The 72089-nt window shown below is 39.8% G+C and overlaps 2 protein-coding genes across 4 annotated transcripts; one reads left to right on the top strand and one right to left on the bottom strand.

Moving 5' to 3' along the window:
* Window positions 1-878: 878 nt before the first annotated feature.
* Window positions 879-16265, top strand: LOC135462831 (acidic leucine-rich nuclear phosphoprotein 32 family member B-like). Of its 3 annotated transcripts, none has more exons than XM_064740112.1 (8): window positions 879-1117; window positions 8548-8691; window positions 9349-9468; window positions 9928-10087; window positions 10626-10694; window positions 11889-12013; window positions 15038-15149; window positions 15627-16265. In XM_064740112.1, the coding sequence occupies exons 1-8, from the start codon at window positions 1070-1072 to the stop codon at window positions 15689-15691; spliced, it is 843 nt and encodes a 280-aa protein (XP_064596182.1). In that variant the 5' UTR covers window positions 879-1069; the 3' UTR covers window positions 15692-16265. The 3 variants fall into 3 exon arrangements, with proteins under 3 accessions (XP_064596182.1, XP_064596183.1, XP_064596181.1); XM_064740113.1 differs by lacking the exon at window positions 879-1117 and adding an exon at window positions 6119-6304 and having other exon boundaries at window positions 11889-11977; XM_064740111.1 differs by lacking the exon at window positions 879-1117 and adding an exon at window positions 6119-6304.
* Window positions 16266-21406: 5141 nt separating this feature from the next.
* On the bottom strand, window positions 21407-61717 carry LOC135463210 (pyruvate kinase PKM-like). The gene is given in 14 exon segments (XM_064740523.1): window positions 21407-22465; window positions 33167-33285; window positions 34332-34498; window positions 35205-35357; window positions 47280-47430; window positions 49643-49699; window positions 49701-49768; window positions 52093-52134; window positions 52136-52233; window positions 55675-55861; window positions 56772-56891; window positions 57571-57662; window positions 58869-59035; window positions 61336-61717. Coding segments are annotated over 14 exon segments (1839 nt in total). The 5' UTR covers window positions 61428-61717; the 3' UTR covers window positions 21407-22139.
* Between the last annotated feature and the right edge of the window lie 10372 nt (window positions 61718-72089).

The raw sequence follows: 72089 nt of genomic DNA, 5'->3' as shown, positions 1-72089 counted from the left end.
ATGGTCTATTTCATTTCAAACAGCTATCGCCATATTAGAAGAATATTGTCATCTACACTACCGTTTTACTACGCAAAATTAGCACACTTTCAAGCCGAGAAGCATAAGTTGTAAAGAATTTGTTTGCCCAACCCGCCCTCCATGGTAAAGAAAAAATACGCCAATTTAAAATCCCCTACCTACGATGTCACCTCCCTACACAAACGCCCCAGTTCCTGATTCTTGCCAAACATTCTCTCAGTGTTACATGTATTTTACTGCACTAATGGACATCTCTGAGATGAACCAATCCTGATGACACGCACATTCACCTGCCCGACATAATGGCAAAACGGCCTGGTTTCGGCGTTGCCTAACTTGTCAGTGCTGGCCGGTAAAGCACTTGTGCAGTATCATAATGGGGTCACTACGAGGCATGCCGAATGTGGGTCTGGCAACACCAACCCACCCACAAACTCACACCAGCCCGGCTAGCAGCGTCACCGAGAACTGAAGTAAAGAGCTACATGAACATAAGCAACGTATGGCAGTTTCTGATCTAGCCTATCTAGCTCTGTAGATTGGGCCTACACAATGTAATGTCTCAGTTACAATTTGCCCCCCCTTGATCCACCGATCGCAACCCAAGCACAATCAAACCCAAGAACAAAACAATCTGAAACCACCCCGTTAGTTTGACTGCCGTCGTTGAAGTGAGCGAGCGAGCAGAAGGAGACTGAGCTAAGGCCGTGTAGTGGCGAGGGACTTCATTTCCTCGCTAGAGGGGGGTAGTCTGTAATGCTCTATCTACACCGCCACTGCTCTCTACACTCTACAACTGTGGAATGCTGCGAACGGCGTCCATATTGAAATTGGGTGTGAATGAAACTAGTTGGCGAGCCAGTTTGCGGCCGAAATTTTATAAAACCCGACAAATTCCGACGTCTTACGAAGGAATATTGTACCTTTTGTGTCGCAGTGGACAAAATAAGCTTTTTTAACGGCAAAATGTTGCGTTACTCGCGATTTTCTGAAGATTCAATTTGGCCGTGCTGTAAAAGTCATATTTCAGCAAAAATGAACAATATACATGGATGGAGAAGACGGGTTCCCTAGCCAGTGCCTCAGGAAGCACCAGGTAAGGGATATTTTCACAAATAACCGCATATTTTCCATGAAACTCTGCCTTTGCTCAGATTACGGATTCAACAAAGGATCGTCCCACTGTGTGAGCAATGGGTCACATGACCAGCTCGAGACACGGCGGGAAAATTAAGTTGTTGCTTTTCGCACCGCCAAGGTGGACAATGGGTAGGGGGCGTGGACCTGGTAACCTTGGGGACATGCCCCCAAACAAAATCATTACTTGTGAACAATGTGGTGTTTTGGTCCTTAGCTTGAAATATGATATTTGCAGTCTTTACTTTGATAACTGAAACATTGATTTAAAATTGCGAATTGTAAGATTTCATGTGCAAGTTGTATTAGACCTATTTTTCTTCCGTTGAAGTTAAGATCCACCAAATCTCAAGACAAATACGACAACTTTCAATTTATCAAAATTAATCAAATTGCATGCGGATTTGTCTGCTAATTCCATTTATAAAACCTTAATGGAGTCATTGGATCACATTTCTAAATAAAACATAAAGAAAACCATTCTCAGTTTTGGAGGATTTAATTGTGCTAGAATGGCATCATTAGTGGCCATTTTTGACATAAAATCGAATTGAAGTCAATCATTTTCACACTGTAGGGCTTAAGCATTATGGAAGTTTGGCATGCCCTAATGATGGCAGCCATATTGGATGGCAATGGCAGCCATACTGATGGTAGCTATACAGGATTATGTTTTAGATCTACCTGTAATAACACAGTTGCTTCATAGTGTCATGCACAAGTTAGCCAAAGCATTCATATTTCTGTGGTAACAAGGATGTTTGTTAAATTTTACGATATTTACGTAATTTTGAATTATTTAGAAGTTTTGAACAGAATGACTCAGGATATTTTCAATGCCAATATTAAACTATAAACCAGTAGGAATGTTGTAGTTTAAATGAACAATTAACATAAATGTATTATTATTTCTATCCAGCCATTTACATAGTCAGGGTGTGAAATCAAATCCAGGTCTGGCACTTTGAGGATTGAGCTGTTTGAAGTTATAAAGGGATTGTCTGATCAGAATTACTAACCTCCTGTTAAGTGATCAGATATTTACCCGTGATGTAAAGTTATATGGGGAACTCCTAAAACTCCTTCCTGCCTGAAGCAAGACGGTCCAAAACTGCGAACTCATTTGTTCTTTCCATTATTACGTCACAATTTATTAGTGTGTAATATATGAAGTACACACGCACTGCAACGTCAAAGAACAAAACGATGCGTTCCACTGCCATTTGGACCTTCTGTGCAGGTCGTCCTTGAGTTTGTCTTCCCCATGAATTTAGATGATGTCTAGGTACACATGTAGCACGGGCAGTGAAACATTGACAGCACTCAGATAGTGGCATTACATAAGCCTTGTTAACACCACAGTCAAAAAATACCTGTAACCATACAACTTGTAGGTAGTAAACTACAAAAACATAAAATGTCCATCAGACAGTTGTTTAAATCATTAGTGTAATAATGCAGTTTTCAACGCAAGAGGTTTTGTGTTCAAATCTAAACTCTGCTGCAGATCTGTGTCGCACGAGACTTTCCAGACTAGGATAGCAATGGAACAAGACAAGCTGTTGATGATTGACTGGCAGTCAAGTCCAGCTCATGCTGGCTTCCTCTCTGGCTGTAAGTGGGAAGATCTGGCAGCAACCTGCAGATGGTCGTGGGTTTCGTCCGGGCTCTTGCCGGTTTCTTCCCACCATAATGCTGGCTGCCTTTGTATAAGTGAAATATTCATGTGTGTGGCGTAAAACACTAATCAAATAAATAAATAAATAAATCAATAATTGACTGGCAGTAATTCTTTATTGAGCTGTAGCCTACAAGACAGAATGACCTGGTAAGAGAAAACACCAAGGTTATGAAAACTAATGGCAGATAGGTTTGGTGTGAACTGCCGAAACGAAAGAATCGGTTTAACGAAATACGAGGCTTGGTTTCTAAGCATAGAGCGTCTTACCTGAGGAGAGAAACACTAAAGTTATGGAAACTAATGGCAGAGAATTTTGGTATGAACTGCACCCTTCAACTGCCAGGCAAACTCAACGCGCTTGCATGCTAATTGTCTGTCAAAGACTCAGTACAGTGGTGATGTAAGGTCACACCAAAATCTCCTTCTGGCTAAAATGCCACACTAAAGCAAGCGTTAGACAAGATTTTGTAGACTACTGTTGTGTTAAACTAAAGATGAAGACATGTGCAAAGGTGAAACAGGAATGATAATAGAAAGTCACTGTAATTCTGCAGAAAGAATTTCCAAATACCTGTGGAGGTATGGCACTTTCAGCAAGCTCTAAACCTGACATCATCCATACGTAAAATGTAGCCAGATAAAAGAATTGTTAAATAAATACCCTAAATGACCTAAAATTTTGCGCATAAAAGTGCATGTTTAAAGACAAATAAATGTCACAAGATATTATTTTGGGTGGTGAAACTTACAATTTTCCGGTAGAACATCATCCCATGCTCCAAGCAAACCTCAAAACATCGATAGAACTCCCAGAACCAGGAAAAATGGGCAAGTTAGTCATGGACGAAATTTGTGGTCATTTAGGGTAAATACTCTTTGGCTTTTTGTTTATCCAGCACAGCAATTGAGCAAAAGCACCAAAAGCCATAGGTGCTAATCAAATTAAATTTCCATCATTTTCCAAAAAAACATGAAATTATTACACTTCCCTGATTTGCCCCACTTAGTTGTAAAGAAATGATGATAATCTCATATTAATCTCTGTGTAAAAGAGGACTAGCCTCTAATCGTGACCTATGTCCAAAAATAGTCACTATATCAACCAAACAATGTACGACATAAAATCCAGGTAGGATTAGCCGCAGAACTGTCCTCATTATTCAAATGTATTGTGCAAAGTTGTGTACTAAAATTTTTGAATTATCAGATTAATAACTGAATTACATTTCATAATGTATGATATCTGTCTTTGTGATGACTTGTTTCAGTACTGTCAATAACTTCATAATGTATGATATCTATATCTATGTCAATAACTTCAACAGGAGGTTTTCAAACATTACTCAACATAAAACCCCAGAAATTCAGAAAACCAATCATATTCAGTTGCCGAGGTGGTTGGTAGCGTGCCCCCTCGCCGCAATGACCCAGGAGCCTCTTACCAATGCATGGTCTGTGTGTTCAAGACCTACTCAGAAAGGGTTACTATCCAGCTGTACGTGGGCAGGTCTGCAGCAACCTGCAGATGGTGATTGGTTTCTCCAGGCCGGTTTCCTCCCAACATAACGCTGGCCGCCATCGTGTTAGTGAAATATTCTTGCGTTGGGCATAAATACATAATCAAATAAATATTGCAATTGCTTAAAACTGAACTTTGTTGTGAATATTTCGTAAAAATCATGCTCAGTACTTTGTTCTTCTAAGTTTTGTCCAATACCAAAATTTAATGCATAGTTGATTTATCATCATGAGAAAAACTTACTTCACAAAAAAAAAAATATAAGTGAGAATTTGAAATTCAAATATGAAGAGAAAAGCAGACTTTGCTAACATTTCTGTGAAATTATACAATTGTGTCTTTGCTGTCTAATATATGTCCCACTTTATCTCTTTGTTTTCACAATTCTTTTAAAAATTATCTTGAAATAGCCCAGAGAATCAGCTACATGTATTTTGTTATGTGGGATACTAATGTAAAAAAGCACTAATAGCATACTGTGTTATTTTAAAATTCCAAAATTTACAGAAAAACAGAGCTGTCAAATTTATTAGATCAGTCGACCTTAACAATGGAGGTATGGAGAATTTGACTTGTTACGAAGTCTATAATATAAATCTCCAAACATCCATTTATTTCACAAAAATGATAACACAAGCATTAGCATTGAGATTATTATTTATGAATACAGGTCTTTATTTTACTATTTATTACCAACCAGAGGATGATCATGGGATTCTCCCACAATATTGCTGGCTGCCATTGTATAAGGGAAATATTTTTGAGTACAGTGGAAAACACCTATCAAGTAAATAAGTAAATATAAATATTATTTATTGAAATTAATTCCAAGGCCAATCACTCCAACTGTAGACCTTGAATTCTTAAATATCTTCATACTCACATTCAAGAAATGCATGTGAAATATTACCTGGGGTAAGACAGATACTCAGTAATTATCCCCAGGAAGGACAAAAATGATGTATTTGCTTCTAAGCATTTTATAGGAGCAGCAATTACAATCTCTTGTGACACGCATTCAGTTGAAAACATTTTTTAAAGATTGCCTTTTAACATTTTGAGACTGTAAATCCATAATTGCTCTGTTGGCATTTGCATTTATATATGAAGAAATATAACGTGGTACATTTCGAGGTAATTGTAGTGGAAATGGAAAAATGCACCTTTTGTTAGTGTAAACTGTAGAGAAGAGCTTGTGCAAATAACTGATTTGCACTTGTGTATTCTATAAATAGAGCAAGCTGACAGGCTGTTGTAGCGTTTGCAAAGTCACGCCTTGGATATGCCGTATGCCAGTCAGTTAAGTATTATAGGCTACGCCCACTACAGTTGTACGATCCCTCGTTGATGTTCTTTTTGTATTTGTCAGATATTTCTTTTTAAAGAATTAGCGTTAAAGTAAGAAATGTAGATTACCAGAAGCAGGCGCCACCGTGGCAAACTACGAGACAACTTCTATGTTGTTTAGGGTGCTATTTTCTAGAGACCCGCTTACACGCTGTTAGAGTAAGTTTTGTTATGAATTCACTGAAAGCAGCGTGGTTTTCTAGCCACGTGCTTTTGGCCGAATCCACAACAACAATGACGTCAGGGGCGGTACCGAGTGCTGATTGGTCGGGGGCGCTGTAAGTGCATGAATATGCAGTAGAAATTAATGAATATGTATTAGCCTGCTCACATGGCCGAGGGGTCCGAGAAATCCACCAATAAAAAGACCCCTGCATATACCATTGATCAACCCCGCGCGCTTAGGCTTCTAGCATTTGTGTGGAAATCTGCGAGCGGGGAGGGAGAAGTTAGACGATTATACGACGCCAGTTCCCCTGTTTTCTCTCTTATTACCAGCCAAACGGAAGAACTAAGAGACCGCAAATATGTCGAACAAGAGTACGATGCCGATGACGGAGCGAATCGAGCTGGAGAAGCGAGGCAAAGATCCCAGCGAGGTAGTTATTGTAGCGATTTATTTGTGATCGAGTCAAACTTTTCTAAGGGTCCATGGCTTCTAAAGGAACATGTGTTGACGACATGATGTAAGGGATAAAACTTTTATTTCAGTCTGTAGATTGTCTTCTTGGTTAGCATAGCAGTCGGTAGACGTCTGTTGGCTTGGGTAGACAGTATTTGTCCTCAATCGCTTTGAGAAATGCGGGGAGATGGCTGTAGTTTGAGGTCAACTCACACCGGCACTTCTCAACTCCAGCTCCAGAATCAGATCAAATATGGCGCCTTTTCGCCAGCCTCAATAGCACTACAAGCTCGCGTTGTTGTGCCAGCTCCAACTCTCTACAAGAGGTTATTGCCATCAAAAATTACCGGTTCACATTAGATTGTACATTTCTCCTTGACACTTGATACATAGTTTTACACGGATGTGTGTTGGATGACCCATTATAAGCTGAAAGCTTTGCCTGGTAGTAAGGATAGATACCTGCCACCATTATTACATGTGCCTTTATACAGTGTTTTGTGTGAATGCAGAAGTATTATCTATTTTATGGCAGATTTTGTTTCATCTTTGGGCTAGTCGTTTGCTGTGTGTTGATAGAACTTGTTTATTTATCATATCAATGATATTATTTATATTAGTGAACAGAAGGTTTTATGTGGGATACCAAGGCTTTCTTTATTACAGTTTTAAGGCACGAGTGCGCCATTGTGACGACATGTAAGAGAAAATATTTCGTGATGAAATAAGCCTTGTCGAATTGCGTAATAATGCAGACAATATTTATTGTTCGATCATTTCGCGTGAAGATATAAATTCAAAGGTGACATTATATTTTTCTCCAGTCGAGTGTGGCCAGGGTAAGAACTCGTTATTCGCCCGCCATTTTGATTATTTTGTATGTGAATTCCAACGCTGTATGTACGAAGCTAGTGATATTCGTTGTGTTCTGTTAGAATTTCTTGCACGACGACTGATGATTGATAGAAAGCGACGGCTTGGCTCATCGATGATCACTGCATGTGAGTTACGACAAGAGCACAGCGCTGTGCGCGAGACGACTTGACCTAGTTTTGCTCGCGACAGTGTGGATTGCAACTTTCATCTGATCGGCAGCATTTTCCCTCACTTTCTACAAACATTTAGAGACAAAATACATGTGACAACTGTTAAAGAGGTACCTGTTAACTCGAAATCAATGAAAAAATTTGCTTGTTTTCATACATTTAGCTTCAGGCAAGTAGAATAGCATAATTTAGTCACCGGTCGGTCATCGAGGCGCGCTTAGCGGAGAAAGCTCAGCTGTCCGCCATTTTGAGGCGAAACTTCAAGAAGATGAACTCCGCTTGTGATACAGCTGCGCAATTTAAACCGTTCTCGCTCGATTTATGTGTTAATACCGAGATAAAATGATTGGAAATACCGATTCAGCGAGGTTTCGCAGAGAATCGAGACGGAAACTTACCAACTGCTATGCTAGTTTCACGGGGAAAAAAGATTGAAAATGGAGACTAGGTTCAAAGACGTGGCAGCAACGCCGAGGCTCGTCTTTGTTCTGAGCCGCCGAGCGCGTGCGGAACAACCATAGCCAGCCCTAGCTCATTAGTATTCGCTGCCGCTTTCCACGCCGATTTGGGACAGTTTTACCGAAAATTAGAACGGAATTAAGATGGCTAAAGTGAATTTGTAGCCGGTAGATGTGTTTTTGGTGGAAATGGGTCTGTGAGAGTGTTTCTGTTCTCCAGAAAGACAGTTTTAGCGGTGTGTAATTTCGTACCACGTGACTTAGGGCCCGGGACTGCATAAATTATGTTAATGCGATCGCATGGCGGAGTGTTCGGCTACAACATGACAAGGTCAATGGTGGTATGGCTTTACAACAGGCAAAACAGCAACTCATTCTAGAAGACCAATAAATGAGAAAAAAACAGCTACATATTTTAATATATTTTGGACATTATTCTGATATTTAAACCATTAAGAATGCAGAGATATGCTCATGCTGTGAACACAACTGTGTACCACAAAAATACTTCCTCTGGCCAGTGCGTTTTTAACGATAAGTTTGTTTGATCAATATTTTCAACAATTTTAAGTCATTCATTAAATGCATCTGGCTGTGCAATATTTCTGCAGTATGAGATGGAATCTCTGCACGTTTAACACCTTTGGCCAGTAATTATTCACAGTTGTTCATGTTATACATGTACTCTAGTATTATGTTTTTTCTTCAACTTCTAGGTGACAGATTTGAATTTGGACAACTGTCGGGGCATGCAAATTGAAGGTCTAACAAAAGAATTCACAAATTTGGAATCCCTCAGTCTGATAAATGTTGGCTTGACGTCACTGAAAAATTTGCCAGAGTTACCAAAGTTAAAGAAGGTAAGCCCTCAATATGAGATATAAAATTTCGCCTTGTTAAAATTAAAACTCTGTCAGAATTGCAAATGGAGGAGAAATTTAAAGGGAATGAGAGAAGTTTACTTCTTGTATGTTAAGCCACGTCATTTGGAAATGCTCATACTAGAAAATGAGTTGTGATTGCAGTATAAATTATGAAACAGACAAGACAACAAACCACATTTATATTTGTGAGGTGCTCAGTTAGTTAGTGTGTAGGACTTCAGGAATGGAATTCAAATCCGTAGCTAAAATCATCTAATCAGGTTGTGTGGTTTAGTTCCTTGTTTTATTGCCTCTTCTGTTCATTATAAATGCTTATGGTCACTGTTCCATGCATATCACGACAGTGTTCATCATGGATGTTTTATTGCCTCTGTACCGTGCGTATCATGAGAGTGTTCGTCATGGATGTTTTATTGCCTCTTGTTCATCATGGATATTTTATTGCCTCTTGTTCATCATGGATATTTTATTGCCTCTTGTTCATCATGGATATTTTATGGTCACTGTTCCATGTGTACCCTGTTTATTGTCGGTGTTCAGCATGGACTTACTGCAACTGTTCTTCACCTTGTATCTTTATTGTCACTGTTCTTCACCTTGTATCTTTATTGCCACTGTTCTACATATTTGCAGCTTGAATTAAGCGATAACAGAATTTCCTCCGGATTGGATCTCCTGACTAACTGTCCCAACCTCACACATCTCAGTCTTAGTGGAAACAAAATTAAAGACCTAGAAACATTACGACCACTGGTAAGTTCTAACACTGCAGCAAACATTCAGGCGTTGATTCCTACCAAGTTTGGAGCAGGTTAATCTTGTATAAGGCATAGTTTGCATCAGCCACCCCACTTAAAGCTTATGCGTGTCAAACTGAAGGAATAAATGTTAATAATTTACCTTCCAGTTTAATGATTTGAAAACTTTTTTTTTTTATGGGGAGAAAATATATCCAAAATATTTGTCATTTTACATATTATAGTAAACGTGATGAAATTTAGTTGCCTAACATTTTTGATAGTTCTCCTGATACAGTTGGACTTTTTCTACCTTTATCGATAAGAGTTCCACCTCGAAACTCCTCTATTCTAATGAGAATAGTTCATTTTGCGACCTTTGTGTGGGTGGTTGGAAATTGCAGTTGCCCGAAAGACCATAAGTAAATAAAAATATCCACATTAAATGTTTTGGTTTTTCTCTCTCTCTTCACAGGGCAAATTAACCTCACTGAAGAGTCTTGACCTTTTCAACTGTGAAGTCACATACTTAGAGGATTACAGGGAAAAAGTATTTGAGATGGTGACGTCACTTCAGTACTTAGATGGTTACGATCAAGACGACAAAGAGGCTGATGATGAGGACGAAGAAGATGGTAACATCTTCCACTTCCATTTTGTTGTTTTTTTAGGAATGGTGGCTAAATTAAAAGTTTGTTTATCTGTGGTAACCCTACCTAACTACTGAAAAAAACATCCCACCCAACAGGTTACATTTTCACTAGAAAAATTAAGTATGACGTTAAGCCCCAAGCATACATACATGCATAGTTTTTTTACAAAAATTCTGTTAAGCATTCTTTTATTTCAATCTAATTCAGTAGGTGAGAAATGTACGTGGGAAAGTGTGACAGTCATCGTAGAAGTGAAATATTCTTGACTGCTGCGTGAAACACAATGAAATAAATGTGAAATATATTAAAAATAATTTTGAGACAAATTAAGTGTTCAGAGGGCAATTCTTTAATTCATTAATTTTAGTGTTGTCACAAAAATTAGCCCCCATCTCCCACTCCCATCCCCACCCCTGAACTTTGAAAGTGTTAGACCATGCAGAGGTGGTGGACCACAACCCAGTCTGTAAACTTATAATCCTGCGTACAAGGTGTGTAAAATTCTGTGTGTGTCCTTCAGGTGAGAATGATGATGAAGATGGTGAGGGAGACGATGATGAAGTGGAGGATGGCGGTGTCAATAGTGATGGTAAGAAACTCATCTAAAACTTCTTAAAAAGTCCTCTAAAGTACGTAGGATTTTGTTCTTTTTTTTTATAATTTTTTGTTAGAGTTTAGTATTCTTGGTGAATATGTATGGTAAACTTTTGGTAGCTTTCTCTTCATTTTTGTAGTAGGCAGGGGAGAGCTTTCTCTTCTCCTGTTGGAACTGGACCTTAGTCCAGTGTTTAGACTTGCTTGCCTTTTGTTGAGATCAGATTATGTTGTTTTGCAGTTTGAGAACAATTTTGATGGGTTGTGATGTCAAGTCTGTTACAAATGAGTTGCAGCAGATATTCTAGCCAATACCCAATGACAATAATTTGAGTTATCTCCCTTGATGTACTTATTCTGCATCATTATGTGGGAATAATTCTGACAGGATAACCTCAGTCTGGTTGCTATGGGAATGTTCAGAACAGTTAACTTAAAAATATGGAGTGCATTAGTGTTGTGCTTGTCCCTGTACTTTGTTGAGAATAAAGAGATTTCATGGTTAATGGAAAGATAACTACGCCACTCCATTCCTTCTAGCCTGGGTACAGTATGATTTGGGGAGGAGAGGGTGTTAGTCACATCATGTAATCATGAGGCATGGGAATTTTCCTCCAATTGGCTGATTTCAGACTTTTTTGTTTACAATTTTAAAAAAAAAACCAAAATACGAAAGCAGGTGATTTTGTTGGAACAGGTGATTTTGTTGGAACAGGTGATTGCTAATGTCGTAGGGTGAAGTATTTTCGGATTTTCTTTAGAATATTCAGACTTTTTCCTGGCCATCCGTTCCTGTGCCAGTGTAATTTCCCTCTTATCCCAGCCATCCCACCCACAGTTTAGAGCACTACATCAGACAGTAAACTAAACCATCATTAAACCGTTACTAAGGTTTCTTCCTAACGACTTTCAGGTTGGTGTTAAAGCACTACATCATTCTGTATTGGAAAACCACAGACTACACTCCCAGCAAAATCAGAATTGACAGAAAACATCTGAAGCCTACAACAGCTGTTTTAATAAGCCATTCTGACTAACTCAATCCTTATCATTTAACAATTTCAAGGTACGCACAACTTGGCACTGGAGTAGCTCCTGAAGGTTTCCCCTATGATCATTTATCACCAGTTTGTACATGGAGTAGACTGTAGTTGCATGCATGACATGTAGATTGTCTCCCTTGTTTCAGATGATGAAGAAGACGAGGATGAAGACGATGATGATGAAGACAATGACAATGATGACGATGATGATGAGATTATAGCAGAGGAAGGAGAGGTTGGTCTTGACCATTTGCTGAAGGAGAATTTGGATGTTAGTGTATTCATCTATTTGCCTAGATGTAGATTTACCTGTTGTTCTAAACCAGTGTGTGCAGTGTCACTAACTCCAAACTCAAACAGTATGGCTGGCTTTGGCTAAAATGAAGAAGAAATCCTTCCAGTGCTTTAGCAAAGGGTTAATGCTCAGCACATTAGAGGCAAATTTCATTTAAAAAAAAAAACTCCATTTATAAATTTGAGAGGTAAATTTTTGAAATCCATTGAGTGATCAATTGTTAAAGAATTTTCTTTGCCTCCATATGTTTTTGGACAGTACTTTTGTGCAGTTACATGTGTACCAGTTTTGACAAAGGGTCTCCTCCCTGACATCATGATATGAATTGTCTGTTTGCTGAGGTTGTCACCAGCGGCACTATTGAAGATAATAACAGATTCATGTTATCAGCGGCACTATTTAAGATAACAGAGATAAGAATAGATTTGTTAGTTGAGCACGAGGAATTTGGCAGTGTCGTGAGCAGGAGGGATGACATTGCTGGTTGGAGCATTGGGCAGTGTCGTGAGCAGGGGGGATGACATTGCTGGTTGGAGCATTGGGCAGTGTCGTGAGCAGGGGGGATGGCATTGCTGGTTGGAGCATTGGGCGGTGTCGTGAGCAGGGGGGATGGCATTGCTGGTTGGAGCATTGGGCAGTGTTGTGAGCAGGGGGTGACCTTGCTGGTTGGAGCATTGGGCAGTGTTGTGAGCAGGGGGAGGGGGGTGACCTTGCTGGTTGGAGCATTGGGCAGTGTCGTGAGCAGGGGGGATGGCATTGCTGGTTGGAGCATTGGGCAGTGTCGTGAGCAGGGGGGATGACATTGCTGGTTGGAGCATTGGGCGGTGTCGTGAGCAGGGGGGATGACATTGCTGGTTGGAGCATTGGGCAGTGTCGTGAGCAGGGGGGATGACATTGCTGGTTGGAGCATTGGGCGGTGTCGTGAGCAGGGGGGATGGCATTGCTCGTTGGAGCCTTGGGCAGTGTCGTGAGCAGGGGGGATGACATTGCTGGTTGGAGCATTGAGCAGTGTCGTGAGCAGGGGGGATGGCATTGCTGGTTGGAGCATTGGGCGGTGTCGTGAGCAGGGGGGATGACATGGCTGGTTGGAGCATTGGGCAGTGTCCTGAGCAGGAGGGATGACATTGCTGGTTGGAGCATTGGGCAATGTTGTGTTCAGTGATAATAGAACCTGTTCTCACCTGCGTCAGACATCAAGGACAAGAACTGTCAGCTGATTTCTGTGGATTCTTAGGGAAGTCAGGATTTTTCTATTTTCTAGTATTTGACCATACTAGCCAAAACTAATCGTCTTCTTGAGCTGATGGGATTCAGCTGGCAGAAGAAATTTCAGCTTTTTTTAATGGGGAAGATTCTCTTCCATGCAACGTCAGCTTTGCTCTTTGTGCATTAATATGGCCATTTCATGATGTTATTGGGCAGAGTTCAAGTGTTGGCATGTCCAGTTAGGTGAGAGTTGATTTTGACAAGGTATTATCCATAACAAAGGCTTTTGTTTGTCTTTTTAATCAATTAAGAAGGTAAAGTTGGAGGAAAGTGATATGTAATTTAAATCAATGAAGAGTCTGCAAGTATTCAGAGTGTACGGACACTGTGCTGGACCTCGAAGTGAATCAGAGAAAGTGAATTTATCAAAATTTATTAGGTAGGGGGCCAGTTAAATATAGTTGACTTATTACTTGTGGTTTGAATGGAAATGGTAAACTACACATTCGCTGGGACAAGGCAGCTTTTTACAGCAGGCACCTTGCTGGCTATAAAACTCTTGACTTTCAAATACAAACATTAGATAATTCAGATCTTGAAATGGTCTAAAGTATGCCAGTCATGCGAATTCTTAAAAAATGACTGTTAAACTTTAAAATGTGGAAGGAGGTATGTATATAGTACTTACCTGGTCAATCCTAGGTCAAAGATCAAAGGGAGACTAGTCAAAGTTGGTCTGGCTTTAAAATGAGTTTTTCTGCTAGAATAAGTCCTTTAAAGTGCCTGATTACTCAGTGTCCAGTTTCAACATCCAGTATTGTTTATATTGTTTATTTGTACTATACATACCTTGAAGCAGTTTATGTCAATCTCTTGGTGTTGATCTCTTTGTGCAATAAATCTAAAGGTTCATGCAACTTTTGAAATCTTGAAACTTCTGGAAAAGCTAGGCAACTCAAGATCTTAAGAGGATGTGAAAAAGATGTTCTGAAAAGTGAGGGGAACTAGTGAAGTAACTAACCATCATAGCATGATAATTGCCCTTGTAAAGGATAAGGGGGGTCAGGTGTTGAAATCTGGAGCCAGATAGTAGCATTGCCCTTGTAAAGGATAAGGGGGGTCAGGTGTTGAAATCTGGAGCCAGATAGTAGCAGTGAAACGCAGGAATGATGAATGTGCAGGTTAAGAGCATTGGGCAATGAGTACCCATGATTTGAAGACCTACAACTGACCTGCATAAACACCAGGTGAATGTTACTGTAGCAGACAGGGATTTCCTTTCTAGTGGCCCTGCTCCAAGTTCAGAGGGAAAATCTCAAGGGCCAGGGGCTGTATAATATATGTAACACTTGATTCAGTTGTGATCTCGAAATGGTAGCTGCGTATGTCCTGGCTATGAGGCCTTAAGCTCCCAAAACTGTCCTACACTTAGCTTGAAAACTTCAAAACAGTTTACTGTTGTCTTAAGAGTTCCTTGTTGAAAGGCCCAAGAACCCGTATTTATCAAAACGCCTCAAGACTCGAGTCAAAGGCTCAAGCACAGCTACAGTTGCAATGTTTTGCTTAAGGAAGGTTATATTTTTTTTTTTTTTTTTTTTTTTTACACTGATTCCTTACAGCAAAACAGTGCACCAAGCACACTTTGAGTGGGCCTTTTTAAAGATTTTTCTAAATCCAGGTACCAGATTCATGTCTTCTTCTACATAACATATTTTTAACAGATTGATGGTTCGCGGCCCAAAGTTCCCTCTGAAATGTAGCGAGATGTTTTCAGTGTTTTTGTACTTGTTGTAGGACGAGGAAGACGAGGAGGATTTCAACCCTGGTGATGATGATGACGATGACCTTGAGGGTGAGGAGGATGGTGAAGGCCAAGAGGAGGAAGATGAGGAAGAGGAAGATGAAGGTCAGTTATCTCCCTTTGCTGTATGTTTCACCACTGTTGTGTATTCATCTTGTGTGCTCAAGGCGTTGATACATGGTCAATGGTTATGAGTAGTGTGGTGAAGACACTCCCTGTTGTATTCTTGGGGCATTGATACATGGTCAACCGTTATGGTTAGTGTGGTGAAGACGCCTCATGTTGTATTCTTGGGGCATTGATACATGGGGTTGGATAGTCTGATTCTATCAGAATTATCGTGTACTGATGAAACATGCTAAAGTGTTGTGCATGTGTGCTGAAGTACACATGCACTTTAATGTCACAGAAGAAATTGATGTGTTCTATTGTCATTTGGACTTTCGGTGTAGCTCTTCCTTGAGTCTCCTATTGATAAAAGTAGCTGCCATTGTGTAGGTAGAAAATTTAGTCCTTATAGCATTAAACAACAATCATATAAATAAACAGAAGTAAAACATGACGGTTTTGTTTCAATTTCAGAAGAGGAATCACCCCGAGGAAAAAAGCGCAAGTTAGAAGACGGGGAAGGCGGTGACGTGGAGTAACCATAGCGACCACATTCGCACACAAACTGTTGAATCATTCTGAACTCCTATTTGTACAAAGCATTGTGCCCATGTGTATCATAACTAAATAGAGGGATTTGATTGGCTGGTTGCCGGCACCAAGACACGGCAGTCGCTCGAGAAAGATGCGTTTTGGAGTTTCACGGAACTGTCTCGAATTGTTGGACTCCGTCTCTTGTGTGACTTTCAGCCAGCCCCCTGTTCTCTTGACGACAAAACCATCAGATGTAGGAGGAGAGTGTGAGGAAGTGCCAGGAGAAAGCGCGAGGTCATGGGTGAAGGTCTTAGTTCAAGGCCGTTTCCCTGGTAACAGGGATTCTGGATAATCCCCCATTTCTTGTATTATATAGGTCCGTCATTCACACATGAGTCATCCACATCGTCTGTTTCCACAGAAAAGCTTGACGTGATCCACTCTCGGACACGGGAAGCCTACTGTAAACTGACTGCAAGCTAAATTTCATCAAGTGCAGAAGTGACTTTTAAACCATGGAGACCAACTTTTGCATTGGATTATTTTTCTTGAATTGTTTTATGGCTGTTGTTGTTGTTTTTTTTTTTTTTTTTTTTTTTTTTCCCCATTTTTGCCCCCACTTCTGTGTTATTGTATTCAAAGAGCACAAGGGGAATTTATGACTTATGGGGTAGGGGTTAAAGATCCCCCATCTCCCACCCCACCCCCAAACTCAGAGTGGTCCTCTTGTTAGAACAAGGGAGCAGAGACATGAACTATATCCACCTGTAGAGTTTTATCACTAATGACTTTAAAGTTCTATTCTGCTTTACAATTTTATATTTGTTACAGAAATGCTACAAGTTTACAAGAATTGTATGTCTTTTCTGTTTTTTTTTTCTTGAGTAGAGTTTGAAATAAATGCCTACCCACCATCACCTTTCATTATAAAGTACAGAGGAAGGGGGCAAAAAGAGATGGAGGAGGAAAATGCAGTGTTGTGCAAAACTAATCATCCAAGATTTTGATAATTTTGACAAAGGAATCTTCATGAGATTCGATACTGATCAGAGAAAATTTGTTGATCTCGTGAGGTCGAAGGTCATAGTTCATACATGGATAGTCCCACATTGTGGAGAACAGAAGGTTGATGGCCAACAGAATGTAGAGAATGCCTCTGTGAATTTCTGACACAGAAATACAGAGAATGGTCAGTACATGAATTCGGCTTCCCTCTCTCCGACAAGACTAGTTCTTCACATTGTTCTTATCGTCATCATTTTCTTGTTTTCATCCAGTTCGGTCTGACATTCATGAATGTAAGACTAGGAGCACTCAGACCTGATCTGTCGTATTCCACAGGGCCAGAGATAGACCTGGAACTGTCCTCTTTGTACAGTTAAATTAACTTTGACCGATCTTTGGGAAAACTTTTGAGAACTTTGTTTCAACTGTTCCTGGCTTTGTTTTTATGTTTCACTTTATGAAAGCCCCTGCTTTATCCTCTGAATCTGTATATCACCTATTTTTCATTGTGCTCTTTGTTGCAATAAATTTTTATAAAAGGTGAAGCAAAAGAGTTTATTTTTGAATTAATGATGAATTGATGAAAGATTCTATACTGTATGGGGTTCCTGCTGGTGTTGGCAATGCTTGAAAACATCAGTTGTCCAAAGGTTATAGAGACCACACCTTGCATGTGAAAAAAAAAAAAAAAAGCTTCCTTTGTTTTCCATGGTTAAATATGTACTTGCATTATGTTTGCAATGTACCGTTAGATAAGCCACCAGAATGGTATCGATCGGGGTAAAGCCTTGTACTTTAATGTATTGTCCTTGAAATTTGCCAGAACAGGGTGAAGCCTTGTACTTCAATGTATTGTCCTTGAAATTGCCAGAACAAATACAATGTTAGGTCCTTGAGCACATTTCCTTTCACTGATAGGAAAGCTGGTTGTAGTTTTGTGAACTCGTTGGCATTATTCCAACATGGCCGTCCTGATGGTCTTGTATGATAAACATTGGGATCACTCGTCTTCCAGAACAAAGCTACAGTCCTGTAATGTGAAGTTCCTGGCTGTAGTTTTGGGAACGTGTTGGCATGAAACAGTAGAAAACGCCCACATGGCTATCCTGATGGTCTTACATGATAAACATTGGGATCACTCGTCTTCCAGAACAAAGCTACAGTCCTGTAATGTGAAGTTCCTGGCTGTAGTTTTGGGAACGTGTTGGCATGAAACAGTAGACAGCGCCCACATGGCTGTCCTGATGGTCTTGTATGATAAACATCACTCGTCTTCCAGAACAAAGCTATAGTTCATGTAATGTGATGACGTTCATTGGAATCACTTATCTTCCAGAACAAAGATATAGTTCTGTAATGTGAAGTTCCTGGCTGTAGTTTTGGGAACGTGATGGCATGAAACAGGAGACAACGCCCACATGGCTATCCTGATGGTCTTGTATGATAAACATCACTCGTCTTCCAGAACAAAGCTATAGTTCATGTAATGTGATGACGTTCATTGGAATCACTTATCTTCCAGAACAAAGATATAGTTCTGTAATGTGAAGTTCCTGGCTGTAGTTTTGGGAACGTGCTGGCATGAAACAGGAGACAACGCCCACATGGCTATCCTGATGGTCTTGTATGATAAACATCACTCGTCTTCCAGAACAAAGCTATAGTTCATGTAATGTGATGACGTTCATTGGAATCACTTATCTTCCAGAACAAAGATATAGTTCTGTAATGTGAAGTTCCTGGCTGTAGTTTTGGGAACGTGTTGGCATGAAACAGTAGACAACGCCCACATGGCTGTCCTGATGGTCTTGTATGATAAACATCACTCGTCTTCCAGAACAAAGCTATAGTTCATGTAATGTGATGACGTTCATTGGAATCACTTATCTTCCAGAACAAAGATATAGTTCTGTAATGTGAAGTTCCTGGCTGTAGTTTTGGGAACGTGATGGCATGAAACAGGAGACAACGCCCACATGGCTATCCTGATGGTCTTGTATGATAAACATCACTCGTCTTCCAGAACAAAGCTATAGTTCATGTAATGTGATGACGTTCATTGGAATCACTTATCTTCCAGAACAAAGATATAGTTCTGTAATGTGAAGTTCCTGGCTGTAGTTTTGGGAACGTGTTGGCATGAAACAGTAGACAACGTCCACATGGCTGTCCTGATGGTCTTGTGATGTTCACTGGGATCACTTGTCCTCAAAAACAAATGCACTTAAGCCATGCAGGATATCATACTCCTCACAGCGCATGTCCCGCTCTGTGCTCGCTTCACGGGACGGCCATCACATTCACTAAACAGACTGTATCTTTGTCGCACACAGGCTTGCTTAGACTTAGTTTCACCACTGGTTTCCTGACCCTAACTGTTTAATCAGCATTCGTCACTAAAATTAATTCATGTGTTGGTTAAAATCATGTCCTGCATACTTTAGATAAAAGGAATACATGTGTGTAAACTGAAGTATTATTGGAACTAAAGGTTGAGAGAGTTTTTGTGTTTTCTGAGATCACTTCGTGCCTCATCACGGTGACCCCAGTGACCTCGAAGTTGTTCAAGATTTCTGTACAAATTTTGCTAGTGGTAGCAGTAACGTAAAGCGAATGTAGAGAGCATCCACTGTAAGGAGTATGGCGGGATATAGGGACACAGGCCTGATAACCTGCAATTCTCAAATCTCGCTCTATAGTGTGCTTTTGGCTTGCATGAATTTCACGCGGAATTTGTTTGGTGGGCAAAAATATTTGCTTAACACGTGAAAGGATATCGGTGCACTTCAGTTTCTTCTACCCATATAACTGACGGCGTTTCATTTTCTACAGCCCGGTACCGTATTTTACGTAAAGTTTGGTAAGTACAAATGCAATTCCAGAAGCACATACCCTTCAAGGTTTTAAAATGATACTTTTGATGCCAACACTTCAGATTTTGTAGTAGATAAACATACCAAAATCAAGCTAAATGTGGGGCTTAAAAATGCTAAACTTTAGGTGAAATGCGGTATATTTATTTAAGAAACGGGTTTATATAAGTTACATAGATTACCTGGCGTGTGTATACCCTCTGATCGTCAGATCACATGCCCATAAAGAGTCTTGCTGTTGCGTACTGTGGCCTTCGCTCCAGGACTGAGGTGATGAGTTCGAATCCAACACCCGCTAGTTATGCCGCGGCTTTAAGTCAGGCTGTATGTCCGATACACAGTGCATGATGTATTTGTGGCGAGGGCAGGTAGGCCTACGATATCAATCAACTAAGACAAATCCAGTTGTGTGAGCATATCATACAGTCTTGTAAGATGTAATATACTTCCTTCTTTTTTTTGAGAAGCAACATTTTCGTGCAACTTTTGATGTTCAACTGCTACTGACAAGTCTCATGAGGCCAGCCATGTTTATTCTGCATGATTTGTAACATAACAAAGTAAGTAAGCAGTACATCTCCAGAGATAACGGCACAGAGATAAAACAGTACAGCGCTAAAACGGCGCATGGGTAAAACAGTAGTTTCAGAGTTTTCCGGTGTAGCTTACATTGCGAATTGCATCAATCAACTCAAACGGAACAAATAGATTTGTGAAAGAAATATAGCGTTCTAAAGAACGCGTCTAGAACATCACTGGGAAAATGTGAAGAATCGAAGGAGGCTGGGTTTTAAATATGGCAGTACAAAACAAAATGTAAACAGCTTTAAAATGTCATGGCACTAGCTCATTCAAATAAAATAAACGTAAAAACATGTATACATTTTCAGGGGAGGTAACTCTAAAAAGACAACAGGCAAATCTCGTAATAAGTTAATATATTATATACTAATAATAAGTGACACAGCTTTGGTTTAACAAACAATCGGCGGGAATGCATCAGTGGACTAAACATACACGTGTACTATACACAGATAACGGAAATATGGTGCAGCAAGATAAACAAACAGTGTGATTGTCGACCGTCAGTGTTGGAGTTCGTAGGGGTCGATCCAGAGAGAGAGACCGCTCTGACATTAGCTTTGGCAAAATCTTGTTCAGCCATAGATAACTCCAAACCACCTTCCAAATCTAAGGTCAGTGCAATCACGGACTAGGGTTGCACGTGATATACATGTAGTTACATCACCTAGCAGGACAACAGCCAAGTCGGCCATATTGGAGTAGTCCTGTTATAACAGTACTCCAATATGGCTGACAAAAATCGATCAAGCAACACCATCTGGTCATATACACATAGTACCAGCGAAGTGTGACTCTGCATGCATTTAGGCATAGTCATTACCAATTTCTAGAAAGCCATGTAGGGCTACATGGGTCAATCTTCTTTCAAACAACACTTAATTTTCTTGTTTTCGCGGTCATTATAACTACACATGCGCACCTAAGAAAAAACGTAAATATATGCACACATGCATAAACCATCTCAACGTCAGTCACTACCAATACTCAGGTACTCGTATTTCCCGAAGAAACCGGCTCCAATAAAAATAACATTATTATTTGTCATTATAGATTTTACATCCCTTTTTTTGTCATTGCCTATGCTTTTTTGACATATTTCCAAACCCAGTTCGTATATACCGTCTATATAAAATGTAAATATTCTAGATTCTAGGAATCTTAAGGTACACTTAACAAATAGCTCAATTTGGCTTTTCCACATAGCCCCCCCCCCCCCCCCCCACACACACACACACACACCACCCCACCCCTACTTCCTCTCCCTCCAAAACAAAAACCTCTTAGAGTTATCGTTATTTTAGGAAAACACTTCCTTCCAAAACCAGTGGGCAAATGCTCGGCAAAACTCAACAGGCTAATTAATCTGCGGAGCAACTTTGCTTAATTTTAAAAGGAAAGGTTTTAGACAACCATGAAGAGCAAAGCTTAACATATGTCGTTATTTTACGTCCGAAGAAAACAACTAAAACGAAACACATTTAAGTAATGGAGCCATTAAAATTCTGACACTCACCAGAGTGAAGCTGACTTTTACGTCCAAGCGCTCGGATTTACTTTTCACTCACAAATGCAATTCATTTCCTTGAGTTAATCAACATACCCTTGTTCAAAAGTGTACTAGCCGTCTGTATAGGTCGGTTATGTAGGGCAGTTTTCATCAACTGGATAAGTTTGTTAATAAACACACTTTATCAAGGTTTAAAAGCACTTTATGAACTCAACCACCCTAAAAACATAAATGAGCAGATACCAATGACTTTTTGGCTGGGAGTTGAGGTCCGTTAACCACATACAACGTCGGGTTTCACCATTATCGGGTTAAGGGGTTTATAGTATAATTAATACTTGCACACTTTTGTGGAAATTATATATCGGCACAAAAACCTGCCTGTTCGAATCAGCTGCTCATCGCATCTCACCATGTTATGCAAATTAACTTATGATTTTAGCACGCATGACTGGAAACAGCTTCATATGCAAGCATAAGTGTTCACTCGAACTTGACATCGGGACTTTCCGGCGTCTTCGCGGGCTCATCGGGAGCTTCCGTCACTTCCACGGATGGCTTCTCCTCTTCAACTGACGACAGACTCGGCACACTGTGTACCCCCATGATGGGAGCCATTTCCGTGTTGGGGTCCAGCTGTTCCGGGGCACAGATGACCCGGAAGGTGTTGGTGGCCCCTTGACCTGGTTTCCAGCCGGTGATGATGATGATGGGGTTTCCGGGTTTGATGAACCCTCTGTCCATTCCCGCCTGTATACCCTTGTATATACGGAGGTCTACGTCCACGGTCCAGTCGTCAACTCTCTTCTCTGTGGAGGATAGGACATACGGAACATAACACTCATTTTTAACATACATAAATTTACAGTCATTCATTCATAGATACTCTCAAAAAAAGAATTTTATAAATTTAACTGAGAGTCTGCTGTTGGAGTGATGCTAAAATGTGTTCTGCTTTTGCAGATTGTCCTGTTAAATGTAACACACAAATTCTATAAATTTAACATAAAGATTCTACATGTATTAGCCTAACGGGACATTCTACTGAATGTGACACAATATTGTGTTATGATAGCACAATACATTCTTGCCTCACTCATGCAGACAACAGAAGTTCTGTTAAATTTAAGATTAATCTTTTGACTTATTTACTTATTTATTTATTTGATTGGTGTTTTACGCCCTACTCAAGAATATTTCACTTATTCAACGGCGGCCAGTATTATGGTGGGAGGAAACCGGGCAGAGACCGGGGGAAACCCACGACCATCCGCAGGTTGCTGCCAGATCTTCCCATGCGCGGCCGGAGAGGATTAATCTTTTTAATCTTTTCGATAAAAACAGTTGGATGGATAAATTAGTTACGATACCTTTTCCCGCGACTCGGTTCCAAGCTGGATTGCCAAATGTTCTCTTACGATACATGAGTAGGCTTGCATTTTTATTCATTTGACTTACGCTTAGTGTTTGCATGGGGCAATTTCCTCATTGAACATGTATTTCATCCCGTTGACTTGAGCTTAGCGTCCTACCCAAGAGCTGGATTAAGTTGCTTGACTGATTGCTCTCTTAGTTGACCGATTGATTGCTCGGTTGATTTGTACTGCATGTATGCCACCTGTAAGAATTTGTTTGTGCAACACCTGTGTTGTTCATTCCTGCCTTTCCAGTGGCCACTTCTTTGCAAACTGGTGATTATTTAGTTGGCTAACCCTTGCATTTACGTGAACAGTTAGAACAAAACCCTAATTGAGGTAAATTAACAAGAGTCCATGTTTCACCGGTCACGTGTGAAAATTTGTCAGCTATCACACTGTCTTTGCTGCTCTGGTATTACTATATTATTTATAACTATAGAAAAGAAAACGCCCACTCCCATATTACATCCAGTGTTCAAATGTCTTCACAAAACACAAAATAACCTGAGCAAAGTCGTCAATCTCCCATTACGTCATTGATTGACTCGCTAATCAACCGATTAATTAGTTATTTTTAGAGTTTAGCAAAGCGAACACTTCCATGGTACAAAACATGCCATAAATTTACTGATCGCTGAAACGTAAACAATATGCATAAAACTCACCGAGTAAAGCGTGGAAGACAAGGTCATAATTTGGATGATACAAGGTCATAATTTGGATAAGACAAGGTCATAGTTTGGATGAGACAAGGTCATAGTTTGGATGAGACAAGGTCAAATCTTGGTTCAAATAAGGTCACAACACGGTTCTGACTTTGTCATAACTTGCTTCCGACATGGTCATAGCGTATTTAACATAGGGTCGTAAAACGGTTCAGACAAGGTTGTAAAGCGGTGTAAACAAGGTCGTGATACGGTTCAGACAATCCATGACACGGTTCAGACACGGTCATCACATGTTTAAAGTTCTCAATCAAATGCATGGCTTAAAAAAGGTTGTCGGCTCAGAGGCATGGTTCTAACGCTCTCAAGGAAAATGTCTAACAGCTGGAAACCTTTCCGGCCTAAATCAATTCGTGCCTCTAAGCTATGCAGTCCATTGTTCCCGCTTTTCCGATGACGATTTGTGGATTAACTAGATGATAACGTACAAAAGCCTACTCGCATTCTACGAGAGAACAGAAGTATTTCCGGCTTGCACTCGTATCGCAGCCACGAGGGAAATTGTATAACCCGTTATACATTCAGTAACATTCCATTTGCTTGTGCTATACCTTACAGATGCAATAGCGCAAAATCTTTACCGTATTCAGGAACCGTCGTAATCAACGCTCTAATCGGGCGCTGTTGACAGTAATTTTTGAATCTGTAACCGCTTAATTATCTCAACACTTATATTAAGCCTGTTTTTATCTTCTTTCTTGCTGTTCAGTTGGAATAAATACACTAAAGACGTTAAAATCTTACAGGGTTTTGGCCATTCCGCATTCTCAAACCATGCAGTCTCAAGGAACAGTTCAAGAACGCGAATCACCGCGTCCGTCTTTGCCAGCTGTATTATATCTGTGCCATCTCTTCACTTGCTATGTATGTCATGCCTTTGACAAATTAAGCTGCTGCTGGAGACCTATACCCCATTGTACATGTACCGTAATTATTGTTTATTTATTTATTTGATCGGTGTTTTACGCCGTACTCAAGAATATTTTACTTATACGACGGCGGTCATCATTATGGATTATGGTCGGGTGGGGGGGTGGGGGACCGGGCAGAGCCCGTAATCCTTGTGATTGTGGACAATAAGGCGGTTGTAATTGTACGGCATGAATATGAGGCATTCGGAGCGAACCAATCAGAGCGGGAATCCTCCTCTTACAGGGAGCTAAGCTATAGACGTAACCAACCTCAATTCGTCAGCTGAAGAGATAACTATGTGTGGCTTACGCCTGGCCATTCATTGGTCACACAGGTATAGATTCTGAGAGCTGCATATGACTCGTTGACGTAGCCGACACCAGGTTCCCTTATTAACATTTAGCCGACCGTAATTAACCCTTCGCATAAATGGAAGCAGTTTACAGTCTGGTTTTCTCCTAACAATTATATAAGATGTCTAGCTCCACTACACAAAGAGGGTTATATTCATGAAAAGATGCAATTTTGGTTCAAATCATTTCCGCATATTTCCCAAAAGCCCAGGTTCGAGCGCTTGCTGTTTGACACCATGCTGTGTACAGAAGGACAAGTTAAGCACGTGTTCACAAAGAGAAGCCTTTGTTGACCTGTGCTTGTCTACCGACTTTCCCATTTACTTTGATAATTCCATATTCCATGTATTTATGTATCTTTATTAAGTTAATATCACAATTTTTGTTAGTCGAAATTATGTCTTGCAGTTAGTCCAAGAGGCTGGTGGATCGGTCACGCACTACATCTATGTTTAGGGCTTGAATGGCATCTGTGGATTATTTTCTAAAATAGGTCAGGATACTGTATTTTACACCAGGTAAACTTTCGTGAAGGAAACAACAATATTCACTGTTCAACTGCTAATGACGAGCCTCGTGAGGTAAACTTTCGTGGATGCTAACGACTGTCAAAGAAACAACATTCATTGTTCAACTGCTAATGACGAGTCTCGTGAGGTAAACTTTCGTGGATGCTAACGTGTGTGAAGGAAACAACGTTCATTGTTCAACCGCTAATGACGAGTCTCGTGAGGTAAACTTTTTTGGATGCTAATGTGTGTGAAGGAAACAACAACATTCATTGTTCAACCGCTAATGACGAATCTCGTGAGGTAAACTTTCGTGGATGCTAACGAGTGTCCAAGAAACAACGTTCATTGTTCAACTGCTAATGACAAGTCTCGTGAGGTAAACTTTCGTGGATGCCAAAGTGTGTGAAGGAAACAACATTCATTGTTCAACTGCTAATGACGAGTCTCGTGAGGTAAACTTTCGTGGATGCCAAAGTGTGTGAAGGAAACAACATTCATTGTTCAACTGCTAATGACGAGTCTCGTGAGGTAAACTTTCGTGGATGCCAAAGTGTGTGAAGGAAACAACGTTCATTGTTCAACCGCTATTGACGAGTCTCGTGAGGTAAACTTTAGTGGATGCTAACATGTGTGAAGGAAACAATAACATTCACTGTTCAACTGCTAATGACGAGTCCCGTGAGGTAAACTTTCGTGTATGTTAATGAGTGTCAAGGAAACAACAAGCACTGACGTAACAATTTAAGAACTGAGTTTCGAGCTAAACACACGTATATAACGAATGCATTTTTTTTCTGATGACTTCCTGGAAAGAAGTACTTTTTGATCGGTGTAACTGAACACAGTACTCACCAGTTTTACACTTACACAACGCCAGTTTGGTTTATTGCGGAAGAAACCAAGTGCCAAGAATAAACCCCTACCCGTTAATTGTCCTAAAGTAGACCACCACCCTAATCGCTGCGAAGTAGCCAGCGTCCGTGAACAATCCTTTGACACTGCATATATGCATATGATGAAAAAGGTTTGGTCATTTGGGGCATTTTTTGTCACTTTATATTCATATATCCCTATTCTTACAACAAACAGGTCCATCGCTAAGCAGAAGCAATATAAACGACGATTAAAAAGCAACATGATGCACAAGCAAGCAAAATACAAGAGGCAACAAACAATAAAATTCTCCAGCTAAGATGAGCATAAAAACGAGAGTCACACAGATATGGCAAGTGCCTAAGCAACAAGTGCAAGCTGCGCAGGAAGACAACTGTACATCAAGTTATCTGTGCAGGAAGACAACTGTACAGTAAGTTATCTGTGCAGGAAGACAACTGTACATCAAGTTATCTGTGCAGGAAGACAACTGTACAGTAAGTTATCTGTGCAGCAAGACAACTGTACATCAAGTTATCTGTGCAGGAAGACAACTGTACAGCAAGTTACCATTGCAGCAAGAAAACTGTACAGCAAGTTACCTGTGCAGCGACATAACTGCCCTAGTCATGCAAACTGCAATCCAATTAACCAACAGGAGAACAGTACAGCAAAACCATGATACACGCACCAAGAAAACTCCAGATATACATCCGCATGCAGTTCTTTTCGAAATTTAATAATATACATCAACGCACCGCAAACACCCTGAAAATTAAAAAAAAAACCTGGTTTGATCTGAAAAAGTAACAACTTCTTAAGTTTTCTTGTCAACTTTTTAAGTTTCTTGTAAAGAAAAATTAAGTGGCCTTGATATATGTGTATGAAATACACCATTTTAAGTTTCCTGTCACTAGACAGTTACACCAAGATAGCAAAACAAGGAAATGAGCCTGGTACACCAACAGTTACCTACGCTACTTTAGGTGGGTCATTGACAATGAAGTTGCATGTTTGGAATCCTTTTGTTTGGAAGATATACCAACAGGTATAGATGAACAGTCCACAAATAATACATTCAGTTTTTGCTCTATATAAGACTTTCCATTCAAATATCACAGTAAATCCTTGGACATTACATGGTGCACGAGCGGTTCTGTATGTGCAGCCGTCATTAACATTTTGCATCCATTGCACAAGGTCGCATGAAGGTCAGCATCACAAGGTCGCATGAAGGTCAGCATCACAAGGTCGCATGAAGGTCAGCATCACAAGGTGGTATGAAGGTCAGTAGTAGAAGAATGTGGAATAGATACATGAACCATGTGGGAATGTTAAGTGCAGGTAAACCAAAATCAACAGAAAAAGAGAAGATTTTTTTGGAGACATCCGATGAAATAAATGATTCACAAATGATTGGAGTTTATGAACAGGGTTGCCAGCTGTGGTAGGAAATGTCGTTCAAGTACTTTCACCGATCTGTTAAATATCACAGGTTTTCCAATACTTTCAAGTACAAACGTTCATGTCGAGTATAACTGAAACAACTTTGACAATTTAAATATTCGTCCATTTCACACGGACCGCAATATGACATTAATCATTAAGGAAAATAAAAAACACTTTTGAGGTCCCTTATCCCAGAATAAACCATTTTTCAAGGACTTGAAAACCTGTCAACAAAACTTATTTTCTACAGGCTTCAAGAATTTCAGGGAACTATGTGTGATGGAGATCAGTGTTGTATTATCTGTTTGAATGACAGTGTACAGGTTCCTATATATGTAGGCTCACAACCACTTCATTACAACAGGGGATTCCATTTACGCGTACTGTAATTCCCCAACCTTTTCGCGTGATGGAATGGTGTTTATTCAAGCATATTCTGAAAGTATTATTCTATGTAGATCGATAAAACTATATTTTTGTGAAGCCCTAAAAATGACCAAACCCACGAAAGTGCAGTTTTGTCTTCAAAATCAAACTACAATGGTGCTTAAATCGTGCTGAAAGTTGCTCTTTTATGTGTGAAAAGGTTGAGGAATAAGAGTAATTGCCATAAATGTGTACGCTTAACATTTTTCATGCAGCTGTTCTTGCGCTCATCTGTACATGCATTCAAACGTTTCAGTCACAAATTCTGGATTCATTGCACTCAATCAAGTAATTATCTAGTGAAAGCCATTATCATACTGATTTAGTCAAGATTCAGCATGAACATCCAGCGTCAAATCTGTGTGCATTCCTGTATTATAGGAACACAGGTTACACAGGCTGTCAGTGGATATAAACCATGAAGCACATGGTCAGCTGAGTCACTGCCCACCAACACAAAAGTGTTCCCAACAATATCTAGTCTTCAATAACAATAACCATCTTCTGTTTCAGATGTCTTTATTTTTCAATTCAGACTTCACTAAAAGTTCAACGTACGCAACTGAAAACAACTCGTCTATATAAAAAAAATAATAAGGGCGTCATTCTAAGCAATAAATTTATATTTCACACCAATTTTCACCTGTACAATATCTCGGTACATACAATGTAGTGACTCAGAAGAAAATTTGCTTCCAGGCAAAACAATGTTTAACTTTTCTGGTAGAGCTACACAATAACACTTAGCCCCCTCCAAGCTGTTTTTGCTCCCGACTTTAAGAGGAAATTTTATCTGGGATTTCAAAATATTTTAGAAAGCACTATTTTGTTTGACACAAGAAGACAATATAATGTATTATTATAACCCCCCTCCCCCTCCCCCCTCCCAAAAAATAATAAATAAAAATACACAAGCACAATTCTAGAGTTTAATAACAAACTGAAAAGCATTGAACTTAGATTGTCTCTAATGATAGCTCTACATTAGACCTTGTTCCAATTAAGACTACAATTTCCTTTAAGGAAAATATCTGGTTCATAAATGACAGAGGTTGCAATTATCTAGGCCTGCATTTTGCTTAGAATAAGATTAGAATGACAGCACAGTGGAGAATGGCCCTTTCATCAGCATTACTTTTCTGATGAATCACGTACAAGAAAGACCAGCGGAATGATCACGTATCAGACTACATGTATACTTGTTAGATCACAGACAAGAGATAGCAGTGTAAAAGCCACAGATATTGGAAGAAATATACACAATAAAAATGCTGTGAACACTGTAACTACTGCATTGTATGCTTCTTCACTTCAACACAAAACTACACGTTTGCAGTAGTTTAAAAATGTCCTAAATAAACATGGATTGACGAAGATTTTATATTTGAAATTCAAAACATACTAAAAAGTCACAATAAAACTATCATGCAAATGTACTCCATATACACCCACTTTAACGTAAAATGCAACTTTGAAAGCCAAGGTGTTAATTTTCCATTTTCTCTATTTTTCATGTAGACTTACATGTAGTTCTTTCCAATTTATGACTAGGCATCTTCTGTACTACGTTTATCCTACAACAATTTATTTATACATTTATCAGTTTAATGCCTATTACCTAATGCTTTAACTCTGTTGTTTAATTCCTGTGTATGTTTGAGCCTCCTTGATGATCAATGCACAGGCTCTCAACCTCTGCCTGTATTCTCTTTTTGTAGAGCGTTCGTTGAAGAAAGGCCAATAACAAATACAAATGCACTGAAAATCAGATTGTAAGTCAACTTTGTAGGTTAACTACAATCCACATACTAGTAACATCTTTCCTATTTAGTCAGTATTACAGTTTCTTTAGATTATCAAAGATCATGGCCAGGGTGCTCAAAGTGTATATGATAATATTGGTACTATATTTGTGTACTTCAGATTTGAGCGAAACTGAACAGCAATACAGTTGTACAGTAAACTGGCCAAGTATAACAGGCAGCAGATTTAGTTTAAATTTAACATATTATTATCCCATTAAGTTTGGACAAATTACAAATTTAGGATTTAGCTTTATGTCAAATATGGTGTTAAGTCTTCAAGAACACTTTCTGAACAACCATGCCCTGCTAGTTTTACATCAACACTCGTGGACTGAAGCTTTATTTTGGCCTGCATCCTATGCATACAGACAAATATAATTTCCTGCTCACAGATGAAAGCCGTTAGGTTAGAGTATTGTACTTGGCTATCTCTCTGCACTACCTTGCATGTGAGCTCTGAATATTTAATAGCTGCATTTTATTACTGTTATAATGTTCTGAAGTACATGTCTTTGTAAACATTTTGTTTCATGGAATATTCACAAGCTGGCTGAGTTTGTAGGTCAGTATTCTACATAAAGTTACGCTTATCATCATCGAGTGGTGGAATTCAGTTCTGTAGGTTGAATCCAGTACAGAGTCACAGAAGGTGACAGCATCCTCACAAGACTGGCATCATCATTGGTTATGGTTACTGATACCATGTTAGATGGTTGTTAGCCTTGCTGTTAACACTGAGTCTGTTTTGTATTAGATCACAAACACAACGGCCAAGTTAAAAATAAGAAAAATCTGTACAAACAGATACACCCTTAGCGCACACCAGACCCTAACTGTCGCAAAGACCAACTTGTATCCTGGAGCACGCTCTCGGGTCAACTTTTCATTTCCAAAAGGTCAACCAACACAGATGAAAGTGGGAAAAATGCTTGACAGACAATGTACTATTCTCTTCAAATAAGTTAATACGGAGGAGGTTTGTCACTATGTGTACCCAGTTCCCTTATCATAGTATAGGCTAACCAGCTAGCTGTACTAATCATTGTAGTTTTTGATAATAGGTGTGCCCATTATTGGCCCATCCTCCTGTTCCGGAGTGTTGATGATTCGCAGAGTGTTGGTGTACCCGGATCCGGACTTCCAGCCCGTTACTATGACGATGGGGTCTCCACCCTTAATAAAGCCACGTTCGCGACCGATCGTGAGTGCGCTGTGGATTCGCTTATCCATGTCGTCTGTCCAGGTTTCCTCGCGGGGCTCTGTAAGGGGAGATAAATTGTGATGTGTCAAGCATTACAGACACATGCAGCAAGCCACTCGCATACACTACAAGCACAAAAGTCTGTTACCCCTAATCACTACAGTGGACAGTTCCTATCAACCCTGACCTCATGGACAGCACACCGTATTGTACATAAGCTGGAATCAGCCATTTTCTGTATCAGGCACATACAACAAATGTCACTGAAGTAGCTAATATTTTGCCAGATCTTGAACCATCAATCTACTAGCTGTTCTATTATGCTTTGAACACTTATAATTTACTTCATTCTTTCAGGCTTTTTGTAACTCAAAAATACATGTCCCTGAGTACATGTATGTAATGATATATCAACCCAAATTTTTTTAAAAATCTATTTCAGTGTAAAGAAATATTTTGGGGGTAGGGTCGGAGGAATTTAGAAGCCAAAAATCTTCCTCTTCAATCAATGCTAACAAATCTTAAACAATCTGTTTTTTATTAACGTGTACGAAAGTTAAATCTCAAAACAGCCAGATAAAGTCCCATGAAGCCAGTTAGATGCTACACAACCACACACATCGCACAACGGCCCATACATCCACCATGCAAAACATAACAGTGAAGGCCTAGGTTACCATGGTTACGATGGATGCCACAACCACAACTACAACAATACGATGGCGTTGTGTATTCACAAATTACACGCAACGCCTGAGAATGCTATGCCATGGGAATTGGAAGTCTGTCATCTACGAAGTCAGCCATGGAACTGTCTATTATGAGGTATTACATTTTCTATACTCAAAGTGGGACATTCAATGTAAGGAAGTTTTTATTGCTTACACCAAAGCCACAGGAGGCAGGTCAGCTGGGCCAAATGGCTTGTTTTTGTGTCAGTTGTGGTGCTGAAGTAGATTCAGGTACAATATGGTAGAGAACAAAGCATGGCCTACTTCCTCAATGTTTAAGTTGTGACGGTGGCACCCAGTGCGAAAAGGGCACCAAGTTAACCATTTAACGTTAACACACATTATTAGAACAGTTACAAACAGAACACAGTACACCGATACAACATTGTGATCAGACTGCAAAACTGTTGACAACTATGTTATAGCCTGAGCAAATAAGGAAATAAATTAATTTAAATTGGAGATAAAAGTGACCTCCGAGCAAACAAGACTATATACATGTAACACGGATGCCTACCAGGTCGCTGCAGAAGAGTGACAGCTGTCATCCATACCTAATTACAAGAGCTTTTAAATGACATCACTGACTTCTGTGTTCCAACTGGGCAGTGCAAATTTCTCTCATTTTCCACAAAAATGTGAGCAAAAAACAAATGCGTAAAAACTAGATGTAGCCGAGTGGACAAACGTTCTAACTTGTCAAAAATCCCTCCCACAAATTGCCCAACTTCTGACTTGCATAAAGGAAGGCATGACAAAATAGGACTTCCTTGCAAAAATGTCCAAAAAGCACAGTCTCTTTTATTACACGGGGTGAATGATATGATAGTGTCGTCTGTGGAGAACAACCAAAATTTGCTGAGGACAGGGAAAATCGGAGGGGTGACAGGAATACAGGAATATAAGCTTTCTAATCTACAGCTACAGATGATACATGTAGAATGAATAAACAGATATGGAAGTAAAACAATCCAATCTCCATCCTATTTCCCATGGATCATGATACTGACTACTCACTTAAAAATCCTGGGATTTCTTTACCTTCGTCATGTGGGGAGGTTGAAGGCAGAAGATACCTGTGAAGACAGTGCTAAGACAGACTTACCTGTGTAATGGATAGGGAAGATGCCCCTGAACAGGTGGCCTTGTCTGGCCGTCTGGGCATTCCTCGTCATCGTGATGATGGGACAGCGGGGGCGGTACGCAGCCACCAGGTGGGCCGATCTGAAAACACGTAAACATCCATGTATTAACTTAGAAAAACTTTGCACGAATCACTGCCAGGAATGTAGAATGTTAAACTGGTTCAACACAAGCATACTTCTCTACTTATTTTAACTATTATACATGTGTGTGTCATATATTTACTTTATTGAGCAGCGTTCTTTCAGGCTGGATGAAGGTCTAGAAATGTAATATTTAATAAATCATATAAACATGCAGATCAGCTGAAGGTTTTCAGATCACAGGGACTCATTGTCCAATGCTCTAAACGTGCACACTCGTCATCCTGCTGCTAGTATTGACTGACTTACACCTACATTGTATTTAACTGATTGCTCTCAAGAGTCGCAAGAGCTGTAATCAAGAGTCATAAGAGCTGTACTCAAGAGTCGTAACGAGCTGTACTCAAGAGTCATAACGAGCTGTACTCAAGAGTCGTAAGAGTGTACTCAAGAATCCTTCGCTTTTACGACAGTGACATGTTTTTGAGGAAACCTGAGTGCCCAGGGTAAACTAATGTGATTCACCATACATATGTGACAAACCTTCCTGACTCAAACCAGAAAGTCAAACTCAAACCTGGGAGCAAGTTCACAAAATCTAATACTGGGCAAGAGCTGTATTTCACTCTTAACATGACAGCCAAGACAGAGACTTTATTTCACTGGTTGTTAAATCTAGGAACAGAGAAAACTAGACCACTTCAGTCACAAAGCAACTGAAGAGCTACCACTAGCTGAATTCATCAGAGAAAAGATAAACATGAGCTGAGTTTAGTCATGAGAGATAGTACAGAGGCTAGGCTCAGTTATGTAAGCACTAATAACAGCTGGATTCACCTGAAGCAGAACTAAAGGAGCTGGATTCGGTGACAGAAACGGTATTTTAATATGTGGCCAAGGAAACTATGCCAGGAGCAGTTTGTAACTGCTTTGTAAAATAGGCCACATAAAAGCAACTTTATCACTCAACCAAAGTTCTGCTTATGTGTCCCACACAGGCAATGCAGCCACACAATGACAGCCTACACTCAGAGGTTTGCTCACCTGCCCGTTGTTGTGATGACGATAATAGCCGCAGCCTGACACTTGAAGGAGGCCTCCACGGCTGCTATGGCGATGGTATGGGTCGGGTCAGTTGGAGTGGGGGTCTCCCGGCGAAGCTCTTCAAACAACTGGTTGTGGAACACTGCAGATTCAGCCTCACGGCAGATCTGGTGAGAGAATAAACAATATCATTCAGCACTTTTATGATGATTCTCTTGTTGAGTGATTGGCTTTTGGTCCAGTTTTGATATTTCAATGCACTTCACTGCTGATAAGATTTTTACTCATTTTTCACTTTCATGACGGTGGTCAGGTTTAAGGGTGGGGGAAATCATATCACCGAAATAAACTTATAACTGAAGGTCTTTATGATAGAAACCCCATGTTTGCACGTCAATTTATTAACTGGCATGTCAAATAATATTTCGCTCCCCTCCCAAGTCTTCCTGTAAATTACATCAATACAAATGAGGACAAAAATATCCGTAATAACTTTACACTTTTATAGATGTACAGCAGATGTATTCTGCACCTCTAAAAACAGAATTACGTCTTTGCACAGATTGTATTTCCAAACAGATAAGAGTGTTACCAATGTAGCCTGCTACTGTAATTCTTCAACATTTTCGATGGCGTTTAGCCATAATCATTCATTCAACCTTTTCGCGTGTTTGCAAGGTGTTTATTCAAGCATATACTGAAGTGTAGCCTGAAAAAATTATACTTTTTGTGAAGCCCTGATATTGGTTAATCCGACCAATGTAGTTTTGCCTCCAAAATCAAATTAAAAGCGCGCACGAATTGCACTGAAAGCTGCACTCATATGAGAAAAGACTGAGGAATTACGATGAAAAAGTAATGTGCTCATGTCACCTTATGCATCATCTTGAGGGCTTCCAGTGGGTACTGTCCCTTGGCAGTCTCCCCGGACAACATGACGCAGTCGGCACCGTCCAGCACAGCATTGGCCACATCACTGCTCTCTGCACGCGTAGGCCGCGGCTTCTTCACCATACTCTCCAGCATCTGGCCAATCAGAGCATAGCAATGGTTAGATCAAACATCACACAGCACAGATACCCATTTATCTGGTCATGCTAACTGTTGTTTATCATCATACTGTCCAGCATCTGGCCAATCAGAGCATAGCAATGGTTAGACCAAGCATCACACAGCACAGATACTCATTTGTCTGGTCATGCTAACTGTTGTTTATCATCATACTGTAAAAACTGGAGAATTTTTCACCAGCATTATGTCGATAAATTTTATGCATGCAGGAAACCAAGCATGGCAGTGAATAAGTCAACGTTTGTGGATTTGTTACTTCATGTACAGTACAACAAAAAAGTGACCACCATACCACACGCATTACTACCGCAGTTGGAATGCATTCCACACGAGTATCACACGCGTGTGGTTTGCTCTGAAACACAGCATATTGACCACACAACAGATCTTACGGTGCGCGTTCCACACGCGTGTGGTATCAACCACACGCGTGTGATAGCCGTGTGATAGCCGTGTGGTTAGTTTTCGGCAGGACTACTGATAGGTTGTGCTGTAATCCGGCAGAAGAAAAAAGGCAACATGGCGAACGACACGCAGAGTGTACCTACTTTCCAGCTTCACAAGATTTCCTACCGTGTACGGTTTCTCATCGCGTTTGTTCTTGGGCCGCTTTTCAACTGGTCACCGACAAAGATTAGAGACGGACTGAAGCAGCGGGGTGTGCGACTTCTCCCATCATTGAAGGCCATATGCCTGTTTGGCAAGCGGTACAGGTAAGCATGACCGAAGTTTAATGTTTAGGCTTCGTCACCTCCACACACACACTGACACACACAAAAAGAAGAGTTCACGTAAATCATTATGTTGTTTCCTGCGGCGTCTCATGCAGTCGGGTGTGTTTGTTCGCGGGATTGCCTCGAGATTAAGTCATAAATGTAGAAGTTGTTGGTTCACCTGTGAACGAAACTGCTATACCTCACATACATGATGTTGGTAAATGTGTCTAAAAAAACAACAACATTGGCTTAGTCAATGCGTCCACCAATGTAATTCCAGATGTAAAACTAATAAGGGTAACGATTATATAATTATGTGATGAATAAATGGCCCAACACTTTCTGTGGTGGAAACATTCTCCACGCTAATGAAGTCTTTATACCACAGTATAATTTGCTTACCCACCTCTGCAACCAGCCGATCCGTGGAGATTTCCTATAGCATGCGGAAAATTCGAATAGCCCTGTTGAAACACCTAATGTTTAAAGCAGATAAAACTCGCGATAATCGCTCAGCTTGATTCCAGTCGGCCTCCTGCTTGAATGCTTCACTAGCAGACCTACCGAGCGATGTTCAGAGCGATGGCATCTGCCGGCGCTGTCAGAGGTCGCGACCCTCGATCTCCTGGCCGAAACTGTCGATGTGTCATGACGTACATGTACATGTACATGTAGTGAAGTTTTCAGGTTTTTCTTTCCAAATAATTTAGGTACATATTTATTTCAAATGCACACACAAAACGTACACGAATATTAGGCGCTTGTCGTGAATAACATTTACACTGGTAAAATGGTTGCATTTTATATTCCGCACTCACTTTCAAACTATCACATTGACAACAACAACAAAAATATTAAATAGTCGTGTTAAACAAGTTCTCTGACAAATAAAAAATTCCAGGTGCACCTAAAAAAATATTAAACACACTGTTGACTAAAAAAAAAGAACCCCTAAACTGTGCGCCCAGAATACTGGTGAAATATTTAGGACTACAATTTTTTCTTATCAATTTAATTCTTCATAATCCTTCAGATTACCATCTCTACATGCATCATAAATACACAATATCAGACATACAGTAAATAGCTAAGCTGAAAATAATTGGGGCTGAGGTGATTAACACATGAGTGCAGCGCAACTCAATAACCCAGGTTCCTCTCACCAGTGTGGTCGCTGTGAGTTCAAGTCCAACTCAATGACTTTCTCTCCGGATATACGTGAACATGCATATAATTATGGGTTTTCCCCAACTGTAACGTTGGTCGCCGACTTATAAGTGAAATATTCTGGAGTATGGTGTAAAACATTAATAAAATAAAATACATCTGAGATTGTGCTATTGTCAAAGTATATGTACATCTTTAAACATTATTTTAAGAAGTTTGGCAATTTGTTGCAGGTATACTAGTTTATTTCATGTGCTCAATGAACTGACATTTTTTTTACAGAACATCTCATAGCTTAGCAGATGGGCACAGATCTGGGAGGCCATCCAAGTTGAAGGTGGCTCATGGCGATGCTCTCGACCACTGGATCCGATGCAATCGGGACATAACCATGGCAGAGCTTCAGCAGAGGATGCTGGATGTTTTCCGGATACAGGTCAGCTCGGAATGCATTCGTTTGCATGTCCGCAAACTTGGATGGTGTAAGAAGCAAACCAGGTAAAGATGGAAATTTATAAATTTTTATTGTGACTGGGCAATTATATATAAACTGTCTCATAAAAACTATGCAGTAAAGTTTTCCATATTATTATTTTACTAGTTACTTTCAGAGGATACTGGTGATTCTAAATGGTTACATGTACATTTCGTATATGGAACAACACGTCAATTTAAAGTTCAAGCTAGAACTTAGAGTTGGTTATCAACCATACAAAAAAAAAACTAGTAAGACTAAAAAATTTTTTTTCTTTTCAGGTACTGCCAAATGGTAAGACGAGAAAACCAGGTCAAAAGGTTGACATACTGTTTAATGTGCTATTCTAATAATGAGGAATTTCAAGATTGTATCTTTTCAGATGAGGCATCCATAGAAGTTATGAGAAGTGGAAGGATGCGATTTATACACAAGGAGGAAAAGACCATCATCGCAAAAGTGTGGAAGCCCAAGCATCCTTTCAAAGTATGACATCAGTCCGAGGGCGTACTATTTATGTAACAGTGAAAATCCTTACAACTGGGGATGCCACATTTTACGAGTAACCACTCATGTATGAACCGATATGAACAAATTAAATTTCCTACACTTGCCTTCTCATTAAACACCAGACGTCATGTACTGGAATTAATAATTTACAGGTTGTTTTGCGTGAAACTCAAGTTTATATAGATATTGGAAGTAATAAATAAGGACATATATATATATATATTATATATATATATAAAACTAATCTGTTTCATGCATGTCATTCACAGGTGCATGTTTGGGCTGGAATTTCATACAGAGGAGCCACAAAGATTCGCATTTTCACGGGAATCATGGACAGCATTGGCTACCAGAAGATTTTGGAAGACATATTAATTCCTTTCATCAAACAGGTTTACAAATTTTGGTTTTTCGTCATAAATCACATGAAGTATAATAATAATTGCAAGCTTGTGAAACGAGCTACAATGGGCGTATGCATATGTCATCTATGTGAATCAGGTTTGAAGTACAAAAAAGCAAATAAATCAAAACTGTTCTTGTATGTAACATTAAACAGCATATACATGTTCAGCTGAAGTGGCCAGATTTTAGTACTATCGGTGATTTTGAATTTACATTATTTTATTTATCATATTCATTATCAAAACGAATTATGAATGCAGGTCTTATTTTTTTTTGTAAATTATTTGTGACAGACTTATCCAGAAGGGCACAGATTCATCCAGGACAACGACCCTAAACACACTAGTAGAAGCACAAAAGGTGAAGAAATAAACCATTTATACAAAGTCACTGTAACACCTTGTCTTGTATGACTTATTGTTGCGAGTGCAATTAAAAAAACTGTGATATATAACTATGTGAAATATCACTTTTATCAGTGAATAAAGTTGTAGTATTTCTCCTTTATACAAGTAAGAACTAAAAATTAACTTCTGCTGTAAACAAATGCTGGTTATATATAATATATATGAAAGTAAGATTTCTTTGACGTGGAGAAATGATGGAATAAAAAGGAAGTGACTTTCTACACCTGCGTATTTTGACTGCAGTTTCGGCTGTTTTGTTCTTATCTAGGAAAGAAAATCTATTCTATTCTATATATATATATATATATATATATATATATATAAACCTTTATAATGTATTTTTATATATTTCTCAAGACATCGAATTTTACATATATTATTATAGAATTTATGAAGTCTCATGGAATCAACCACTGGAGGACACCACCCGAATCTCCAGACCTCAACCCCATAGAGATGGTATGGGCAATGTTGAAGACAAACCTGGCAAAGAAACACAAGCCGCAGACAAAGGATCAGCTTATAGACGGTATTGTAGACTGTTGGCGCAGTATCACGCCACAGCTCTGCAGAAGGTTCATAGATCATTTACGAAAAGTTATTCCTCGGGCCATAGAACGTAATGGGGCTGCATCTGGTTATTGATTGAGTACAATATTTTCTCAATGAACCAGACACATCTCAGATTGTCTTTATGTATATCTTATTCATATGTCAGTATCTTTGTATCTTTTCAGACAGAAGGCAATAGTACAAAGGTACTTGTAGTCTCAAGATTTAAAGTTTAGTTTAGATTTAGTTTCAGTTTTAAAGTTTTCACTACATCCTTTTTTTAAACTTCTTGTTTTATCAACTACCTGTTTGATAAATTGCATCTGCAGCAAAGTTGATGCAATCACCACATGTATTCTGTATATATTTCCATTAAAGGTCAACACAAAACTTTGATCCAATAAATTAATACTTCGTACATTTCATCTCTTTTCAGACAGTGCAGCACACAGGGTATGAACATTAACTGTGAGAAGACTTTTCATCATAAATCTGATTTACATGTAATTGTGGAAATATATTTGTAATCCCTACGCTTTTTCCTGAAAGAGACACTTTCGGTTTTTTGGTGCGGGGGAATATTTTTCACTCTAAGCAACACGAGTTGTCAATAATTAATAACAGGACAGCTGCGTTTTTAACATGCATGGACTACCAAGTGGAACATTTATGTAGTTTGTATAGTGAATCATAACTTGTTGCTTGGAATAAATTGTTGGTTGAAAAAGTATTCTTTCACGTTCAGCTGTTTGTTTGTTTGTGTGTTCTTATCTCACCTCACTCACTCACTCACATTAAACTTTTGGATTTTCTTCACTGCATTAACTTCTGGGCTGTTATGTTCCACCTGTCAACATTCTTTACACTAAGTAATACAACATTATGGTGATAGGAAACCTGGCCTGAAGGGATGTTCTAATGCATGTCATCAGCTGACTATCACCAAGCTGCTAGACACTTCATAGAGTGTAAACTGGCACAAGGAACCATGTAAAAATGTATTAGTGACCCTCCTTTATATGATTCTGCAATAAATCTACCATCCAGGTTCCAGGGACTGGTTCAATCCAGAACTAGACTTTCCTTCTAGGTTCACCAAGTTATAACATGCTTAGAGTTTGAAAGGCAGGACAAGATACATTGCCAAATTCCAGCATAAACTGTTAAGAGCACTCTGGAGGCAATGGAGAAGACGTAGGAATTAACTTGCAATCACAGATGTTGGGCGCAGCCGCAGTAAGATATGCATTCATTGGAATTTGAAGATACTGATATGAAAACACTAAAAGACAAAACCACAGTTAAATAAAGTACACGTCTTAGGTCAGTTCATGTTGATTTCTACACACATTATTTCAACCCCAAAAAGTACAGAAATAGATGTTGAACTACATGCATATAGATGTTGATTGGGGGAATATAGCAAAAAGACCATGTTTTAAATAGTGTACTTTTTTTAAATGTGGCCATAACGTGAAGAAACACAGTAAAGTTCACTCAATCTTGTAACATTTATAATTTATTTAAAACAACAAAATGAAAAGTTGAACAATTTATTTATATATTTAAATATTTTACAATTAGTTATAAATATTTTATTGCACTATTATAAATACTGTTTAAATAAAAATTTCAGTTATATACAAATCTTATATAATAATAAATTAAACAATAACATTATTTCCCCCACCCCCCAACCCCCCCTTTTTTTTTTTTTTTTTTTTTGGACAGGGCGGAGGACAGAGACTGTAAGGCAAGAATTGGCCAAGACAGCATTTTTTCAGCAATACCTTGACCAATAGGAAACCAATTTCATGGAGGAAAATAACTTATTGAGGGAACCAACTTGTTGGAGGGAATTGAAATATACCATTTATTTTTTTTATAGAATCTACCACATTTTTATGTGGTAAACTCCAGCAGCTTAAGAGGAAACCAAAATGACATTAGGGTTGGAAAAAGGAGCAGCTTGGCAGATAATTCTCATTATCACCGCACAAAAACAGAAAAAGTGGCAGAAAATGCAAAACTGCATTAACTGCAAACTAGGATTTTCTAAGGAGGTTCCTAAGTTTGCAGTTAATGGCAGTTTTACATTTGTGCCACTTCTCCTGTCTTTGTGACGGGGGCACTGAGTGCACATCAAACACCTTTTGTTTGATGGCATTCAGGCGTCGAGGGCTCAAAGCTGCCTTCCCTTGCTTTGAGCCGTCAACAGCCCTACCAGACAGCTCCTCCCCCCGGAATAGTGCCATGGTCAAGGTCGAGGCAAAAATCTGTGGATTTCCTGCAGATTTTTCCTCAACCATTGCCACCACACTATCCGGGATGACGCACAAGTCATGCATAAAATGGCAATCATCCTTGTGCGCACCAAGCCTTAAATGCTGTTTAGCAATACCCACCCCAACAGTAGATGGCATCTCTGGAGGGGTGGAAGGCAGTGGGGTGGCAGCTGAGGAGGAGGCAGGTGGGGAGGCAAGGACTCTGCCTTCTCCCTGTCTCTCCAGCAACCCTGGCAGTATTTCAGCCAGCTGTTGCTTCAGCATGCCCTGAAACCTCCGGTGTAGTTCTTCTGTGTAGGAAACCAGTTCCTGCCGAACAATCTCTCGAATCTGGTCTGGCAACAGAGGGATCGCGTGGCAGTGCCGACAGCAATCCCTCTGTTGAGGAGCAGATTCATGTCGAACAACGACCTGGCCAGTCTTGAAAGCATCAACCTGTTAACAGAAAGAAAGAAATAAATCAGGCAAAAATGTGGACTGTTCGTGTGATAATCATGCAGTACCTCATATGTTATGACATCTCTGAGTGTGTATGATGTACTGCTTGATTATTACATGCAGACAAATGTTATCACATTTCCTGTAATGAACACAGACACACACACAAAAAACACATGGCTGACATCTCCTGTAATAAAACACAGGCACGAAAACATCGCTGATTTATGAATAATAATAAAAAATAGAAGTAATGTTAATTAACTTCTTGTTTCAGTGCTATAGATATTTGACGAGTTTTTCTCATTATGCTTGTCAATTTATTTGTGTAAATGCGTATAATATTTAGCATGAAGATTGGTTGTTTGAAAATGATTCTTGTTTTCAAAAAGGTCTACATGATAACTAGGTGCATGATAAACTATTTTTGTGAAGCAACCTCATTTGGGAGCATGGCAAATATATTCTAATCCTATATTGCCCTAATCATGGACAATAATGTTACACTAATATTTATGTAATTAACATCCTGAATATACATACTCATTCCATTTCAGTTTATCGCCTGGAAGCCTATTCTTAGTGCTATGTGAAATAGTCTGTGCGTTTTACAATCACAGAAGTACAGATTTATTTCCTAAAATTGTATAAATGTGTAAGATGTCTACAGTTCTTACCAGGTCGTTGTTTGATGTCAGGTCCACAAAGTCAGGGACTCTGTGGTCCTCCGCCCTGTCATCCCTCCCCGAATCCCCATCCCTCAATACAACCATCTGAAACAGAATAAAATATGACATGATTACTATGACATAATTAGTTACATACTTTATGCAATTAATAAAAATGGACTTGCATTTCACAACAGCATGCTTTGATATTCTTGATACAGGTGTTGACTATTTCTGTATACAGCAGGACTGCTTTTACTGATATCATTAGTGTGAGATTACATTTACCATGACATGTTTCAATACACATTTACAGACAAGTTATATGGGAATAATACAAAGGTCATTTCCAGGTAATATTACCACAGCCTTTTTGTTTACAAGCACTTAAAACTGAACCTTACCTTTGCTTTACTCCCACTTTCCGCCTCATGTGCCATCCTTCTTTTCCCTTTCCCTTTCCCCTTCCCCTTTCCCCGAACTACTCCCTTCCCTGTTTTTTCCCCACTACTGCCTACACTAGATCCCCCCGCTACACCTTCACTCCCACCCCCCACCAACACTTGATTACTACCCCCCTCTAGCACCCCCCCACCACCCCCAGCTACACTAACCCCTTCTAAAATGTCCTCACTAATCCCCTCACCAGATACATTAACAAACCCTAAATCCCCCAAATCCCCCAAATCCCCCCACTCTTCCCCCAAGGAAAAATCAATTTCTTCCATCAACTGCAAAAAAAGAAAAAAGCAAATTTTAACCAAATAAATTTAAAGGTTACTACAAGTATTATTTGCATTGCATTGTAATAACATTTAACCATCTAGAGAACACTTTTGAAATTTATAATCCTGTGTATTGCATAGCATTACCTTCATTTTATATAATCTGCATTGAACATTTAGTGAACGTTTGTAGTAAACAATATTTTAATCCGTGATATGAGAGTGTTAAGGCGATACTTTGGTTCAGAACATACAAGTGAATACAAATCAATCAACCTGAATAACTTTATTCAAAAACGTTCTAACCAAACATAAAGTAACCCAGTAACAGCAGCAAAGAGTCTACTAACAGAAAGAAACAAGGATGTTTATAAAGAACAACTTAAACAAATCTTGAACAGAGCTTTTGATACCTTGCCCTCTGGCCATATGGAGATATATCCCCCGGGAGCCCCATGTCGGGACTCCAGGGACTTTGTAATGGCCTGGCCCCTGTGGGTTTGGGGCCAGGCCTGATCTATAATATCCAGTTCTTCTGGTGCTACACATTGAAAAGAGAAGATTTGGCCCAGGTTATTATTTTTATAAAATATGGAGAATAATAATTTATTGTAATAATCTGACATAAAGAGAATGACATTTTACTTATGTATCAGAATGATATATTTACCTCCAATGGCGAGAATTTCCACCAAATATTTCCGGCCGCCATGAAGCAGGTGGCAGACAGAGGAGATTTTGATCTCCGAGGACGGCACAGAAAACTTTGGTTTTGACATTCTAGTTGTCTTGCCGTCCTCGTCGAATAGAATAAGGTATTCTGAAATAGAGAAAATAGATTTAGAAAAAATTATTAAGATGTATGGCAGTCTATTGAAAATTAATTTTAAAATGGCTGTAGAAATATTAAGACCATCAGTAATACAAATTATATAATCACATTATTGAGCATGGCAAAAAAAAAAAAAAAACTACGGTTGAAATAAATGCTGAATGCTATTTTAGTAGGCCCATAATGAACATACCATTTTCCTTCTCCTCTGCTGCCAGCTGCTTCAAAAACTGGCGGGCGGTGCATGGTGCTACTGTGAAAAAAAAAAACATGAAAAAAATTGTTTTTTTTTATGATGATGATTTCCTCGTTGCATTGGAAATAATTTTGTGTTGTATACTGCCAGTTCAGAACATTTTACTTTACTTTCATATAACCTGTGATGTGACAGCAGTGAGAAAGGGGTTTTATAGTACATATACATGTATCAATAATCAATAAATAGGCAACTGAAATCGTTATATAATGCAAAATTTTTATGAATATATAGAAATGTACTGGCGGTTTTATTCCTAAGGCAACGCTTATAGAAACTTGTCTCAATAGGCAAACTTGCTTTTATGCATACAATATTCTTGAGTATGGGGTAAAACACCAGTGATATAAATTAAATAAATAAATAAATAAAATTTATGCAACCAGTTTGCTTCAGCAGGTTATTTTGAAAGAATAGACAAAATTGTCTCCCTTTTTAACCTACATTCGACCGTGAACTGCTAAAAAAAAACAAAAAGGTACTGTAGGCCACTTGAAGACCAGCGCTGCGATATTTATTTATACCATTTTACTTTAAAGTTTAGGTTATTTTGTACATGTTGGATGTCAGCATAAGGTTATGCGAGATTGCCCACCCTGCTGTATTCGTAATTTAAGATCATGCGAACAGAAGACGGGGCCTAAATGTGCTTGTGCAGAAAACCCGTAAGTTGTTTTCAATTGCTCGAGGGAAGAGGGAGAGACGAGTCCAGAATTATACATGCAGTTGTTATCATAATGAGTAATTTGTGTTTGTATCTGAACGGCTTTGAAAAAAGAGAACCGAGTCGGATGAAGTTCATTTTGAACGTACATGTAAATGGCGGCGAGAAGCTGCGGTACCCGTGAAGGTTTATTTCCAGTATTTTTTTCAGGATTAAATGTACCATATATGGCACAAGGTAAATACACACGCTCGTAGGCAATTGCTGGTTCGTATTCAAAGAATTAGTTTGATTTTAAATATATCTGTGTCACTAAATTAATTGAATACTGATTGAAGGCATTACGCTGTGCAAGCCTCTGGGCTTACACTTTTACACCGGCAGTTTCGGCACACTAGATCGGAGCTTACAAAAACTTTTACTGGTCCTGCAACGTATTAGCAAATACAGAAAAAAAACCCACTACGTCACTTTTTACAACAGTACGTCACTTTTTGCAACACTGACAACAACGTTACCTGATTCTGACATCCTGTTTGTTTGGTAAACGTACAGTGTACATGTAGGCCCCAAGTTCTCTCAGTGGAAGTTCGGCAGAAATTTGAAAAGTGCGCGGCCGACCGACCGACGGCAACGTACAGTAGATAGCGTGTCGTAATAAAACAACGTTTTCCACTATTAATACACGATTTACATCGCAATAAAAACTGCTCATGAAAAGAAAACAAAACAAACCACGTATAGGTATTTTTTATTACAGTTTTATTTGTAATAACGACATTTAAAACGACGATAACCACACGCGTGTGGTATCCGTGTGGTTTTCTCCACACGCATATCGTAGCCGTGTTGTTCAAGCAGGCAAAGCCTGCCAGGCAGTGCCTGTCTGCCTGACGTAATGCATTCCACACGCGTGTAATAGCCGTGTGGTACCCATACGACACGCGTGTTCATAGTGGTCACTTTTTTGTTGTACTGTACTTGTGCTTCTAACTGTAAACAGTTATACTAACCAAGCCACATGTACTTGTGGATTCCAGTAAAACACCCCAGTTCAAATTCACAGGACATTTTCACATTCATATATTTGAGGATTGGAGACAGAGAGAGATTATGACAGAGGTGGGAATAAGAGGCGTTTTAGGAGCCATATGCTCTTAAATGTATGTATTGGTTCCAATATGAAAAACATCTGAAGAGTTTGATTTAGTGCATATCTCAAGAAACCAAAATGGGTATTAATTACATCACTGGCTCCAGATGTAAAAAGAAAAGATACCACTAGACCAAATACATGTACACATCAATAAATTATCCCACAGGCAATTATGTTACACAAATGAGATATTTCAGATCAAAGAACGCAAATTAATGCATATTGAGACAATCAAAAGTGCCGTCATCTTATCAGTTTTTTTCCCATCAGACACGGGCTGTTTCTATAACCAAAGGACTAACGTCATCCGAACTCAGTTGTGCTATATGTTTGTGGAGTACGAGATGCCACATTGCGTTTCTGATTGTTTTAGCATGGCGTATCCTGTGGCCTGTTAACAATTCCAGACCTTTACAGTAGAAGTGGATTTAGCAAAAGTTTCCAAGAAAGTCTGAGAAAAATATCTGTGACAATTTGGGTCTGTTTTCACCTCTCTTCCGAAATAACTCAATTATATGATCTGTTGTCTTTTCTTTTAATATTTCAGCCCGTGCATGACACAATGTTTTTATTGTCAGTGGCTGTGTGTGCTGACCACCAATGTCTGGTTCCTTCACAAACCTGTGTGGCACAGATGACTGGTTTTCCTGCTTTGTTACACTTGCCAATCATCATCTTCTGGGCCAGGAAGACTTTCTCTGCAGGAATCTCAATACCCAGGTCACCACGAGCCACCATGATGCCATCTACCTCTTCTAAAATCTCATCAAATCTGAAATCAGTCGCAAAATAGGATGCACATAAAGTTAACAGTTTTATTCTTCAGTGACTAGAGAGCATGTCTGAAAAGGCATAAACCATGGTGGGATGTCTTCACAACATGTCGTCACGGACGTTATGCAAGACGTAAGTTATAACTGCTCAGAGAATGGGCTGCTAGTGAGGGGTGTTGGTTGTTATAACTGCTTGGAGAATGGGCTGCTAGTGAGGGGTGTTGGTTGTTACAACTGCTTGGAGAATGGGCTGCTAGTGAGGGGTGTTGGTTGTTACAACTGCTTGGAGAATGGGCTGCTAGTGAGGGGTGTTGGTTGTTACAACTGCTTGGAGAATGGGCTGCTAGTGAGTGGTGTTGGTTGTTACAACTGCTTGGAGGATGGGCTGCTAGTGAGGGGTGTTGGTTGTTATAACTGCTCGGAGAATGGGCTGCTAGTGAGGGGTGTTGGTTGTTACAACTGCTTGGAGAATGGGCTGATAGTGAGGGGTGTTGGTTGTTACAACTGCTTGGAGAATGGGCTGCTAGTGAGGGGTGTTGGTTGTTACAACTGCTTGGAGGATGGGCTGCTAGTGAGGGGTGTTGGTTGTTACAACTGCTCGGAGAATGGGCTGCTAGTGAGGGGTGTTGGTTGTTACAACTGCTCGGAGAATGGGCTGCTAGTGAGGGGTGTTGGTTGTTACAACTGCTTGGAGAATGGGCTGCTAGTGAGGGGTGTTGGTTGTTACAACTGCTTGGAGAATGGGCTGCTAGTGAGGGGTGTTGGTTGTTACAACTGCTTGGAGGATGGGCTGCTAGCGAGGGGTGTTGGTTGTTACAACTGCTTGGAGAATGGGCTGCTAAGTGAGGGGTGTTGGTTGTTACAACTGCTTGGAGATGGGCTGCTAGCGAGGGGTGTTGGTTGTTACAACTGCTTGGAGAATGGGCTGCTAGTGAGGGGTGTTGGTTGTTACAACTGCTTGGAGAATGGGCTGCTAGTAAGGGGTGTTGGTTTAAAACACGTTGTCCTGTTTGCCACACCAACAAAATTACCAGGTACAGCGAACAAAATCAACTAATACAATAATGCAGGTCAGCTGTAGGTCTTCAACTCATGGGGACTCATTGTCCAAAGGCTCCAACCTTTCATATTCATTTATTTATTTATTTGATTGGTGTTTTACGCCGTACTCAAAAATATTCACTTATACGACGGCGGCCAGCATTATGGTGGTAGAAACCGGGCACAGCCCGGGGAAACCCACGACCATCCGCAGGTTGCTGACAGACCGTCCAAATACGGCCGGAGAGGAAGCCAGCAAGAGCTGGACTTGAACTCACAGCGACCGCATTGGTGAGAGACTCCTGGGTCATTACGCTGCACTAGCGCACTAACCAACTGAGCCACGGAGGCCCCCCTTTCATATTCATCATTCCTGCTATATGTACCTGTCATGGACCCAATCATATGCTAAAAGCTGAAGAATATAATTCATAAAGGCACTCAGAAAACAGAGCATAGAATATAGAGTATTTTACCTCGAGTTCAGCATTTTTCAAGTGAAACTCTTTGCTTGACTCCCAATGATTCATCCACTTTATAGCACCAGTTTTTTGAGAAGTTTGGTGAGAGTGATGGCATCAAAAGTATCATTTGAAGGCATTTATCATGTTTATGTGTTTCTGAAACTGCATTTTGACACAACAAAATAGAATAAATACACACAGGACATAGAGGTAGATAGAATACAGGCACACAGATAAAGAGGTAGATAGAATAAAGACACAGAATATAGAGGTAGATCGAATAAAGACACACAGAACATAAATTTATTTATCTGATTAGTGTTTTACGCCGTAATCAAAAAGAATATTTCACTTATACATCCGCGGCGAGCATTATGGTGGGTGGAAACACACAGAACATAAAGGCAGATAGAATACAGGCACACAGAACCTAAAGGTAGATAGAATACAGGCATACAGAATATAAAGTTAGACAGAATACAGGCAGACCGAAACAAAGAATATCAAAGCACACACAAATGATGGTGCACAGCTGAAGACCCTCAAGGATTCTGACCTTCAATGAAAATAGGCTGTTTTAAAATGTCTCAAACAAGCCACACCCTTCATTAGACAATGAACTTCAGGTGTATTTACACAGAACTGGATACTGAAGATTCACATGACTAAAACAAAACACCTCACCAAACCCTAACAACCCTCTTACCTCTTAACCCCTTCATGGTTCTCAATCTTGGCAATGATCTTGATGTCTTTTCCTTCTCCCTAAGATTGTGCGAATGTCACGGATACCTTGACCGCTTCGAATGAACGACGCAAACACCATGTCAACCTGTGTACACAAGCAGGATTTTTAAGCAGGTGAATTTGGTCAGGTGTGTGATCATGCGCATCACAAGGACATTGTATTTATTTATTTATTTGATTGGTGTTTTACGCCGTACTCAAGAATATTTCACTTATACCACGGCGCTCAGCATTATGGTGGGTGGAAACCGGGCAGAGCCCAGGGAAACCCCGACCATCCACAGGTTGCTGAAGACCTTCCCACGTATGGCCAGAGAGGAAGCCAGCATGAGCTGGACTTGAACTCACAGTGACCATATTGGTGAGAGACTCCTGGGTCATTATGTTGCACTAGCGCGCTAACCAACTGAACCACGGAGGTCCAAGGACATTGTAAGACAATGCACACCAAACAATGACCTAACTGTAAAGCATTTGAATAGACCAAGATTTTGGGGGGGGGGGGGGGGAGTAGATGTACACCGATTTATCTAGGTATTTGAAGTCTCACACCATAACGGAGAATGATAGTAAATTTTTGGATAAAGCATTATACAAAAAAGCTGACCAACACACCACCAAAACATATTTCACCAAGCATATTGTGATTTTTCTGTTTATACACAATAATTATGCTTTTTGGAAAGCAATAATTTGACAGTACTGAAGTTAATGTATGCAAACCTGCCCCATTAATACAATTCATAGACAACAAAACAGAAATTCTTTGGTATAGTCTCTTGAATACACATGTCAAACACTATGTTCCAACTGTGGATCAAAACCCAAAGACAGGGAGGGATGAAGTAATTCAGGCATATGAATGGACTGTCTCACAGCACTTAAAGGATTAGTGTCCAGATTAACCAACTGTTCCAGTTATAAAGATTATAACCTGTTTAAACAGTACACGACCCCAAGGGCATCGGAGAAACACGATCATGATTTAAAATCCACCAACAAATGATTTACTGTCCCATAATGTCCCAAACCATGTTCTGCCAGCGACGGGCCGTTGCTCAGCAGGGGACATCATGGATGACCAATCCAAGTCTAGCTGCACTAAATAACTTGGGAATTCGTATCAAAACGATGTCATTTTTTAGATTCCAGCTAAAGATAAGTAAGTATACTGCCATATCAATTTGACCCATAGAGGAGGATGCGGCAGTTACGATTGACACATGTTAGACATCTCGGGCCAGACACATGTTACAGACATCTCGGGCCAGACACATGTTACAGACATCTCGGGCCAGACACATGTTACAGACATCTCGGGTCAGAGTTTTCAGATTTGGAATCTAATCTTTGTCCAGCTATGGCGTTGTCCTTTGTTGCACTGTACATTTCGTGTGTCTATTTGAAGATTTCATATTTATTTACTATTCTTTCCTTCTGCCTAGTTCACAGTAAATATCATCACAGTATATTCCCAGAGGAATTCTAAATTCATACCTGTCTTTGATGATAATGACGTGTATACGTTATTTTCAGCTTTCTGATTAGCCTATGCCTATATACGGGCATATAATCACGCACAATATCAAAACATGTATGATTTAGACGTTAGTGTTTACAGTTTTCAGTTAGTTAACAGTATTTTATAACTAACTATTGCGTGCAGGTGGTGTTGTGGAAATTCAGCTGCACTCCTCTCGTAGCGTTCAAATGTAAAATGAATAGAACGATATCGCTGTTTTGGGTAGGTACAAAATCCTTCCATCGTGCGCAGTAAAATCATGCCTTCTGGGGGCCCAGGGTTCTTCAACCATCTGGTTTTACAGCTGTACACAGAACAGCAAACCATTCCATGGAGAAATGCGCTATGCTTGTTGGCACTGATGAAGCCTTTCTAACACCGAGCTAACATGTAATGACAAAGCTCTGATAGCTGGTGAAGGTTGGACATGCATGATGTAATTCCACAGAGACTACCGAGTGTTGGCGGAAAAGTGCATACCACCACAATCATTATCCAGGGATTTTAACAGCCATATTACTCAGATTAATGTACCTTTTTTCAACATTTTACACTCAATTTAACCATATATACACGGGTAACTAATTATGAATCAATAATTAATCTGGACACTAATCCTTTAAGTGAGGCAAACAATATCGCTGCTAGTTTAAGTGAGGCAAACAATATCGCTGCTAGTTAAGTGAGGCAAACAACATCGCTGCTAGTTTAAGTGAGGCAAACCAATATCGCTGCTAGTTTAAGACCAACCACAAATTAATTCAAGAATCTGAACAGTCAGGATTCTAAATAATCCAAACAAACTTGTTTAAATCTACATGTATGAGGTACACGAATAACACTGAAACACAAAAGTATCGCGTAGAAGTAAAACAACCACAAAAAACTTACCCTTGCTCGACACCAAATATGAGATCCTCAATGTCCTTTTTCAGAGACTGCGGGGAGATCGACGGCGACACCTGGGAGGTTACAGCCCTTCTTACTTCCCAGGTCACCTCCGTTCTCAATTTCACATATCAGGAATCCTCACCTGAAAACAGAAACACACTGACAACAGACTCGTCTACATTTACCTCATCTTAAGCCTGTTTTAATAACAAGATGAGGAGCCGGTTTCACAAAGCTCACATAACATTACATGCACTTAACTTCCACGGTGATCAGTACTTTAGATATGATGTCGCCATGGTAGTTACGTGGACATTGCACTACGTGTGCTTTAACATGTCAAGGGGATGTCGCCATGGTAGTTACGTGGACATTGCACTACGTGTGCTTTAACATGTCAAGGGATGTCGCCATGGTAGTTATGTGGACATTGCACTACATGGCCTTTAACAATGTCAAGGGGATGTTGCCATGGTAGTTACGTGGACATTGCACTACATGTGCTTTAACATGTCAAGGGGATGTCCCCATGGTAGTTATGTGGACATTGCACTACGTGTGCTTTAACATGTCAAGGGGATGTTGCCATGGTAGTTATGTGGACATTGCACTACGTGTGCTTTAACATGTCAAGTGGATGTTGCCATGGTAGTTACGTGGACATTGCACTACGTGTGCTTTAACATGTCAAGGGGATGTTGCCATGGTAGTTACGTAGACATTACACTACGTGTGCTTTAACATGTCAAGGGGATGTTGCCATGGTAGTTACGTGGACATTGCACTACGTGTGCTTTACCATGTCAAGGGGCTGTTTCCACAAACCCATTTCTGACCAACGTCAAACTTTGTAATGAGAATTACAATTTTTGGACTGCCTAATAAATGTCACCATAAACAAACGTGACAACTCCCCCCCCAACCCCCCCCCCCCCCCCCCTCAAAAAAAACAGTGTTATCTTTAGTCTGGCTGTCTGGGCTCGTCACCTTATAATGTAATTCTTCAACCTTTTCGCCTGTTTGCAAGCCGTTTATTCAAGTATATTCTGAAGGCAATACTGGCTGTATACTGATAAAATTACACTTTTGTGAAACCCTGAAATTGGCTACTCCAACCAATGTAGTTTTGTCCTCCAAAATCAAATTAAAAAATGTACGTAGATTTCACTGAAAGCTGCTCTTTCATATGCGAAAAGGTTCGGGAATTAGTGTGCCTGTGCTGGGACAGGTATTTTAAGTACACAATTCATGGTCATTTCTGAGTATTTTTCTTCTTATTAGAATAAGACTGGAACAGTTACTACGGCAAGGCTTGTACACCAAAAAGATTTCATATTTCCTGGCTTTTTGACACCTGTGTTCTTAATGAGTTAAACTGTCAGTCTTACACAGATAGTGTACACAGCAGTCCATCATAAACAACTTCAAAGATGATCACAGACAAATTCCTCAACAGAGTGCCCAACATACTATATGCAGTAGCTCAGGTTGATTCTGTAGACTCGATATCAGGGCCAGAAAAATTACGTCCGAATTTCAAGGTTTCACGATCCTGAATGTACCCTGCAAGATTTAGAGCCCAGCTTAACTTTCAGTACACTTTTGAACACATGGTCCCTGTTCACCTAAATTGTACACTACCAATAAAGTTAGATTTGTTAGCAAGGCAACAAAAGAGCTTGTCTGTAAGAGACACATGAATGCAATTTCAGCTCAATGTATAAAGGGCTTAAATCATGAATTTGGTAATTTACAGTAATTAATATGCACACACCATATTAACCATGGAATATCCCCCTAGTGTTTACTGTACTCTGTAATTGTGCACACACCATATTAACCATGGAATATCCCCCTAGTGTTACTGTACTCTGTATGTGTGCAAACCCTGAACTCAATAAATGCAGTATTTTCTGAGATACAACTCATAACATTTTGTTTCATCACTAATTCAAATACACAAAACACTAAGTGTCAGGAATTCAGAAATTTATGTGATTTAATATGTACACACAGAATCAGCAATTGAATATTCCCTGGTGATACTGTGCTGTTAAATGCAAGCAAAAATCTCTGCGGGCATGTTATAGGCTCGCATAGCCTGCCCGAACGGGAGGCCACTATTTTCCATTACCGAATCTCTCCTTTTATAGATAAATTCAACTCGTAATGTCTGATGGATGTCAACTTTTTACTCTTCTGTTGTTGTTAACTCGACAAATGTGCCTTTGCCACACAAGAGCTCAGCCAATCGAATCGGCGGGGTAGTTTTCTGTGTTCTCCGTGACTCGTTTCCTTGTGGTACAGTAACCATAATGTACACATCCAGTTTGATAACCCAGGCACAGAAATCTGTATGTATTTTTAATGTCAAATCCGTTGCGTAAGAGAAGCCGCCATTTTGTGGCCTTTCACAGGTTTCTAATGAACCTTGCCTCGAAAGAACTAAACAAAGAGAAAGCTACTCTATCATTTGATTGCGATAGGCTGAAAAACAAGTGCATGATCAATTTATATAATATATGTTATTCTTGTGCTTCATTGTGTCATCCGTTCTGTCGTAGGCATTTCACTTGGTAATGTTAAACATTGGCTGTAGGCAGGTAGATAATGCCTACAGCCTGCCCTGATTTCCAGTAAGGGCAGGCTGACCTGAGAGGCAGGCTGTCCAATGACAGGCACCAAAAATAATTATGTTACCCCACTGTCTGTACACGTATGCACACCCTGATCTCAATACTGTTAGTACTTTTAAAGATACATGTACCATTCCTAACAGTTTTATTAACAATGCTTTCCCTGTTATTGGACGCAGACACCAACGCTCTGCGTGCCACATAAGCTACTTTGCTAAAAAGGCAAAGCAAAAAACCCCAAAACCTTGCTTAGTTCAAAGATCTTACGCGGTCAAGGGCTTACAGGTTGCTACGTGCATAGACAAAATTCTTCTTGGACGGATAACCCAACCTGACAGCGTACAACTACCAGTAACCGTACAAATGTACAACAATTACCAATTCTCCGTGGGGAACATCGCACCAACAAGGCTCTCGTGCATTCTGTTCACAAATGAGAAGCACAGAACTTCTAAACTTCTACTGAGCAAATTGTTCATATGCACTTCAAGTCTATTCACAGTGAAAATTTTTTTGAAGCCCATTTATTCATACCACAGAATAAATACTGAAGCCCTGTTTCACTTTATATCAACATACATGCGTACCTGCATGAAGGATGATTGGTATTTGTGGGTGAATGGCATCATTTATTTAACATATATGACCTTGAATCATCTGGTTAGCCAGACAAGATGATGTCCTACTTCACAAACAAAAGCCTCTGGACAAAAAGTAATGTTTTAGGACATTTACACTTAAATTTTAGGTGATTTATGGTAATCACGGTTATTTATTGTATGTTATATTGTATGTTACATCTGTCATCATCCTGGCAGACTAGATCTACTCTCCTGTCCAGTGATGCTGTCCTGGTCTATTTTCCATCTAGAAATGTAGACAGTCTTCACGAGTTACCTCCCTGCCTGCTGACATTCACATTCAGATAAATTCAGGCCTTACCTTTCTCTTTGACCACAACAGAGATGAGTCCGTCATCGATGAACACGCGGTCACCCACGTTGACAACCTTGGTGATGTTTTTGTAGTCCACCCACAAGTTTTTCTCATCGCATTTCTCGTAGAAACTGTCATCAGTTGTGATGCGAATCTTCTCACCAACACTCAGGGTGATTTCTGCACTGGGGCCCTGACATCACAAGATCACCCAACAAAATTCAGCCACAGGAAAGTATGTACCATGGGTAAACCATTCATGGCAAATGAGAAGATGAAAATGTAGTAGAAATCAAAGAAACATGGGACAGTTAATCTGTTGTAAAACACTTACTATGTAGTCAGATGTATGATATTAAATCCTTATGACCGCTTGAAGTTTAACTCACACAGACATTTTATATTATGAGGAAATCAAAAACGGTTACTAAAAAGTAATTCAGATTACAAAAATTCTTTGTTTTAGAAGTGTGATAAAAAGCGCTCATATATTTTAGCACACACACCTTTCGGCACACAGTACTAACATCTTTCAGAATATAGCACTCGCATCTTTCAACACATGCAATACTGGCATCTTTCATCACACAGTACTCACTCTTTCCAGTACACAGTCTTCACACTTTTCAGTACACAGTCCTCACACCTTTCAGCACACAGTATTAACACATTTTAGCACACAGTACTCACAGCTTTCAGCACACAGTATTAACATATTTTAGCACACAGTACTCACCTTTCAGCATACAGTTCTCACACCTTTCAGCATACAGTACTCACACCTTTCAGCACACAGTACTCACACCTTTCAGCACACAATACTCTCACCTTTCAGCACACAGTACTCACACCTTTCAGCATACAGTACTCTCACCTTTCAGCACACAGTACTCACACCTTTCAGCACACCAGTACTCACACCTTTCAGCATACAGTACTCACACCTTTCAGCACACAGTACTCACATTTTTGAGCACACAATACTCTCACCTTTCAGCACACAGTACTCACACCTTTCAGCACACAGTACTCACATTTTTGAGCACACAATACTCTCACCTTTCAGCACACAGTACTCACACCTTTCAGCGCACAATACTCACATCTTTCAGCAATCCTGTCCTGATCTCAGGTCCCTTAGTGTCCAGAGCTATGGCCACAGGGCGTGGATTGGTGAAGTTCTTCACTGCTGTTCTCACGTTTTTGATCGTGTTGGCATGGTACTGACAAACAGATAAAAAATTCTGCTCAAACTTTAAGATACTTTACTCACATAATATTCATCCTGGATATATAATAACAAATTACACAAATGAAGAAATACTGCTGCTGGTAATTTTGCCTATCTTGTTCCTTACAAAGATTAGTCTCCCAAAGAGTATTGTTTACATGCACATGTTTATAAAAAGTACCTTCCAAACTCTGTAAAGGAAAAAGTGGCCAGTCGTACATTTTTCTACTTGTTTTAAACCGTGAATGGGTGTTTAAAGGGGATAATCCGACAACTGATGTATGGGAGAGGGGCGCTGGTCCTTATATAAAGATAGTCCGAGATTGCTTTCACGTTAGGTTTGGCAAAATTCTGCTCTCTCCAGGATGGCCCCAAATCAACTCCATTTAAAAACCTTTTAAAAAACATTTATGATACATCGATGTGAGACAAGTATCTGCAAACTTCAGGCCGTTGAGACACTTTTGATGGGTAATTTTGGACAAACCATCACGGCAATTGCATCACGTTTTTATATGAAATGCACTCTGACGTTGGTCTGGGGCCATCCTTGGTCGAACAAAATTTTGCCAAACTTAACGCTAGAGCAATCTCGGACTATATAATGTAAAGAGTGTTTAACCATTATCCTTTCCTGTCCCTGCTGGGGGTTCGCACCCGAGTTGTCATACCTCATGTGTCCCGTGGGAGAAGTTAAGCCTAGCGACGTTCATGCCCTCAATGATCATCTTCTCCAGGGTGGGTATAGCCACACAGGCAGGTCCTGTATCAACAAATAACAGACTATATCTGGCTGACAAAACAACTGGTACATGTACAATGCACCATGTTTACTCAAATGTACATGTACAATGCACCATGTTTACTCAAATGTACATGAACAATGCACCATGTTTACTCAAATGTTCATGCACAATGCACCATGTTTACTCAAATGTAATGCACCATGTTCACTCAAATGTACATGTAAAATGCACCATGTTTACTCAAATGTACATGTACAATGCACCATGTTTACTCAAATATACATGTACAATGCACCATGTTTACTCAAATATACATGTACAATGAACCATGTTAACTCAAATGTACATGTACAATGCACCATGTTAACTCAAATGTACATGTACAATGCACCGTGTTAACTCAAATGTACATGTACAATGCACCGTGTTAACTCAAATGTACAACTACACACACACCTAAGTGTTTAGGTCAAGAAATCAAATCAGATTTTTTTTCACCATGTTTAAGCCACCACACAGGGACCAATTTCCATCACGTCTTAATAATATTATAGCCTCCAGTTATTCATTATGCCCTTGTCAAAAATTCCATCCAATAAGAGATGTTTAAGTGCAATACTGAAGTTGAAAAAAAAGAAAAATCACTGAATCGATTACTTTACTTCATGAACAGAACGTGTTTTTTTCCCCCAATGAACATCATTGTTACAGATGGATTTGGACAAAATATGGGAATGCGCAAAAAACTATCGTGCTTGCATAAAGTACACATACATGTATCTATTATCAAAAACTCCAGGTACTGAATCTGCCAAGATCAATATGCTGGCAATAGGCCACATGAGCTTCCTCACTTTGAACTGTCACCAATGTCTCCAGAACAGATTTACAGACGGCTCACACCATGAGGGGGCTTGGGTTTATTTATGTATACATTTGATTTGTGTTTTACACCTTACTCAAGAATACTTCATTCATACACGTTATAAGACACTCCCAGCATTTTGGTGGAAAACAGCAAGGGCAGAGCCTGGGGAAATCCAACAATCATCTGCAGGTTGCTGGCAGATCTTCCTACGTATGACCCAAGAGAAAGCCAGCATGAGCTAGACTTGAATTCACAGCAATCACATTGGTGAGAGACTCCTGAGTGAAGCTGAACCTCCACTGTGCTGCGAGTCACCCAGGGAGTGCTCAGTGAGGACTGGAGTCAAAATACTTACCGATGGTACAGACAATGCCAGTCATCCTGACCATGTGGGGCTCAGAGTCAATGTCGAGGAAGCACATGTGCTCCAGATGCGACCTGGCGTAGGAGGCCATCAGTTGCTGGGACTGCAGGTAATACCCTCCTTCCTGTTCCTTCTTAGACATCTCCAAGCGGCTGGCCCTGACAGGGGAGACAACTCACATACGTATACACAAGAATATATTAACTGATGATTAATGCTGTACTATTTTTCAATTTAATAAAGGTGGTCAATTTCATACCTGAATGAAATCACCGCCCTTCGTCAGGTGGCAGGTGTACGCCCTGATGTAATTTTATTTCTGGAAAACTTTGGGGTTCACCCACTGCTGGGTGCCCAAACCATATTAAAGCTAACAAGAACATGTAACTTGAATAAAATACAATGCAATTTTATATCATTCACAGATTTAAAACTCTCAGAAGAGCATTATTCTGACTGGCATATAAAATTTCTTTCTGCACTACTGGGAAGAAGAGCTCATGGTCACAATGCCACCTCATGACGTTTAGGATGAGAGCATTACTTTTGTAGATATGGCCCGGACTTGAGCCTGTCTGAACAGTCGTCCCCCGCATTACCAGTGGTTATAAACCTGTCTGATCTATGATAATTGAATATTCATCAACAATAGATGGACAGTGAATAACACAAGATCAATGGTGTTCACCAGCCCTGTAACAAAGGGAGGCAAATCTTGTACATCAACTCATGGCACAGTATTGCCCACAACATGCACAGTATACATGTAGTAGGCCTACCATAAGATCCTACAACCAGTGAATCAATGACAATACAAGTGATCACCCATTGCCATCTTAGCCGGTACATGCATTGTACATCTAAGTCAGCACAGGGCTTAAGCTGCTGTTCCATGGATTACAAGATTTGCTTCCCTTTGTAGAGGGTTGGTGAGCCAATTAAATTACAGTATCATGTACACAAGCATATCGGTCGAGTACATATTGTAACAAGTTTCCAAACTTTAAATTAAGCTGTCTCTAGTTTGACGCCCTAAAAAACAAGGAAACACAATTATCAGGCCATCATTAAAAATTCTTTTGTAGGACTATGAGACAAAATGGGGTAGATCAGTCAGGAATTTTATGTTCTTTGTTCTCATTACTGAAAAAGAAAGGATTAACATAGTGAGGAAGAAAAAACTTCTATCCAAATGAAGCCTTAGTAGGGCCTTTTTCTCGGGTAACTCAGCTTACATGTACGTCCAAGAAACATATTTTCATTGATGGCAAAGTGACAACACAACTTACGAACACCTGTAACTAAATGTGTACATGATTCAGAATACAATCGGCTGTTAGGATAATAACACAACAAACAGTGAACTGATTAGTGAACAAAATTAACCACATGTACACCAGATGTATAAACCTGAACTGCCAGACCTACCAATGCAGGTTTCCAAAGGTTGCCATCTTTGCGTGGTCTCTCTTCTGCTGTTGTTGTTGTTGTGGTGGTGTGACCTGGGAACTCTCTGAGCAGCAGAGGAGTGGCATACGGTACATATCTTTCACCAGCCGAAAAATTACCCGCCTACATAATGACATGCGTCATCCGCAGGCATGTACAGCCGATGCCTCTTTACTGGGAGCTTTAGCAGTTTAACAGCATTGAGCAGCTTTGGAATGACGAAAATTTAAAAAGACAAACTGGATTTGATGTCTTCTGATATGAAGGACTTGAGTCTGCTGCAGGTTTGTGTATTTAGGAGACAACTTCAGGGTTTATTTCCCCATTACTTCATAGATGTAGATCAATTTTTCATAACTTTCCTCATGTCCCATTGCGGCAGTAAAACCCTGACTTCAGCTTTACGAAGGAAAGTTATGAGGAACTGAACCGAAGAACTTCTGAGGTTTGGTGAAAACCCCTACAGATCGTAAATTGTTCAAGCGCTCATTAATAATATTCACATTCTATTTATGCTTTATGTATGTACGTGTGTATTTGACATCATGATTGAAAAATTTCACAGTAATGGCTGAAATTTTGAAAAAGACAGTTTGTGTTTCTTTTTCATGTCGTGGAACACAGGTATCAAAATGTCAACAAGGCGCAAGTTTTGTGCTAACATTTACATTTTCTGTTTAGACTCTTTGAGTGTTGTACAATATACATTTAGGTGTGTTGGAGGTCCAAGCTGTATAATGACACTGTGGAAGAGAAGTTTCAATAGACAGCATGTGGTGTGTGCTTGGGGAGGCTCTCCAAACTGCTAACACAGCAGTAAAGCTTTCATCATGCTAAAATTTTGGGTTTAAGCAAAGAGAAGGCAACTTCAGATATGCACACTTTCTGTGGAAACAAATCCTGTAAAACAATGCGGCAGTCAGGTTACATGCATCTGAATTATGGTGATGAGCTTACACCTGTGGACTGAAGTACCCTCGTTAAGAACAGGTAAAAGTGCCCCCTTACCTCGGTCAGTGCCCCAGACGCTGTCCTAGGGAGCGCGGACGTTGAAGGCGTCCTGGGCATGGCCCCTGCCCCCTGTACTTGTAACTGCGCCATGTGGATGTTATGATGTGTTGGTCGTGACTACTTAATACCAGTACTGCACAGCTACCGTAAATGAACAGTATGAAATGACAAACTGTAACACATGGCACATTACAGAAATTAAAGTGGACGGAGTTTACAAGTTTCCGTGGAAACGATCTTACTTTTACAAGGTTATCATTCTTCCATGTATTTCCAGCACTTGTAATAGGACTAAATACAGCTATCTTTATACCATATATATGTGCATGTTGGATATGAACATTATAATCATGAAAAGTTATGTTTTACCACTGAAAAAAAAAATCTAGAAAATTATCATATTCCAGTGATTTTTCTTAAAAATAAGAGAATGAAAATAAAATGTTCTACATGTATTAATAGCCAAGTTTTAACACCAATTAGATGTAATTATTTTACGTTTACATTTTACACCACAATATTTGTAGAATTCTGTTAAAATCATTTTGACATCTGTTAAAACACTCAAAGTGAAAATAAAATGTACTACACTGTAAATATATCAATAGCCAAGTTTTGAAATTAAATAGATGGAATTAGTTTACCTTGTGTTAAAATCGTTTTTCCAACTGTTATAACATTCAAAGTGTTGATGGTGATGAGTTAGTGTGCAATGTGCAGTGATGATATCAATTGGTTAAGCTGGAGCCGCCACTAACACATGCTATGCTACATGCAAGACTACATGAAAGCTCACAAACACCTGTCACACAATGCATGTGCATTTCACATCTACAATATACATGCAAACCATTTGGGAGCAATCAGGGGCAGATAACTCCACTTTTCATGTTTCAATATATACCTTATGGCAAAAAATGATCAAATATGCACGGATGAGAGTGTGAGAAATTTCCATAGGGCACATTACCACATGTTTCTTCAAACAGAAATGGAATGATAAATATTTATGTTAAAGCAGACAGATGGGCAGAGTTGAGGCACAAATGGATTGTCAAGCCCATGTTACAAACACAGCATTGTCTAGTATTAAGGTAAACATGTCACAAACAAATGTCTACCATGCAAAACGAGACCTTAATTTGTATTTTGAGGGTCAACAAGGATACATGTACAGGTAAGTGTACATGCCTACAGGTCAAATTCAAACTCTGTGAGAGGCCTAACACTGCTAGTCCTGGCACTAATCGATCTTACAGCACAAACCTCATTACTCAAGTGTGATTTATTCGTGTACAGTGTAACATTCCAACCACTCACACACTACTCTCCTCCTTATCTCCTGTATGAAATGCCTCTACAAAACATGTACCTCCTTACCTCCTGTATGAAATGCCTCTACAAAACATGTACCTCCTTACCTCCTGTATGAAATGCCTCTACAAAACATGTACCTCCTTACCTCCTGTATTAAATACCTCTACAAAACATGTACCTCCCTACCTCCTGTATGAAATGCCTCTACAAAACATGTACCTCCCTACCTCCTGTATGAAATGCCTCTACAAAACATGTACCTCCTTACCTCCTGTATGAAATGCCTCTACAAAACATGTACCTCCTTACCTCCTGTATGAAATGCCTCTACAAAACATGTACCTCTTACCTCCTGTAAGAAATGCCTCTACAAAACATGTACCTCCTTACCTCCTGTATGAAATGCCTCTACAAAACATGTACCTCCCTACCTCCTGTATGAAATGCCTCTACAAAACATGTACCTCCCTACCTCCTGTATGAAATGCCTCTACAAAACATGTACCTCCCTACCTCCTGTATGAAATGCCTCTACAAAACATGTACCTCCTTACCTCCTGTATGAAATGCCTCTACAAAACATGTACCTCCTTACCTCCTGTATGAAATGCCTCTACAAAACACGTACCTCTTACCTCCTGTAAGAAATGCCTCTACAAAACATGTACCTCCTTACCTCCTGTATGAAATGCCTCTACAAAACATGTACCTCCCTACCTCCTGTATGAAATGCCTCTACAAAACATGTACCTCCCTACCTCCTGTATGAAATGCCTCTACAAAACATGTACCTCCTTACCTCATGTATGAAATGCCTCTACAAAACATGTACCTCCCTACCTCCTGTATTAAATGCCTCTACAAGACATGTACCTCCTTACCTCCTGTATGAAATGCCGCTACAAAACATGTACCTTCTAGCCTCCTGTAAGAAATGCCTCTACAAAACATGTACCTCCTTACCTCCTATAAGAAATGCCTCTACAAAACACGTACCTCCCTACCTCCTGTATGAAATGCCTCTACAAAACATGTACCTCCTTACCTCTTGTATTAAATGCCTCTACAAAACATGTACCTCCCTACCTCCTGTATGAAATGCCTCTACAAAACATGTACCTCCTTACCTCCTGTATGAAATGCCTCTACAAAACATGTACCTCCCTACCTCCTGTATTAAATGCCTCTACAAAACATGTACCTCCTTACCTCCTGTATTAAATACAGGTGTCAGTGACACCTGTTACAGTTTTGTATGTACATGAATGAGCAGCAACTGTTCATGTCGTGGGCTGTATGTGTACATGAATGTGGCAGTGACACCTGTTACAGTTTTGTATGTACATGAATGAGCAGCAACTGTTCATGTCGTGGGCTGTATGTGTATATGAATGTGTCAGTGACACCTGTTACAGTTTTGTATGTACATGAATGAGCAGCAACTGGTTGTGTTGTGGGCTGTATGTGTACATCAATGTGTTAGTGACACCTGTTACGGTTTTGTATGTACATGAATGAGCAGCAACTGTTCATGCCGTGGGCTGTATGTGTACATGAATGTGGCAGTGACACCTGTTACAGTTTTGTATGTACATGAATGAGCAGCAACTGTTCATGTCGTGGGCTGTATGTGTACATGAATGTGGCAGTGACACCTGTTACAGTTTTGTATGTACATGAATGAGCAGCAACTGTTCATGCCGTGGGCTGTATGTGTACATGAATGTGGCAGTGACACCTGTTACAGTTTTGTATGTACATGAATGAGCAGCAACTGGTCGTGTTGTGGGCTGTATGTGTACATCAATGTGTTAGTGACACCTGTTATGGTTTTGTATGTACATGAATGAGCAGCAACTGTTCGTGTCGTGGGCTGTATGTGTACATGAATGTGTTAGTGACACCTGTTACGGTTTTGTATGTACATGAATGAGCAGCAACTGTTCGTGTCGTGGGCTGTATGTGTACATGAATGTGTTAGTGACACCTGTTACGGTTTTGTATGTACATGAATGAGCAGCAACTGTTCGTGTCGTGGGCTGTATGTGTACATGAATGTGTCAGTGACACCTGTTACAGTTTTGTATGTACATGAATGAGCAGCAACTGTTCGTGTCGTGGGCTGTATGTGTACATGAATGTGTCAGTGACACCTGTTACGGTTTTGTATGTACATGAATGAGCAGCAACTGTTCGTGTCGTGGGCTGTATGTGTACATCAATGTGTCAGTGACACCTGTTACGGTTTTGTATGTACATGAATGAGCAGCAACTGTTCGTGTTGTGGGCTGTATGTGTACATGAATGTGTCAGTGACACCTGTTACAGTTTTGTATGTACATGAATGAGCAGCAACTGTTCGTGTCGTGGGCTGTATGTGTACATGAATGTGTCAGTGACACCTGTTACGGTTTTGTATGTACATGAATGAGCAGCAACTGGTCGTGTTGTGGGCTGTATGTGTACATCAATGTGTTAGTGACACCTGTTACGGTTTTGTATGTACATGAATGAGCAGCAACTGTTCGTGTCGTGGGCTGTATGTGTACATCAATGTGTCAGTGACACCTGTTACAGTTTTGTACGTACATGAACGAGCAGCAACTGTTCGTGTTGTGGGCTGTATGTTTACATCAATGTGTCAGTGACACCTGTTATGGTTTTGTATGTACATGAATGAGCAGCAACTGGTCGTGTTGTGGGCTGTATGTGTACATCAATGTGTTAGTGACACCTGTTACGGTTTTGTATGTACATGAATGAGCAGCAACTGTTCGTGTCGTGGGCTGTATGTGTACATCAATGTGTCAGTGACACCTATATGTACATGAATGAGCAGCAACTGGTCATGTTGTGGGCTGTATGTGTACATCAATGTGTCAGTGACACCTATATGTACATGAATGAGCAGCAACTGGTCATGTCGTGGGCTGTATGTGTACACCAATGTGTCATTGACACCTGTATGTACATGAACACCTGGTGGAGGGTGTATTAGTAGTGCACAATGGTATACATTTATCCACATGTAGGCCTACTATACCTGTGTGCTGTAATCAATACTGTTCATACACACACATCTGATGTCTCTAATCTCAATAAGACAATGCTTTCTAAATCAACATGGCCTTCACACTGATATCCAGGAAGCAACCTTCACCTTGTACTCATTGACCACACCCACCCGAGGAGCTTCACAAGCTTTTATCTCAGAAGTAGTACACTGCCCTCTAACCAGGTCATGTGACCATTGGTGGACTGATAGCCTCCTTGTCAGGAGATACAACATGACAGAAAGATCGCACTCTGTCTACCTATGGTACATCTTACATGTACATCCACACTAATATGCCTGGCAAATAAGCCCTGAACATAAATGTTTAAACACCCTGATTCACATTTCTGGCCCATCCTCTGTGTATGTTGGGAGGGAGAGGTGGGTGTGTCAGAAAGGGGAGGGGCACAGTATGTATCAAGAAAACCTACCAGGTAAGGTCTTCCCTTGCTATTTTGGGTGCATTTAATATTCATAAATGCACCTTACAGTTACTGTAACTGTTTGGAATCTAAATTGTTCCAAAAGCAGAGCAGCTCCTTAGGAAAACCTGTATTGTACATGTAAGATTTCCTCTCATAATATTACCTAAAACTTTCATGTCTTTTGTAATGTTAAACAATATATATATTAAACTTCACAGCTGCTAATTCTGATAGAGAGAACTTAAATCAAAATTTTCTAAGATCCAAGACATATGTTTTTTAACAGTGCACTGTGGCCTGGGCTATTGCCAGTGTATTTTACAGAAACATAAAAAAGGTTCTTAAATGAAATTCCTACAGGGATGACAGCCACAGCAGTTCAAGACACTTACCTGATGTGGCTTCATCCTCTAATTAATTACTCTCATCTCCTTAAATTGAATTACTATATTTACATTATTAAATTACGTAAATTAATTTCAAGCAGTCGGTAACATGTAGCTGTACGGGTCACCTACCTACGTTTAAAGACAATATGCACTGATAATAATCATACAGGTAGGTGTAGCTTGCCTAAAGGCTCACAATTACATAACTGTATTATATAACATAAATTTGGATCCGGTCACTTTGGCCAAGGTGAAAAAATAAAACTTGCATATGCGCCAGGTTAGGTGTTACTGCTTACCTCATTACTGCTGGCACAGCATTCATGTAAAGAAATTCTACACCTTTATGTACACTGAGTCACATGTACATATCTACATGTAGGTCACACATCAGTCTGATAGCCTGATCACATGCATGTACAGCACATATAAATCAGCTGCTTTTCTTGTTATAAATTCTCCATTGCATTAGTCTTCTTTTCTTCAAACCAACAATAGACTGACTTATCTTTGTTCATGTACAAAGGCATCACAGTCTTGAACAATGCTTTATAATGCGGTCAGCCATTAATAAGCTGATTAACCATATTTGTTTTGTTTTACACAACCAAATTTTAAAAATTTAAAAGTAAAAAAACATAAGCTTAAAGAATCATGTGTCAAGAATTTTGCAGCTTAATGTATTTAAGTGGTGTACAAACATGTTAAGTATAAAACTCTGGCAGAATAGACGAGGATTTAATTTTGAAAAGTGTGAAATGAAGTAAAAAAAAAATTACTACATAAAAATGTACGTGTACTTTCATATGATCTTTGCTGGTTGCTCAATTAACTCGCATGAAGCAGTACAGTGGGAGATAACTGGGCAGAGTCCAAGAGGATACCCACAGGCATCTTTAGGTTACTGGCAGACCTTCCCGGGTATACCTGGAGAGGGAGCCAGCCTGAGCTGGACTTGAACTCAGAACGACCACATTGATGAGAGGCTCCTGAGTCGTCATTTACTAGTACTATGAACATGTATATGTATGCTTTGGGCTTAACATCGCACTTAACACTTTTTTGGACATATGACCTTGAGGAGTCATTAGGTGTGTGTACATATACTGTGTCTTCTTATGACAGGGTGAGCCCATGACGCCAAGGTGCTGGAGCTGCTGGAGCATCGTGACACATAACATGACACCCCTGCCAGTCACATTATACGGACACCAGGCCAATCGGTGTCCTTGTTCTAATCGCTCACTGCTGTGTACCCAGTGAGGCAACAGCAAGTCCCATTTTTATAAACATGTAATTTAAATTAGTATAAGCAGAGGTCAGATTAAAACCTATTGAAATTTAATATGACCTAATTCCAGATTTGGGTGAAGTTACATTTGAAATATCTGTGTTAGATAAACCAGCCTACAGATCTGGCAGTTTTCTGAGGTGAATGTCCAGAGCTACATTAAACAGGCTGGTTTGATAGCCAGCTCAATTGACGGTAATGTAACCGAAGCTTTATCTAGAGTATTCACACTACAGAAAATATGATAATAAAATTTCACATGATCTACAGGAAAATGTAAACAAGGTTACACCTTATTATCACCTTGTAAATTGTTATCTCTACCCAGAGGTGACCTCTTTCCAAAAAGATTATCAAAGTAGGTGAATATTTTGGAGTTTTTAGGAGTCCAACCATTGTGCAAGGGACACAACATGGCACTCACTGTAAAATCCTAGCTATATCATAACAGGACATGTAAGAACACTGAAGGGAGCATGGGTGGGGTTGGGGGGAGCATTGTGTTGAGAGCAGCTGGGTGGATTGGAAAACGGCTGGTTTCGAAAGGAGCTGCTCCCCCTGAAACATGCCCCCTCCATTTTTTTTTTCCAGGCACAATGGTGATAAAATAGCCAGTGCAAATTGTCATCCCACCACTTTTTTGAGGAGAGTCTATGAATATACAGATACATGCATTTTCAACATCTACTGTTTACAATCCCTTAATCTAAAGATTTAAACTGTAAACATGTTCACTCTTCATTTGAACCAGGAGGAATCTGTGTTGTACCTTCCTATAATACAGTGATATACCTTGAAAAGTGAGATAAGAATGAGACACATAATGGCTTTTGTGTTGGAATTTCTAGGTCTATGTCCAAATATCTTATGTGCCTGTGTGAAACATGATATAAAAGCAAGGCCTTCTTCTGTTTGGCAGTTTCGCGTTTTTAGTTTGCTAGGTTACATAAATCAAAGAGTTTCACATTCACTACAGGCATGGCAGGCTCAGCTGATATATTTCCACAGTGGGGGTTGGGGGTGAGGAAGGGGGGGTTTTGGGGGCTAAGTATCAAATTTGGCACGGGTTCAGGGACCTATAACCAACAAAACTTAGTACCTTTCGCAGCCCCTGACATGCCCAACACATACAAAGAAATGCTGGAAATGATCCAACACTTTTGTTCTAACTGGGCCAATGAATATCATTGTTACACCCTGAAAAGGCCTCCTGTGTAAGTTTTGATGTGCGATAAATGTCCATTATTCTCATGTTAGACAGAAAACTTATTTCAGGGGACATGGGTTTGGGTATCAAACTCAGGCCTGGAAATAATTTTTCAGCCGATGGGTGTCATTACTGTTAAATTTTCCAGCCACCCACACTATCAAAAATTTACAACCTTATTTACCTGGCATTTTCTTTCATGTAACAAACATGCAGTTGGCACCTGTCAAAACAATTGGGTGCACAAGACATTATTCTTGTTCTGTAGTTAACTTTATCTCTGGACGATTATATTGCTAAACTTACAGTACTTCCAGGCTTGAAACTTGTCATCATGAACTATTTCCTTAGACGTAGGCTCTGGATACAAAAATCTGGCCACATAGATCTTCTTTTCTCCACAATGCATAAGATATGAATGCCGTATTTAAGTGAACGCATTATAAGGAGCTACGCACACGTTAAGAATTTAAATACCGTACTGTACTTGTTTAAAAGTCCTGCTTAGTTGATCATTAAATAAACACGCGCAGTAATTTACACGCAAAAAAATAAAAAAATAAAAAACATCACATAAACCACCACCACCACCATTGTGCTAACACAGAGATGCAGGGATAAAGTGCAGTGAATATTATAAACAAAAAGGCGTGAGAAAATGAGGATTTTGTGACTTTTTTTTTTTAGTCTAGGTCCAAGACAACGTGCTCCACAAACCATGCAAGCGACTCAAGCACCGAGTTAGTAAAGATGAGAGGCATACAGCGGAAATTTAGCGACTGGAAGGTCGTTACAGACATTACAATTTGCCCTTCTGAGTAAAAGCGAGGAGTTATATCTACGGGAAAAGACAGAAATGGATAAAAGTCGGCTTCGAAATATTTCCTCACCTATCCGGCCACCATCAACTTTCCGCAGTGCGCTCTGTTGACAGACTGATAAAATTTCACATGTATGCTTGGTTCTGGGCCCATGTAAACATCCATAAAACTTATCGCGACTTCCATCAGCCCCTAACCCTGAATTTATAAAACGTTATGGGTTATTTCCCTTTAAATCGTACCACCGAAACAAGGAAAAATCACCTGTTTTAAAATGTTTCGTTTTATGAAGCACAACTGTACTTATCTGAGTTGAAAATTGAACCTAAAGACACATTTTATCCACTCAGACATGTATCATATTTTCGTTTCTCGCATCGAGGACAAAATACGCGGCGTTCTACAAATGACCTTGAATCGTAGAGACGACCTTCACCTTGGCTTCATGCCGCATCCACCTGCAACCTGCACTCAGCCATCAGTAAGTACATTGCAAAAGGTAGAGCCTACTGATATACCCCCTCCCTTTAATATTATATATGCATGTACCAACAAAATGAACAAACTTTCTTAAAGCTAACTAAATTTTTATCTGCGGTATTCAAACATTACTAAAATGGCATTCATCATTAAAATAATATATGCTCGGAGTAAGCGAAGTAGGCCTACGCGTACTTATGCAGACAGTTACTGCAGCTAGGCTGCATCGTAATTAAATCTAAGACTAAGCACTGTTCAGTCAAAGCCTGAAATAACTATTGAGTATAATTAAAGAAACAAAATAAATAATGAAATAAATAAATGAAAAAAGAAAAAAAGCAAATGTACAGAAAATGGTGAGCTATTATACTTAGGTAGCTAATATGACTCAACACTATATGCAGATAGCTATGCCTTTTACTAATTCCAATCAACTTGAGTGAGTGAGTGAGTGCTTGGGGTTTAACGTCGTACTCAACAATTTTTCAGTCATATGACGACGAAGGAATCATTAGGGTGCATGCACGTGTAATGTGCCTCCTTGTTGCAGGACGGATTTCCACCGCTCTTTTATTTAGTGCTGCATCACTGAGACGACTTACCGAAGGCAAGTAAGCCGCCCCGCCCGAGCCATTATACTGATACGGGTCAACCAGTCGTTGCACTATCCCCTTCATGCTGAACGCCAAGCGAGGAAGTTACAACTTCCTCTTTTAAAGTCTTAGGTGTGACTCGACCAAGGATTGATCCTGGATCTACCGGTCCCGAAGCGGACGCTCTACCAACTGTGCTATCCGGGCCGGTCCCAATCAACTTGAAAAATAAATACAAAAATCATGTGGTAATCATGATTTAAATTTATGTTTTATTTTCCAGATTAATGTTTAACACAGTGTTCAAGAATTCTTCGCTCAGAAGACAACAATTATTAAGGCATATAAACTGGAGAGCCCATCATAAACCATCGACCTTTGGGAAGAGCAGGATGAACTTACACATAATAATGTGTAGGCCCTTAGAAAATTCAAAAATATTTTTTTTAGGCCAAAAACTGGAAGAAGACAAGTATATGATCACCATAGAATTTCTGTATTTATTTATTTATTTATTTATTTATTTTTTTATTGGAGTTTTATACAGTGCTCAAGAATACTCGGCATTATGGTGGTCGGAAATTGGGTTGAGAAACACACAACCAGCTGCAGGCTGCTGGCAGACCTTCCAATGTACATCCGGAGAGGAAACCAGTATAAGCAGGACTTGATTTATTTATTTATTTATTTATTTGATTGGTGTTTTACGCCGTACTGAAGAATATTTCACTTATATGACGGCGACCAGCATTATGGTGGGTGGAAACCGGGCAGAGCCCGGGGGAAACCCACGACCATCTGCAGGTTGTTTGACAGACCTTCCCACTTACGGCCGGAGAGGAAGCCAGCATGAGCTGGACTTGAACTCACAGCGACCGCATTGGTGAGAGACTCCTGGGTCAGTACACTGCGCTAGCGCGCTAACCAACTGAGCCATGGAGGCCCCCAGCAGGACTTGAATTCACAGTGACTGCCTTGATGAGAGACCCCTGGGACATTTGTCTACGCCAGCTGACTAGGGGTCTAGAGTCTAGCTGAGCCAGCACACACCTATACCTGTCCTAACTATATATAACATAAAGGATACATGGAACAAAACTCTAAAACAAAGACTACAGTTTTCAGAGAAATCAAGAAAGGTACACCAAAAATCTACGAAAAAAAAAAAAACAAA

The sequence above is a fragment of the Liolophura sinensis genome, chromosome 2 (assembly GCF_032854445.1).
Source record: "Liolophura sinensis isolate JHLJ2023 chromosome 2, CUHK_Ljap_v2, whole genome shotgun sequence".
In the NCBI taxonomy this organism is placed as follows: domain Eukaryota; kingdom Metazoa; phylum Mollusca; class Polyplacophora; order Chitonida; family Chitonidae; genus Liolophura; species Liolophura sinensis.
Note: the sequence above shows the minus strand (reverse complement) of the source record. Positions and strands in the feature narration are given on the sequence as shown.

Excerpts from the sequence above, each read along its gene's own strand:
- LOC135462831 (XM_064740111.1), top strand. The coding sequence starts at position 6,233 with ATGTCGAACAAGAGTACGATGCCGATGACGGAGCGAATCGAGCTGGAG. Across the intron at positions 9,469-9,927 it reads TAGAAACATTACGACCACTG|GGCAAATTAACCTCACTGAA; the intron begins GTAAGTTCTAAC and ends CTCTCTTCACAG. Across the intron at positions 12,014-15,037 it reads TGCTGAAGGAGAATTTGGAT|GACGAGGAAGACGAGGAGGA; the intron begins GTTAGTGTATTC and ends TACTTGTTGTAG.